A 68,837-nucleotide genomic window follows, 5' to 3' on the forward strand; every position below is an offset into this window, starting at 1 on the left:
TTATTCACTATTTTCCTGGAACTTCCACAAAAAGCCAGGGTGAAAGACAGTAAAATTATCAACAAATAAAATTGTTACACTAAAAACAAATCTATTCACCAATCAGATGACATCATCATATATATATATAAGTCTTGAAATCATGAACAATTCACTGAGTAGCTTAACTTTTAAGCTGTAAGCGACTCAAATACTTCAGCAAGTAGACAATACAAATTGTCAATTTATCAGAATTTCTTTCTTGTACACACTAACAATGAATAATATCAAGAATAATTTAACAGAATTTTATTTTACATAATATCAATATTACTAGAATACTTAAGAATCAACTTTATCAAGGTGTAAGACTAGTAAATTGAAATGGAAAAGACATTACCAAAAGAAATAAAATAAAACCTTATAAAAAGAAGACATCCCATGTTGATAACAAAACTAAACATGGAAGGAGTGCCCAAAGCGATCTAGAGAGAAATAGACTGAAGCCAGTTTACTAGAAGATTTATCTGCTGACTGAAACTTCCTGTAGTGGAAGCCCACCAATCTACTAAGTATTTTCCTTAATTAAAGTGTTTGATTGGCTTCAATTGATGTAGTACAAACTCTTGTAATCCATATTTTCAGAAAGGAAATTGTACTTCCTTAAACATTTGAAAACTGTTGGTGTGTATAACCTGAATCCATACTTAAGCACTGATACAGTTGATATTAAGGGCAGTAATCCTGTGACTGTTAGGATTAGTAATAATCAGAGTGTTGTTTTCTATGTTTAAAATCTCATTTTTTTCATAATTTATTGTTAAAAATATAGGTAGTGCTATGGAAGATTTTAGCCAGAAGTACAAATATATGTTGAAAAATGCTGCAAGAAATACTAATGTTTGTAGATTGATATTAATGAATTTTGTTATATCTTGAGTTATTACTCATTTGAGGAAAAACCCTTATGCTGGTGGCAGACCACCATAGACAATATGATGATGGGGATAAAAATTATGATCAGAAGAGTTTTATTTTATGTGTGTGATAATGATACTGTTGCAGTCCATGCACAGGGCATAAATAGTAAGTTGACAGTGTTTTTGATACAAATTAGTGCATTTAGGGTTGTCATGATTGGATTACACATTGTAATAGCTTTTATTCATCTTATATGGACAGTTGATGAGCAGGCTATAAATTTTGTAGTGGGTTTTGTTAGTCTGTCTCAGCTTCTGATGATACTTAATAATACAGCTTTGAAGAATAGTATGTTTTTTGGGCAGTGAGATTTGGTGTAACACATAGGGGTGTACATCTGTCACATTAATAAGATTGGCTCTATTGTATGATGTATGCCCTGTATAAATTCAATCACTCAGAAAAGAAATGGGCGAAGTTCAATTTTATGTATAGGGCTATTGTTAAAATGGTGAATGCTCTTAGATTAAAGAATTTTGTACTTGTTCATTGACTGGAGTATACTAGATTAATAATAATATCCAATATAAATAGTATTGATGTGGTGTTTATTGTTAGAAAAGACTTGTTGGATGCTTCTATAACTTGTGCATTTAATTTTCTTTTAGAATGGAAATACTAGTACCATGTGAGCTTTTTATTAAAATAATGATTCCTGAGATAATGGTCAGCAGAGTGACAGTAAAAATAGGGTTTACTAGTATACTAAAGATATAAAACAATACTCTTAGGGTATGTACCTGATAGTTTATTTAACAGACTATATTCACCATAGAATGTGGCATAATATGGTAGCATGAACATTTTAAAATTCTTAGGGGTAGGATCAATTCCTATGATTCTAGGAACTGATTAAACCTCTTTTATTTACTATTTTAAAAGAGCTCTTTTGGGGGAGGATATAGCTCAGTGGTAGATTGTATGTTTAGATGATGATGATGATGATGATAATAATAATAATAATAATAACATATTAAATATTTTAAATAATAATAATAATAATAATAATAATAATAATAATAATAATAATAATAATAATAAATTTAAACATGCATAAATAAACCTACTTACTTCCCCCCTAAAAGCAAAGCAAAACAAACAAACAAAACTCTTTGGTCAGACATAATTCTTATGTTTGTAGTGGGATGCCTGATGCACTGACAGGTACTGAAACATATACATAGAGCTAGTCTTTGTGTTAATTTTTTTCATAAATAAGAGATGTATAAAAAAGAAATCTAAAAAGAGAACATAAATCCAAAACAGAAATAGATTCATAGACATAGAATACAAACTTGTGGTTGCCAAGGGGGAGAGGGGTGGGAAGGGATAAACTGGGAGTTCAAAATTTGTAGATACTGACAGGCATATGCAGAATATATAAACAAGATTGTACTGTATAGCACAGGGAAAAATATACAAGATCTTGTGATAGCTCACAGGGAAAATAATGTAACAATGTATATATATATATATATATATATATATGTTCATGTATAACTGAAAAATTATGCTCTACACTGGAATTAGACACAACATTGGAAAATGACTATAACTCAATAAAAATGTTAAAAAGTAAGAGATGTATAAGATGATCATCTAAAAATTGTGTGTAGGATATTCAAATTCATAGAAAGGATATTGTTAGGATGCATGTTTGAATAATAACATTGGCTGTATGTAATTTGGCTGTATATAATTCTGTTATCCAGGGATTTTGAAATGCCCTTAAAAATAGAATAATTTTGAAACCATTTATTATAGTGATACTGACATATTCAGCTATAAAGATCAGAGAAAGTAGACTTGCTACATATTCTACATGGAAGGTATATACAAGTTTTGATTCTCCTGTTAAATCAAAATGGGGTTCTGTTGATTTCTGCTACAGTAGAGGTAAATATAAAAAAATATGGCTAGGGGTTGGGAGGGGAAAATTAATCATATGTATTCTTGTTTAATAAATGAGAGTATAAATGACCCATTTATCAGTGGGGATAATAAACCAATAATTGCTAGTTTACATTATTTGAGATTGTGCTCTTGCCCATAAAGCTCTGATTAGTGTGTATTTTTAATATTATACTCATCCAGATCAGAGCATGGAATAAGAAGCTAGGCTTCATACAGCCAGTATAAGAAGTGTGCCTAAGTTTACATCAGTGGATAGTGGATAAGTTATGTTAAGAGGAACTGCTAATGTGAAAGCCATGGTTAAGGCCAGCATTGGTGCAATAATATACATAAATTGATGATATTTGAGCCTCTCTAAATTTCCAGAACCTAGGAATTCCCTTTAATTAATGTGAAAAGTGACACAGTGAGCAAACCTGTAATACTTAGTAAAAGAATGTAGATTGTAAATCTGTTCTTAGGAAGAGGACTTAACCTTAAGGAAATAAAGATTTATGTTTGAAGCAATTGTGTTCTGCTACTGTAGCAAACCATGTTCTACACTAGGGTATATATAAATTATTAAAATTTTACTGTATCACCAATTAATTTGATGGTGCTTTTATAAAGTGACCCTTAATTCTTTTGTCCTCTCATACTGGGACAAGTGTATAATAGATACAAACTTACTGGGATCATTCCAGTCTGAACTCATATCTCAAAGAACTTTAATCATTAAATGAAACATTTTCAGCAGTTAAAACACTGGGATCTTCTGATCCAATTCTGAGGGTATAAAACCTATTGTTGAAATGAATTCTACTTTTGAATTGAGCTATTATTCTTAGAGTACTTTATTATGTTAATCAATGTATTGGATCAATACATGCTACAGCATTTTGAAAAGCTGGTCTAAATTTTAATCACTTGAAGCTGGTTATATTCATTGGGGCCACCACAACCATAATTATTAACCCATTAAAAGCTATGCTATCCGTTAAGATTCAGTTATTTATTTTATAGATTAAACACATAAAGCATCAAAGGAACTTCTCATTTTATATGGCTCCCACCTATTATTGGGAAGGTCAATTTCACTGATGAAAAGAGATAGTAAAAACCTTGTGCCATTCTCCTAGCTGCTTATTTAGAAAACAAGTGATTATGCTACATTTTCAGTGTCAGGAAACCATGGCCATTAAATATGTCCTTTGTTAGGCAGTGCCTCTAAGATTAGAAGTGCTAGAGGTAACCTTCCTGGTAAACATGCAGGACATGTGATTACAAAGTTCCTTTTCCTTTTACAAAGTCATTCCTTAAATGCAAACCTGTGTTGGACTAACAGTTTTTTAAAATTAAGTATTGGTTAGGGTTTATTTTACTGTTAACCATCAGTAAGTGATTCATCCTGATATAAGCTTATGCAAGGATAAATATTTCTTGCTACCAATATGAATAGTATTGCTTTTACTAATAGATTAGTCCAGTATTAAATTATGAGGTTTATTATTTTGCTATTGATATTGAGATGAATGTGTTCTTAACCTTGAATACTTTCTTAATTGGTGGCTGCTTTTAAGCAAACTACAGCATTGTTTATGCTTATTCTCTAGAGAAGCTTATATCCTGAATCTACAAACCTGTACCTTTTAAAATTACATTAAATTATATTAACAGTTTTTTTTAATTAATAATTAAAATTGAACTAAAATTCTTTTATGAACAACCTGCTATCATCAGACTTGTTGGGCTTATTACCTCTACTCATAAATCTTCTATTATACCATATAGATGAATTTGTTCCAGTAAACTGTTCATAAATACATCATCTGGTTTCAAGGTATTTAACTTATTTCATCTTTAACTAATGGTACTTTATAGTACTAGATTTAATTTTCTATCTTCAATACATTAAGTGTTAAACAAATCTCTAATTTACTTATGATAGTTGAATATGGTAGGAAGCTTGGGCTGGCTTTAGTTCAAATTTTTCATGAAGTAAGGAATCTACTGGGTGTAAACCATGTGCTTTTCTTTCAACTACACTTTAATGCATCAAAGCACACTCTATGGTGTGCTCACCTTGTCATGAATCACCTCCTCATTAATGACTTGTACTTGCTAATGGGCTATAAAAAGTTATCACTATTTGAGTAGGGTGATGGAATGAGTGTGCCTGCTTCGTGTCCTGATTGTATTTGTCACACTTCTTAATTTACAACTATGTTCTCCTTTGGTATTTCTTAACCATTTTGTATATATTATTTGTACTCAAGTTGGCCCTTGACTTGCCATCCAATAGTTTACACTTAAACCTGACATTTTTATATCTGATCATTATGATTATAACTACTCCTTTTGCGGGTATACTGAAGATGCTGTTACAGAGACAAACCACCAAAAAAAAAAACTGATAAAATAAATGAGTTTATAAAAGTTGTATGATAAAATATCAATACAGAAAAATCAATTGTTAAAATATACACAATATCACTAATTATCAGAGAAATGCAAACCAAAACTACAATGAGGTATCACCTCACACCAGTCAGAAAGGCCATCATCCAAAAATCCACAAATGACAACTGCTGGAGAGGCTGTGGAGAAATGGAACTCTCCTACACTGTTGGTGGGAATGCAGTTTGGTGCAGCCACTGTGGAAAACTGTATGGAGATTCCTCAAAAGACTAGGAATAGACTTATCATATGACCCAGGAATCCCACACCTGGGCATCTGTCCAGATGGAACCCTACTTCAAAAAGACACTTGTGTCCCAATGTTTATAGCAGCAATATTTACAGTAGCCAAGACATGGAAACAGCCTAAATGTCCATCAACAGATGACTGGATAAATAAGAAGTGGTATAATTATACAATTGAATAATATTCAGCCATATAAATCGACAACATAACGTCATTTGCGCAACATGGATGCTCCTGGAGAATGTCATTCTAAGTGGAGTAAGCCAGAAGGAGAAAGAAAAATACCATATGAGATCACTTATATGTGGAACCTAAAACAAACAAACAAACAAACAAACAGCATAAATACAAATCAGAAATAGACACATAGACATAGAATACAATCTTGTGGTTGCCAAGGGGGCAGACGGTGGGAAAGGATAGACTGGGATTTCAAAATTGTAGAATAGATAAACAAGATTATACAGTATAGCACAGGGAAATAAATACAAGATCTTATGGTAGCTCACAGATAGAAAAATTTGACAATGAGTATATATATATATATGTACATGTGTAACTGAAAAATTGTGCTCTTCACTGGAATTTGACACATTGTAAAATGATTATAAAGCAATAAAAAATGTTAAAAAAAAGAAAAATGAGTTGACTTTCTATATGCTAATAAGTTCCAGAAAGATAAATTACTAAAACAAACTTATTTCACAATTGTACCAAAAAATAACCAAAATGTCTAGAAATAAATTATAAAGGATGTGAAAGGCCTGCACATGGAAACTTATAAAACAGTGTTAAAAAATTGATACAGGACACACATCCACAAAATTTGTGCTCATACATTAGAAGAACATTGGTATAACATTCATCAAGCCAAAGCAGGGTACACATTAATTGCAAACTCTATCAAATTCAAATAGCTTTTTTTTCATGGACACAAAAACCAAGAAATCCTAGCATTTGTGTAGAACAAAGAACCTGGAATAACCTAAATGATCCTAAGAAAGGAGAAAACAGCTAGAGGCATCTTTCTCACTGACTTCACAGTACATGATGAAGCTACAGTCACCTAAGCAGTGTGGTACTGGCACAAAAACAGGCACATGAACCAGAGTGATAGAATAGAGAGCACAGGAATAAACCCAGTTTATGTTGTCAGTTAATTCACAACAAAAGAGCTAAGGACACATAATGGGGAAAGATATTATCCTCAATAAATGGTGCCAAGAACACTGGAAACCATATCCCCCCAAAATGACACAAGACACTGTCAACATCACACACAAAATTAAGAGTAAACTCCACAAGTTTCCATATAAAGCCCCTTCTCTACTGGATCCTCTGAAAATGGAAACCCTTGGCTGTAACCACATAGAGAAAGCTTCTGCCCACTTTTTCCACATCTTTTACTCTCATGATGTTGCCTCCTGTTGGTTCCTGAAGAAGTCTGGTTCCTGCCTGTGTGTACTTACCTGAGCATTGTCCTGAAGTTGAAACCACAACGGGTCCTGAAGAGGCCCAGCCTCCACTAGCTCCACAAGGAGCCAAGCCCCTCAGTGAGAAACGTGCACCTCAAGGGTCAGAGAGTGTGCATGGAGCCACCTTCTGACCAGCTGGGAACTGCAGGTGCAACCACTCAGTGTTTACCAAGTGTACTCTAAATTGTCCATACAATTATAAAAATGCACATCTATAAATATTCTAAAGGAAAATGTAAGAAAATCTACATAACCTTGTCTAAGTGATGAACTTTAAAAAAAAAAACCCAAATCTATCCACAAAAGTAAAATTTGTATCATGGAATTTAAAAAAAATAAAAATTTAAACATTGTTTATGATCTTATTCAGAAAACCTAAACACAAACCACACACTGAGAAAAATAAATCTACACAACACAAAACTGATTAAGGATTTGGACACAATTACATCAAAAATTTTATAACAAACAACCCAAATAAAAACTGGCAAAGATCTTAACAAACACCTTTCCAAAGAAAATCATATACCATTAAGGAATTACAAACTAAAATGATGATATAGAAATGCACATTTATTAGAACCACTAAACTCCAAAGAAATGATATTACCTGTGATTTATAGAGAATGAAGAAAAACAGGAACTCTCCCTCACTGCTGGAGGAATCCATGTGTGGCTACTTTGAAAGACAGTTTGGCAGTTTTTTCCAAAGCTAGTCAAAGTTCACCTGAGGACCCAACAGTGTGTCTCTAGTATTTAGACAACTGCTTTGAAAGTGTCCAAACAAAACCTAGCCTGCAATTTTGCACAACAACACTACTCATAATGCCTAAAATCTTTAAAATATGAGGATATCCTTCTATGCATGAATACATAAGATAATTAGGGTATACCCATGTGAAGGATGGCAAATTACACTCTAACATAGATCCCTTTAGCTTGAAGATTACAATGGACAGATTTCTTAAAAAAGAACCATGAGATTCTCTGAAACCCAAGTCAATTTTGCCTTTTTGAGGCAATTTTATATTTATAATGGAAATCTCCATTTGAAAGGTTGTGTCCCCCTCTGGGCCAGGAATAGAAAAATGACTAAATCTCAAACAACAGCAACAACAACAACAACAACAACAACAACAACAACAACAACAACAACAACAACACTGTTATTTATGGAGAAGGCTAAGATTTAAATCTGTACAATGAACATACCCTTCCTTTCTTTTGGTTTTAGATGAAGATGGTATTTCAAGTGATGTCTTGGGCCATTTCAGGGAATTACTCAATTTTCTTGGTATCTCCCATGCTTAAAGGAGGTACGCATGTTACTAAGTTTGTTTATACAATTATCTATAGACAGTTAATACCACAAAAGTGTGTACTTAAAATGATTTAAATATTATGATTTAAAATGATTTAAGTGTCATATTATGTACTTTTAATCACAATCAAAATAATCAGGAATGTAGTACTGATACAATGCATGATAGTAATACACACTAAAAAGACCCCTAGTGAAAAAAGCCATAAAGAAAAGTTCTTCCAGATTAAGTGATTATCATGTATGTTTTAAACCCATCAAGGTTGTAAAAAGGAGAGAATCTCAGTAACAATTCTAGAAAAAGAAAAAAAAAGAAAACAAGCAGTTAGACCTACTGGTGAAAGTTGAAGTGAGCCTACAGATTAAATAATAATGTGGAAAGCATATCACTTCCTCATTTGTACATTATATGGTGGTTCTTCAGGTGAGTGTCCCTGCTTTGGGGAAAGCAGACTACAGTATTTGGTGCAAAGTGCCAACTATGAGGACTTTTTATCATTACAAAAATTATTGGAAAGTCCAATATTTTCAAAGCAACCATATCAATACCATGGCAGAAAAGTGGATAAGACAGATATCAAACGTTGATATAGAGGCCAATACTTATCCAGACCAAGGTCATCTAAAGTTGTGATGATAATTGCCCTTGTAGAAATCCACTTGCTATTAAGAGGTACTGTGGGAGGAGTATACAAGTAGCCATCAAGGTTAAACAGTATCTAAACATCCTTATTGTCTTGCATCAGAGGTGCAGATGTACTGCCATTCTGTCTAAGCATCATCCATGTGAGTTCCTGCCTGGGTCCCCAAGCCATGCATCCACATGACTATGCAAGTAACTGTCTCACTCCCAACAACATAGCACTGCCAGTAGCTCCTAGACCAGACAAAGAGAAAAAGAACTCGATGGGATATAGTCAGTGGTAGTGGTTTGGAAGAGGCTGGTTTGGCTGTGTGGCATCTTCCTAGATTTTCAGGCCTCTGTGAGTGAGCGAGGAAGACTGATATCTGGGTACATATCAAGGTGACCTCAGCTGGGCTGAAAGTGTGGGGCATTGGTGAAGGTTATAACAGACTTTTCAGGGGTACTTCTGCCTACACTTGTGCAACATGGTCTGTTCATCCCCAGCACAGATTAGAGAACAACACAGTTCCCACGGGTGCTGCACAAGGCCAAACCTAAGGTGTAATGGCTTACTGACTCTGCCATCGTGTGGTAACACAAAACCATCATCCATCCAGTAATGTGTGAATTTTCCTGAGAAAATTGCTTTACAGAATTCAATATAAATTCAATGTAGATTTTATAGAAATTCAATTATAGTGAAGTAGAAATCCACATATACAAATATATCCCATGCATGCAATAATAATTTTGCCATCATATGTTTCCTAACATAAACAGCTATAATGTAGTTTCTTTAAAGGTTAATTGAAATGAATAGAGAAGTAGTAAGATCTTAAGCTCCTATAGAGAGACAATTTCACAGCAACAGATATTTGGATGTATGTGGCTTATTTGGGAAGTGATGACAGGAATCCAGAGAAGTATAGAGAGCAAAAAGGGACAGTAAGACAGGGAAAATGGAAAAGTCAAGAAAGGCGAGTTATGGGACTGGTTCCCCTTCTGGGAAATGAGGTCAATCCCAAAATGGATATTCTGAAGAACTACATAGAATGCACTTCAGAAGTATCCCTTTGAAGGGCAATGTGGAGATTTATCCAACAACTCACATTTCCCATTGATTGAGAGTTTTTGTAGATGTCTTTAACACCCCTAAACTTTCAGGCTGTGCTTGTGCAAAATGAGCTGCCTTTCAGTTTAAAGAAAATCCTGAGACAGAATAGATGAAAGGCACTCGAGGCAGGACATAGACGTAAGCTTACTGGTACCAGGAATGCTCTGCTACAGTACGTTTGAGAACAGAGGCAAGAGGATGAGCAATGAGAATTGGAAATAACTGAAGCCTAAGAATTGGGAAATAGAGTGACCAAATCTGAATAATAATTTCAGACAAAGCCTTGTACTGAAAATAATTTAAACTTCTGGAATTAAGGAAATGTATCTTTTCAAAAACAATAAAAATATTAAACTAGTACTGAATGACATCATTAGGACAAATTTCAAGGGAAAGTGGGAACTCAGTGAGGTAAGTGGAGCATGGAAGCTGTTGTCAAACAAAGGAACGTGCCATCAATTTTGAAGGTGTGAGATAAGCAGCCAGAGTTCAAAATCCAGAGCTCACCCAAAGAGTCAATGGGGATGCAATGTACTTAATGACCATAGTGAATAATACTGTATTATATATTTGAAAGTTGCTAAGAGAGTAGATATTAAACGTTCTCATCATAGGAAAAAATATATATAGCTATTTGTGGCAATGGATGTTAACTAGACTTATTGTGATCATTTGTATCAAATACATAAATATGATATATATATATAATATATCTATTTCAAATCCATGATTTTGTGTACCTGAAAGTAATATATGCCAGTTATATCTCAATTTAAAAATAATGTAAAAATGCATGTACTAAAATATCAAAGGAGAAAAGAAGAAAAATAAAGGTAAAGGACTTAGGTTTTAATAACATGATATTAACCAATTATGAGAAATAAAAGCAATATAAAATGGGATGTATAATTCTATATTCTTGCCTCTCAAGAACACTGAACATTAATGCAATGACAACAGTTCCATTCAACACAAAAGGTGATGAAGCTTCAATGGCAAAGTGTCTTTATTAATGAAGAAATATGTTTTGCTTGAACATTAAAAATTCCAAGCTTGAAATTCCCATAGTAGAGCCCTAGTAATGAATTCTTGCTGCATTTTGAAGGGCTTAAACTTTCACTTCAAAAAATAACTTCAGATCAGAATACTCCCTAAACTATATGAGGCAAATGAATAACTGTGCATTGTTTGTTTTTTTCAGCTTAAAGGGAATAGATGCTATCTCATCTCTCCTGAAAATTATCCACTATTTCACACATCATAGAGTCGTTAATTAGAATTCCAGCATTATTTGATAATAAAACTAGAATGGGTTTTATTATAAATAAAACTATATGTTATATTAGAAAATATAATAACAGTATAATATATATTAATCACTTATTGTATTCCTGGAACTGTGCTAAACTTACTCAATGTTAATATATTAAATGTGATCACTATACACCTTGTGTGATTCTCAATGTGATTGTGCTATTTGTCAATTCATTGACTTCCCAACTCCAAGTCTACTCTTTATTCTCTACTCTGAAAAAATAGAGCTTAACTCCTCAAGTATTTTTCCTTGGCAAAATGGCAAAGTTCAGCTTTGTCAGTAGAAGGTGTTAGGAGGACAGACACGGTCTAATGGGAGACCTCCTTTAAATATTGAAAGAATAAACTAGTTATTCTTAACATTTTCTGTACATAAACATCAACAGGGATGCTCTTAAAAATTCTCACACTTGACCTTTGGACCAGCACCAGAGTGTCTGATTTAACAGAGCTGGACTTGGAGCTAAGCATGAGTGTTTTTTTAAGGCCTCCTTCCCAAGTGATTTTAATTGCAAGCCAAGGATGAAAACAACTGGAGTACACCTACAAAGAAAGTTTGAACTTGAAGGGAATCTGCCTTCCCTCACTCCCAATGCATTATATTCAATGTTGATTTGATACAGTATGGAAAGGAGAGAGAAGAGAAGCAAAAAAAAAAAAAAAAAAAAGATTCATGGCTATCATATTTATTTGCAGCCAGCGGTTTGTTTTAAAGTGTATGTTTTGTTATTATTCAAATATGGTGAGGCCAACAGATAAGGAGATGATTGTCATGGAAAAGATGGTTTGTTATTCACAGCTCCCAAGTGGAGAGGGCATGCCATGACAATGTGGGGCAACACAAGAAAGTACCAGGGTCAGTAAGGAGCAGAGTGAGCAAGGTGAAACCTGGGCAAGAGCTTTATTGTGGCTGCTGCTGGAAGGGGAAAGGGAAGGGGTGAAGCAAAGTAGTCAGGTTAAGATTGGTTAGTTTGAATAATTTCAGCAGGCTGTATGGTATGGGGGTGTCCATAGTTGACTGATATCTGATCCTCAGGTGATTAGAGCAGTTGGATAGTGGCCCAGAGTGTGAAGGCTGATAGAGGAGGTGGCTGGAATATAGCCTATTGATTGGTTGGTTTTTTACAAAAGGCACACTTGCAAGGGAGTCCTTTACTATTTCTAAGAATAGGCTAACCCCAGTTTGATCAGTCTCTTCAGGGACTGCAATGTCCCAAGATGCCAAACCATTAAATACAGAAGCTAGTAAATATAGTTACTACAGGGTTGCATCTCTTGGATGGTCCAGGAACTCAAGCCAAAATTTTGGTTTAGGATGACTCTGGACTGGTAATATCCACAGGCACCTTAAAGAATTAAATATGAATCCTTCAGAATGGAAGATAATTTTACCCTATTCATCTTACAATTCCAACAAGAAATTTTAAAAGAAATTAAATAGCAATAACAATTTAAAAATTGCCAAGCTCAAAAGGAAACAATGAGCAAACACCCTTCCAAAAAAAAAAAAAGAATAAAGTGACTAACAAAATTTAAATGTTGAAAATTATTGAATACAGATTACAAACTCATAAGCTTTCTCTGTTTAAACAAATAAAAGACAAACTTTAAAATATTTGCAAGTAATAGAAAATTATATAGTGACAGCAAATTTCAAAAGGAATGGAAAAGTCTTTAAATGAAAAATGGAATAGCTGAAATTAAAAACCCAAAATATATTATTAAAAGCAGATTAGAGACATCTGACAAGAGAACTGCTGTTCTGGGAGACAAATGAGAATACAATATCCTGAGTGCAGCACAGAAGAGGAAGTAGGAGGAGAAGGAGAAGAAGATATGGAAGAGAACTGAGGCATCTTAGAGGATAAGGCAAGAAAATCTAAACTATATGAAATGGGTGTTCCAGAACAAAATTGAGATTAATGCAGAATCAGTTTTAAAGAACTATCAACAACCAGAAAGAAATTAACAAAATGGCAATAATTGCATACCTATTAATAATTACTCTAAATGTAGATGGACTAAAGTCTCCAAACAGAAGACATAGAGTGACTGAACATATGAAAAACAAGATCGATGTATATGTTGCCTACAAAAGCCTCACTTTGGATCAAGATACACACTAACTGAAAGTGAAGGATTGGCAAAATATATCCTATGCAAAGGGAGACAAAAAGAAAGGTGGGGTAGAAATACTTACATCAGACAAAATAGATTTAAAACAAAGACTGTAAAAAGAGACAAATAAGAGCATTACATAATGATAAAGGGATCAATTTAACAAGAGGATATAACAATTTTATGGGGGGAAGGTATAGTTCAAGTGGTAGAGTTCTTGCTTAGCATGCATGAGGTCCTGGGTTCAATCCCCAGTAGCTCCTCTAAAAATAGACAAACCTAATTACCCTGCCCCCAAAATTAAATAATTAAATCATACAATAATAAATAAAATATTTTTAAAAGAGTACACAAGACTTGTAAATATCTATGCATCCAACATAGGATTACCTAAATACACAAAGCAAATATTAACAGACACAAAGGGAGACAGTAAGATAATAATAGTAATGACAATAATACAATAATATTTGAGGACTTTAACACCTCACTTACATCAATGGCTAGATCACAGAAAAGCAGAAAGGAAACAATGACCTTAAACAATACTTCAGACCAGATGAACATAATAGATAAACACAGAACATTCCACCCAGAAGCAGCAGATACATATTCCTTTCAAATGCACATAAAGTCTTATACAAGATAGATCACATGTGAGGCCACAAAACAAAACTCAATAAATTTAAGAAGAGTGAAATTATATTAAGCATCTTTTCTGACCAAAACGTTATAAAATTAGAAATCAATTATAATAAGAAAACTGGAAAAAAAAAAGGAACAAACACATGGAGGCTAAAGATTAACGTTCTAAAAAAGTAAATGGGTCAATAAAGAAATCAAAGAGGAAATTAAAAAATACCTTGAAACAAATTAAAATAGAAATACAGCATTCCAAAATCTATAGGACACAGCAAAAATCATTCTAAGACAAAAATGTATAGTAATTAAGGCCTATCTTGGGAAACAAGAAAGCAAATAAACAATCTAACCTTACACCAAAAGAAACTAAAGCAAACAAACAAATAAACAAAGAAAGCCCAAAGTGAGTAGAAGGAAGGAAATACTAGAACAGTATGAGGGGAGGAGGAGAGAGAGACAAGGGACAGAAAGTTTATTAGAAAGAAATAATGGTTGAAAATTTCCCAAATTTATGGATGGAAATAAATATCCATATTCATACAGCATAAAGAAGCCAAAGGGAATGGATTCAAAGTCGACACTGAGACACATTATAAGCAATTGTCAAATAAAAGATGAAGACAGACTTTACAAAGTGTCATTAAAAAAAATAACTTGTCACATACAAGGGAACCCATAACTATGAGAGAATTTCCTTTTTTTTAATGTTTTTATTAATTTAAAATCACTTTAAAATGTTGTGTCAAATTCTAGTGTAGAGCATAATTTTTCAGTTATACATGAACATATATATATTCATTGTCACATATTTTTTTTCTGGAAGCTACCATAAGATCTTGTATATATTTCTCTGTGCTATACAGTATAATCTTGTTTATCAGTTCTACAATTTTGAAATCCCAGTCTATCCCTTCCCACCCTCCACCCCCTTGGCAACCACAAGCTTGTATTCTATGTCTATAAGTCTATTTCTGTTTTGTATTTATGCTTTGTTTTTTTTGTTTGTTTGTTTTTATTTTTAGATTCCACATATGAGTGAACTCATATGGTATATTTCTTTCTCTTTCTAGCTTACTTCACTTACCATGACATTCTCCAGGAACATCCATGTTGCTGCAAATGGCGTTATGTTGTTGGGTTTTATGGCTGAAAAGTATTCCATTGTATAACTATACCACTTCTTCTTTATCCAGTCATCTGTTGATGGACATTTAGGCTGTTTCCATGTCTTGGCTATTGTAAATAGTGCTGCTATGAACATTGGGGTGAAGGTGTCATCCTGAATTAGGGTTCCTTCTCTATATATGCCCAGGAGTGGGATTCCTGGGTCATATATTAAGTCTGCTCCTAGTCTTTTGAGGAATCTCCATACTGTTTTCCACAGTGGCTGCACCAAACTGCATTCCCACCAGCAGTGAAGGAGGGTTCCCTTTTCTCGACAGCCTCTCCAGCACTTGTCACTTGTGGTTTTTTAAATTACGGCCATTCTGACTGGTGTGAGGTGATACCTCATTGTAGTTTTGATTTGCATTTCTCTGATAATTAGTGATATTGAGCACTTTTTCATCTGCATTTGTATGTCTTCCTTGGAGAATTGTTGTTTAGCTCTTCTGCCCATTTTTGGATTGGGTTTTTTCTTTTATTAAGTCATATGAGCTGCTTATATATTCTGGAGATCAAGCCTTTGTCAGTTTCATTTGCAGAAATTTTCTCCCATTCCATAGGTTGTCTTTTTGTTTTACTTATGGTTTCCTCTGCTGTGCAGAAGCATGTAAGTTTCATTAGGTCCCATTTATTTATTCTTGCTTTTACTTCTATTGCTTGAGTAGACTATTCTAGGAGAACATTCTTGAGATGTATGTCAGATAATATTTTGCCTATATTTTCTTCCAGGAGGTTTATTGTATCTTGTCTTATGTTTAAGTCTTTGATCCATTTTGAGTTTATTTTTGTGTATGGTGTAAGGGAGTGTTCTAGCTTCATTGCTTTACATGTTCTGTCCAGTTTCCTCCATACCATTTGCTGAAGAGACTGTCTTTATTCCATTGTATACTCTTGCCTCCTTTGTTGAAGATGAGTTGACCAAAAGTTTGTGGGTTCACTCATACCAGTCATTCTCAAACTCTTCCAGAAGACTGAACAGGAGGGAATACTCCCAAACTCATTCTATGAAGCCATCATCATCCTGATACCAAAACCAGGCAAAGACACTACCAAAAAAGAAAATTATATGCCAGTATCACTGATGAACATACATGCCAAAGTCCTCACCAAAATATTAGCAAATAGAATCCAACAACACATAAAAAAGATTATACATCATGACCAAGTGGCGTTCATCCCAGGGACACAAGGATGGTTCAACATATGCAAATCAATCAATGTAATACATCACATCAACAAGAGAAAGGACAAAAACCACATGCTCATCTCAATAGATGTGGAAAAAGCATTTGATAAAATTCAACACCCATTTGTGATAAAAATTCTTACCAAAGTGGATATAGATGGAACATATCTCAACATAATAAAAGCTATATATGACAAACCTACAGCCAGCATATTACTCAATGGTGAAAAACTCAGCAGCTTCCCACTAAAATCTGGGAGAAGACAAGGATGCCCAATATCACCACTCATATTCAACATCGTCTTGGAAGTCCTAGACACAGCAATCAAGCAAGAGAGAGAAAAGGGATCCAAATTGGAAGAGAAGAGGTAAAAGTGTCACTATATGCCAACGACATGTTACTATATATAGAAGACCCTAAAAGGTCCACACAAAAACTACTAGATCTGTTTAAAGAATTCAGCAAGGAAGCAGGTCACAAAGTTAATGTTCAAAAATCAGTTGCATTCCTTTACACTAATGATGAATCAACAGAAAAAGAAAGTAAAGAAACAATCCCCTTTAAAATAGCACCCAAAATAATAAAATACCTAGGAATAAATCTAACCAAGGAGGTGAAAGAATTATACAGAAAACTATAAAACACTGCTGAAGGAAATTAAAGAAGACTTTAAAAAATGGAAAGATATCCCATGTTCTTGGATTGGAAGAATCAATATTGTTAAAATGCTCACACTACCCAAGGCAGTGTACAGATTTCATGCAATCCCTATCAAATTACCCAGGACAAATTTCAGAGAACTAGAACAAATCATTATAAAATTATATGGAACCATCAAAGACCTAGAATTACCAAAGCATTACTGAAGAGAAAGAAAGAGGCTGGAGAAATAACTCTCCCAGGCTTCAGACAATACTACAGAGCTACAGTCATCAAGACAGCATTGTATTGGTACAAAAACAGACATATGGACCAATGGAACAGGATAGTGAGCCCAGAAATGAGAGAATTTCTCAGCATAAATCTTATAGGCTAGAAAGGAGTAAAATGATATACTCAAAATGCTGATAGAAGAAAAACTGTAAAATAAGACTACTATATCCCACAAAATTGGTATTCAAAAGTGAAGGAGAGATAAAGACATTCTCAGACAAACAAAAGCTGAAGGAGTTCATCACCAAGAAATATTAAAGGGAGTTATTCAAGTTGAAAAGAAAAGACACTAAATAGCAACAGGAAAGTATACCAAAGAATAAAACTCACTGATAAATATAAATATATAAACAAATATGGAATATTGTACACTATGATAGTAGTGTGTAAATCATAGCTTATTTTGGTATAAGAGTTAAAACACAAAAGTGTTAAAAATAAACATAAGTATAAAAAGTTATGAATGGATGCACAATATAAAAATATGTAAAATGTGACAACAAATATAAAGTTGGAGAAGTAAAAGAGTAGAGTATTTGTATGTGATTGAAGTCAAGTTATTGTCAGTTTAAAAAGAGACATAACTCTAAGATATTTTATGCAAGCATCATGGTAACCACATGACATGAAAATACCAACAGAGAAGACAGAAGAAAAAGAGAAAACAATCAAAAAGTAACAAAAATCAACAAAACACAAAGGAAGACAGCAAGAAAGGAAAAGAGGAACAAAGAACTATAAGATAGACAAAGCTATAAACAGTTAATGTCCAGCAACAAATGAGTAGATTAAGAAAATGTGGTCTAATCATACAATGGAATATTACTCGGCTTTAAAAAGGTAAGGAATTCCCACCATTTAACACAACATGAATGAAATAGGAAGACGTTATATAAGCGAATTAAGTTGGTCACAGAGGACAAATACTGCATGATTCTACTTACATGAGGTGCCTAAATATTGTCAAAGTCATAGATGTAGTGAATAAAATGCTGGTTGCCAGGAGCTATGAAGAGGATGAAAGGGAGATTGGTTGCTCATTAGGTTGTCCAGTTGCACAAGATGTGTATGTTCCAGAGAGCTGCAGTATGGTACTATGCCTACAGTTAACAATACTGCACTACACACTTAAAAACTTGTTAAGATATATAAAATAGATAAACAAGTTTATACTGTATAACACAGGAAACTATATTCAGTATCTTGTAGTAACATATAAAGAAAAAGATGTAAATGAATATATGTATGTGTTTATGACTGAAACATTATTCTGTGTATCAGAAATGGATGCAACATTGTAAACTGACTAAACTTTAATAAAAATTAAATTAAAAAGTGTGTGTGTATGTGTATACATATTATATATATATATAAATATATATTATATATATATATAGCAGTTTGGCCCACTAAAATGTTTTTGAAGCAACAGTACTGCAGAAATATTGAATAAATGCAACACCCAGATTTTTGTTTTCAAATTTTTGTTCACTTAAAAAAATGTAGCAAACAATGTTCCTTAGAGAAATCACAGATTGATTGCAGGTGTAGGGGAAAAACACAACATGTGGCTATGATATAGTTTGGTGCCAGAAAACAAAAGTACACTCAAAGATTAATGAGGTCATATCAAATAGGTCATATCAAATATGCCAAATGGACATATCATGGGCAAGTTTGGGATAATTTTAATATCAAAAAGACTCATGACTATAAGTGATTATATTCACATAACCTAAGCCGGTATCCAGATATAACTTCAGTAATAGGAAACATAGGGAAAGAAAAACAATATAAAAGACACCATGAGAAAATAAACAGGTGGGATATTCTATATGAAAACTAGTTTCTTTTAAAATTCAATGCTGTTTTTAAAATGAATAACACATTAAAAACACAAAATGATACTTCTAGGTTTATATAAACAGATATAACAAATAAATATAGGACATGATACTTGGTTTGACCCTGATTCAAAGATATAAATAAATGATACAGCTAAAAAGGTATGTTAGACGCAATTGGGGAAATTCAAATATTGGCTATCAGGTTATATTAGAGAATTATAAATTACCATTCTTTCCCAGTTACACTAATAACAAATGTTTATTTAGGAAAAGATACTTATTCTTGGGAAATGCATGCTGAAATACTTAGGGGTATTGTGAATTGTCATGAAACAAGTTTTAAATGGTTCATCGAATAAAGTATGTAGAGAGAGAAAGTAAACGTGACAAAATATTAACAAATTTTAAATCTTAATGGAAGGTATATGGGTGTTCATTGCACTATCTTTCCACTTTTCTGTATGTTTAAAATGTATCAATTTAATGTTTGGAGAGAGAAAAGAACTGTCCAAGTGTAGAAAGGCATTCTTGCAATGCTGTTAAAAATATTATAACTCAGGGTACAATCTAAATGCACTGCAAAAATAAATCACATAAACACATTTAGTACAGATGGTCCAGCCACAGAATGAATTCAGCCAATCAGTGAACAGTTACAACCCAGGCAAGTTCTTGGCATCAATATTACCCTGAGCCCTGAGGACAGAGTGATAAAGAAAATAGAGAAGGCTTCTGCTCTCAGGGGAGAGCCAAAAACAAGCCAACAAATAAATGAACAAATTCATTACCGATAGGACTGGTGCATGGCATGAAGGAAATAATAAATGACAGAGGAGTTTCCCTAGATTGAGGGAGAGGGAAGGTTACATTGGGGTGGCAGTATTGGAGCTGAGGCTTGAGTGACAACAAGGAGCTGCCACGGGGGACACCTCTTAAATCTTCCCATCCTCACAAGTGATAGCAGAGTGTAATGACACTGATGTGAGCATGAGGACGGCTACACAGGTGAAAAAGATGAGCATGGCTGAGGAACATGTTTGCAATTATGGTGCTGTGTGAGAAGAGGGGTCTAGAACATCTTCTCTAATAGGATACAACTCTTCAAAGATACATGTACACACAGGATGATACAATGCAAACCACCAACAGCTTGTCACTGTGTTGACATCACAGGTGACCTTTCTCTTTCTCTCACTGTTTTTCCCAAAGTACAAATGAACATGTGACTTTTATATAGATATAGATATAGATATAGATATAGATATAGATATAGATATTTAAATGCTTAGCACCCTCCTGGAGGGAAAAAAAAACAGCAGAAATAGCTCAGTAACTCCCTGGCACCCTGAATGAAGTTCAATCTGGACACTTGAGAAGGACCATTCTGATCCCACCTAGTCACAATCCAGGAGCTCTTTGCAGGGAACAGCTTCATACATTTGTGAAATGCTTTGCTTTCTTCCTTGACTCTAAACCTTGGGACTAGGACAGAAAATAGGGGAAACTTCTCATAAGCTACCAACAACAGAAGACTAGCTGAGCCTAAACAAACAAACAAACAAACAAAGCAATTAATTAATTTTTTAACATTTTTTATTGATTTATAATCATTTTACAATGTTGTGTCAAATTCCAGTGTTCAGCACAATTTTTCAGTCATACATGGACATACACACACTCATTGTCACATATTTTTCTCTGTGAGCTACCATAACACTTTGTGTATATTACCCTGTGCTATACAGTATAATCTTGTTTATCTATTGTACAATTTTGAAATCCCAGTCTATCCCTTCCCACCCTCGGCCTCCCTGGTTAATCTTTTTAAAGTGTGGCTATGACTGATTCAGCATCCTGGTTACTGCCAAGGAGGAAAGCAACCTACCAGTTGCTCGTTAGTGGGAGCCTGATGATTGGCTGCTCAGCCACAGATATCCACAAGAGGGCAGCAGAGGAGTTTGCTTGCTCAAACACAATCCCATATGCCCTATCCTCCAGGGCCTCCATTCTTCCCTCTTCACCCTCTCTTTAAGTTCCCCCCTCAAAATGATCTCCTGCTTTTCAGCTTACTGTGGAGAATAAATCTTTTGGATCTCCACCTTCTGGAGACAATGCTCAAACCACTCATGCCACCTACTCCCAACCATAAACAAACTGAGAAAGTAGCATTTAAACCTTTGTCTTCAATTAAATTGCATGGCGAGTGATTTCCCCAAGTCCCAAAAGGAAAGAGGGAAACTATGCAAAAAATCAAGAAGCCTTGGCTGCTTACTCTCTGAGATTCCCCAAACTTATATCAACTTATAAACTTTTTTGTGATGATACTTTTCTTTGGTTTCAGAAAGCTAAATGGACCACTATCTTGGAAGACCTGGAGGGGTCTCAAATTACTGCTGAGTTCAGTCAGAAAGTAAGAGTTAGAGAAAAAGGGTTAGAAGCCATTCCAAGTTTTATCTTGTTAAAATCGTTTGGTCCTGTGTTCAAAATTGTAAACAACTGAAGGATGAAATATGGCAAATTAACACCAGCAATTAGAAACTATTTGGAAAGATCAGTCAAGGCTTGAACTGAATTACAAAAGTAGCCTTTGCTCTAGCTACAGCTTTCTGAATGATATAAGACTTGAGCTTTATGACAGAAAAAAGTCTACTGTTAAAATGCTGAGATGCCTGAATTTCAGATATCAGCTCAGCATTGTGAGGGTACATTTCTAAAAAATAGAAAATTCACTATCAAATCACATGGCTTTACAATTAAAACAATTACAAAAATCTGAACAAAGACAGGACCCCAAAATAAGGGCTTCCATTGAACAGAATACTTGCTGGCATTACAAAGAAAATTTCACTGCATTTTGGACTGTCTAGACTCCAAATAGAAAGAAAAGCCCCCAAAACTCACAGGAGGAATACTAAATTAGCTCTGAGGAAGCAAGCATTCTTTGACCACAGTTCCCACTAAATTCACAGGGTGAGGTTACCTTTATGAGTTGAAGGGCACCCTAACACATTTCTCTTTAATTTTGGAGTGACATATTTCACTTTTAACACTGCTTCCTTTTCTGGCACCTTCTTCAAAGTCACCAAACTGCCAGTGGTGGGTTTTGATAATTTCCCTCATAGTTTGCCTCCCAGTCCTTTAGTATATCTATAAGATCCCTTCTGTGTCAACCCAATTTTCCTCTTAGACCAACTACTCCAATAACTTCATGGATTGGGATATTATACTTCATTGTGATACTGCAGGACTCCTTTCACAGGTCTCCTATTCATTTCTTTCACTTTTGTTACCTCTAATGACTTTACCTGACTTCCTTAAGCTTCTCTGTCCTCTTCAACCTAGTACCAATCTTACTGTGGACTTAAGTCAATTAGTGGACAGGAGTTCTCTTCTTTCTAGACAAGGAATTTAACTTAAATTGGGCATGTATGAGGTGGAGAACCCCATAATAGAATGCTATGGTAAGTAGAATTAGTTCTGTCCATGCCCACCCCACCAAGATCCCCCAATATAATATAACACAAGAGAAACTTGATGGGTGCTAATAGTTCAAGAATTATTAGATAAGGTACTCCTGGTTCCTACTTGTATCCCATGCAACACTTTCATTCTGGCTGTTTAAAAGCCAAATGGAAAGGATACTGGCTATTCCAAGACTGGAGATGCTAACATGTTCCCCTTCAAATCTAATAGAACTCTATCCTGAGGTCTATTTAAATGTTCCCATAACTATATACTTCAACCCTCAATCCACCCTTATCAGAATTTCCCCTTCCCACTCTAGCCTTAAACTCTCTATAATCACTCAGCTTTAGGCTTCTTTTTCCCTTCTGTGGATTTTTGGAAATGTAGGGACCCTAAAAGCAACTACCACATGTGGAAAAGACTAATTGAAAACAAGAGTGGATATTTTACCAACTCAAATGAATTTGAAAAATACCCAGATAGCTGCTTGGTGTCTTCCTAGTCCCCATTCCAAAATTGAGTTTACAGTCACCTTGACACTTATCCAGATGTCAGGCTTCCTCCCACACTCACAGAGGCCTGCAGACCTGGGCAGATGTCACACAACAAACCAGCCTCTTCCTCACTACCACTGAGTGTATTCCATCACGTTTTGTTTCTCTTTGGCTGATCTAGGAGTTACTGGCAGTGCTATGTTGTTGGGAGTGAGACAGTTACTGGCATAGATGTGTGGATGCATGGCTTGGGGACCAGGCAGGAACCCATGTGGATGATTCATAGACACATGGACAGTACACAGATTCCTTTTCTGCATCTCTGCTCCAAGACAATGAGGATAGTTAGACACTGTTTAACCCAAATGGCACTAGAAGCAGACACTCAGCCTGAGATTCTGGACTTGGACCATTTTACTTGGCTTGTAAGACAATGATACATATATGAGCTGATGACAACCCCTGGTATATCGTAGCACCACATTTACTTAAACCAGGATGACTTCCCATTGTCCACCTTTGTAAACAATGTCTTACTGGAACATAGTTATGCCCATATGTTTACCTATTGCATGGATGCTTTCACTGAATAGTTGTGACAGAGACCCTATATCTCAAAAAGCCTAAAATATTTACTATCTGGCCTTTTATGAAGAAGTAACCATAGACACGGAGAATGCTGAGGAAGGTGGAGAAGATGAGGAAGGAGAAGTACTCCCTATACCCTCACAGTCTGGCTTCCTTGGACATCTCCCTGCTGCACTTCTCACCTTTCCCTTATACGCTGCTCCATTTTCTTTCTCACAAATGTGTGCCCCCAGTCACTTTCTTATCTGACCAAATACATCCCTTTGGAACTGGTCCAATTGGCTAAATTCCTGTGGAAAGAGTGTATCTATGTTAGGAGTGGGTCCATATGTTAGGGAAGTACAGGCATGCTGAGCAAAATGCCAATAGTGAGCATCTCCAGATAATACAATGAAGGGTTGTTCATTTCCATCTTTAATCTTTATTTTCTAATTATGATAAAAGATTTTCATTTAACTAAACATATATATTAAGGAACAGATGTAAAATGTTAAAAGCCCTTTACTAACAAAAATACCCAGGAATCCCCGCCAAGAGGAAAATGCTTGAAATATACTTGTTGTATACAGCCTTGCTTACATTTGTGCCATGGATTTTCTATTTTTCTTGTTTGCTAAGGAAACTTAAGCCGCCTTTGGCAACTTTACACGGGGGGAGAGATGTATCAAGAAGGGGGGCTATGAAGGCCTTCCAGTGCAGGGCAGCCCACAGAAAGCAGTGGCATATGTTAAGATGTGACTATTAAATAGCTTTTTCTAATCTCCTCTCACCATGAACTACACACCCATATTCGAAATGTAATCAGTGGTTCTAGCATGACTCTGCTAACTGAAAAACAGCATGAATTACTTTTGCTTTCAGCTTCAGTTTTATTACCATCATACTAGATGGACCAAGAAAAGATGAACCTCCTCGCTCTTTTTTAGCTTTCATGAAGGAGAGTCAGACTGGTAGGAGGAGCTAGTGAGCAAGGTGTGAGAGGCACTGAGAACCGTTCTTTTATCCCCAGTGTGTGGAGCAGGTATGTCCTTGTCTTTTACATGCAGTGCAAAATTGATGTCTTTTCTGTTTTTATTGAAATAGAGTCGATTTACAATGCTGTGTTAGTTTCTTGTGTACAACACAGTGATTGATATATATATATTCTTTCTCATTATAGGTTATTACAAGATGCTGAATATAGTTCAATAGGACTTTGTTGCTTATCTATTCTGTATGTAGTAGTTAGCAAGATTGATTTCAGATTCAAAGTGACACCTGAGGAAGGGCAAGTGGCCTGCTGTCTGGCATGCAGGGGTCTGTGGCTGGCTTTAGTTCAAAGGAAGCTCAGCTTCTCTTTATGGACCAGTAGCAGCTGCAAAGTGACAGCCAGACACACTGTGTCCCCCTCGATGTTCTTCTCCTTGAGAGAGTCCTCCTGGGGGCCTGCCTCTCTTGCTCTGTCAAGCTCTATGGGCTGGCGTTAGAATTCAGAGAATAAGACAGTCCCTGCCAAGGAGGTTATAGGGAACTGTCATCTATAGAGATTGTTTCCTTTTAATGTTTCTATTAGTCAATTTAAGAAAGCTCACATTGAGAGCTCTGTAAATCTCTATGTAGAGATAAATTTAGTCCCCTCACCCCTGATCTTTATTACTTAAACATTACGATCACATCAAAACTATCTTTCTCTTTCTGTCTCTCTGGCTCCCTCTTCCTCCCTCTTATTCTCTCTCTTCCCCTGTCCCCCAACCCCCGCCCCCGCATTTGTGGGTTTGTTTTTCATAAGAACATTGGAATCATTTGTAGCATGTTTTGTACATACACAACCTAGGTTTAACAATCCCTCTGGGTGATTTTATTTCTGTAGATCACATTTTGAAAACCAACCTGGAACAGGATTGAATAGCTGCAGTTTTTTAATTTGATGTTAAAAATTATGTGACTTATTCACAGCTAAGAAATCACAGGTCTGTTTCTTTAAAACATTTTTTATTGAGTTATAGTCATTTTACAATGTTGTGTCAAATTCCACTGTAAAGCACAATTTTTCAATTATATATGAACATACATACATTCATTGTCACACATTTCACTGTGAGGTAACACAAGATCTTGTATATATTTCCCTGTGCTATACAGTATAATCTTGTTTATCTATTCTGCATATGCCAGTCAGTATCTACAAGTTTTGAACTCCCAGTCTGTCCCTCCCCCCGCCCTGCCCCCTTGGCAACCACAAGTTTGTATTCTATGTCTATGAGTCAGTTTCTGTTTTGTATTTATATTCATTTTAAAAATTTTTGAGATTCCACATATGAGAGATCTCATATGGTATTTTTCTTTCTCTTTCTGGCTTACTTCACTTAGAATGACATTCTCCAGGAGCATCCATTTTGCTGCAAATGGCGTTATGTTGTCAGTTTTTACGGCTGAATAGTATTCCATTGTACAAATATACCACTTCTTCATCAAGTCATCTGTTGATGGACATTTAGGCTGTTGACATCTCTTGGCTATTGTAAATAGTGCTGCTATGAACATTGGGGTGCAGGTGTCTTTTTGAAGTAGAGTTCCTTCTTGATATATGCCCAGGAGTGGGATCACTGGGTCATATGTTATGTCTATTCCTAGTCTTTTGAGGAATCTCCATACTGTTTTCCACTGTGGCTGCACCTAACTGCATTCCCACCAGCAGTGTAATAGGGTTCCCTTTTCTCCATAGCCTCTCCATCATTTGTCATTTGTGGACATTTGAATGATGGCCATTCTGGCTGTTGTGAGGTGATACCTCACTGTAGTTTTGATTTGCATTTCTCTGATAATTAGTGATCTTGAGCATTTTTTCTTGTTCCTAATGATCATTTGTATGTCTTCCTTGGAGAATTGCTTGTTTAGATCTTCTGCCCATTTTTGAATTGGGCTGTTGGTTTTTTCTTATTATGTAGTATGAGCTACTTATATATTCTTGAGATCAAGCCTTTGTTGGTTTCATCATTTGCAAAAATTTTTTCCCATTCCTTATATTTTTGTTTTGTTTTACTTATGGTTTCCTTTGCTGTGCAGAAGCTTGTAAGCTTAGTTAGGTCCTATTTGTTTATTCTTGCTTTTATTTATACTGCTTGTGTAGACTGCCCTAGGAGAACATTTTTGAGCTGTATGTCAGATAATGTTTTACCCATGTTTTCTTCTAGGAGGTTTATTGTATCTTGTGTTATGTTTAAACATTTGATCAATTTTGAGTTTATATTTGTGTATGGTGTAAGGGAATGTTCTAGCTTCATTGATTTACATGCTGCTCTCCAGTTTTCCCAAAATCATTTGCTGAATAGACTATCTTTATTCCATTGTATATTCTTGCCTCCTTTGTCGAAGTTTAGTTGACCAAAAGCTTGTGAGTTCATTTCTGGGCTTTCTATTCTATTCCGCAGACCTGGTTTTTATAAAGTTGTTTCTCTCACATTTTCCTGCAGCTTCCTTTAAGTTTTCCATTTAAAGAGGGGGACTGGACAACTCTGGTCATTATAATGTAGCTGTTAGAGGATCCTGTTTTACCTTTGTATTCTTTTCTCCCACAATGAAGAATCAGAAAAAAGGAGATGGTACAGGAGCAGTGTTTGAATTTTCTTGCTGCTTTGCTCTGAAAAAAAAAATTATAGACCTTGTTTCTTAGTAACCTGAAGTTTGCAGATTGTGTTCAAATATGTAACCCAATTTGTTTAGTGCAATTATTGTGGATAAATCTCCATCTAATTCAGTAAGCATGCACTGAAATCCCATTTTGTGCTGCATACTATGCTCATATATAAGCTTTGACTTATCTGATTTTATTATCAAAACATCCTCCAGACTGGACTTACCATTTTTTTATAATACCCCTATAATTATTCTTAAAAACTTAGGTTTAGCTAGGGGAGGCTTCTTGTTTAAGGCCACACAAGTAGTAACTGATAAAGCTGGTATTTTTTAAAAATATTTTTGATAGTATTTGAGGCATCTTGAATACTTGACCAATAAATATGGAACTGAATAGTTGAGACACTTGAATATAATATCATGTTTATATAGTCTGATTATGAAATATGCATAGATATTATAGGGAACTTTTATTATAATGCCAATCAGAAATATGCCAGAAGAACCATGGTATAATTGTGTTTTTAGTACTTAATTTTTAAAATCAAATTTGCCTTGGAAAACAATTACAAGGGAATCTCATAAACTTTTCACCTAGATTTACCCACTGGTGGCATTTTCCTAGATTTGCTTCCTCTCTCTAAATATATGTATATGTCTCTCAATATAATATAAAACAATATTTGCATTTTCATTCTTATTTTCATTTATGGGATTAAGTTGGAAAAATCCTGACCCCTCTCAGCTAAGTACATTGGACTAAATCTCTCAAGATTCAAGACATCCTCCTGAAACAGAAGAAGAGTGGCAAGTGGGAGAAGGAGCAAGTGTGTGGGAACATTGACCTAAAGTGTGCAGTCTCCTTCTCAAAAAGGGGAGGCAGGAGGGTGGGAAAACTCTTCAGTAGTTTACCTATGAGGATGAAGTTACCTGTGCGTTTTTCCATACATAGACTTCATTATTTTCAGGTAGTTTATTTTTATTCTTAATTGTATTTTGTTTCGTTTTCACATATTTGTAGACTTTGCAGTTTTATTCCATCTATTAATTTCCAGTTTCATTTCATTGGGTTCAGAAAAGATACTTTGTATGAGTTTAACCTTTTAAAATTTGTTGACTTGTTTTGTGGTCTAAAATAGGGTCTATCCTTGGAAATATTCCATGCCCATCTGGGAAAACGTGTTTTCTCTTTTTGGATGAGAGTGTTCTGTATATGTCTGTTAGGTTCAATTAATTTATAGTGTTATTCAAGTACTCTGTTTTTTCTACCTATTATTGCAAGTAAGGTATTAAACTATTGTATTAGTGTTAAGTGATCTGTTGCTCAATATTGTCAATGTTTATTTCACATATTTTGGAACTCTGAGGTTCAGGTATACATATTTAGAATTGTTTATCTTCTAGATAAACTTGACTCTTTTAACATAATGTCCTTCTTTGTCTCTTTTAATAGTGCTTGAAATAACTTTTTTATCTCATATAGATATAACGACAACAGTACTCTTTTTGTTGTTATTTGAATAGAAAATCTTCCTGGGGTGTACAGTAAGGTGGTAGTTGCTCAGGCTGACCTGTCTCCAACCTGTCTGGTGGCAAACCAGCACCCATTCACTCCTTCTAGTCTAGGCTTTTCCAGCCTTTCTATCTGTTTCAGTCTTTCTCCAAGTAGCCAAGGGGATTTGTCCCCTCTGTGCAGGACCCCAGGACTGGGATGCCAAGTCTGTGGATTGACCTACTCACTCCTCAGGGTTAGGGTCTATTTGCACAGTCTTCCTTTTCCTCTTAGTCCTTCCCTAGGTGCACAGGTCCCAACCTGAAGTTTTTACTCCTCCCTAATTATGTGGAAATATCTCTTGAAATCTTGTTTGTATAGGAGTTCTGCCAGTTTTCAGTCACATTTCTGTGAGAAGTTATTATCCCTCATCTTGACCCCCCTCCTCTGGAAACAGTATTCTTGATTGGTAGGTTCCCCCCTACCCCATCACTCAGTTTTTAGCAATTTAAACATATCATTCCACTGCCTTCTGGCCTACAAATATTTTGTTGATAAATTGACTGACAATCTTATTGGATGTGATGAGTTACTGCTTTTTGTCGCTTTCAAGATTCTCTCTTTTTTTTTTGACAGTTTGATTATAATATGCCTCAGCATTGGTCTCTGATTATTTATCCTACTGGAGTTTGTTGAATATCTTGCATTTGTAGATTTATATATTTCATTGCATTGGGAATTTTTAGCCATTATTTCCTCAAATAATCTCTCTGCCCTGCCTCTCCCTTCTGCTTTAGGGACTTTCATAATGTATATACCTGTCTATATGACAGTATTCCATAAGTTTGTTAGGCTGTATTCACTTTAAAAAAATTATTTCTTCCTTCTGCTCCTGAGAATTGATAATTTCAAATGTCCTGTCTTCAAGTTTGCTGAGTCTTTTTGCCTGTGCAAGTCTAGTCCCCTTTATATGTATTCAAATGCTCTTCCCCTGAGCTTTACCACCAAGGCTAATTCCCTGTTGAAAATGTGTAAATTCATTCATTGTATTTTCCAGCCTCAGAATTTCAGTTTGGTTCCTTTTTTAATTATTTTTATCTCCTTGTTCATTTTCTAATTTTGTTCATATATTGTTTTTCTGATTTTCTTTAGTTATTTTTCTGAGTTTTCCTTTAGCTTTTTAAGCATATTTTTAAAAAGTTATTTTAAAGTCTTTGCCTAAAACATCTAATGCACATGTTTCCTCAGGGTTGTTTTTTTTTTTTTTTTTTTTTTTTTTACCACTTTATATTCTTCCTTTGGAAGGGCCATATTTTCATTTATTTTGTATGCCTTGTTATTTTTGTTGTTGTTGTTGAAAAATTGGATGTTTATTTATCTATTTATTTATTTTAAATGAAGGTACTCAGTACTTAACCCAGGATTTTGGACATGTTAAGTACATGCTTTACTACTGAGTTATTACCCTCCCACCCCCTGAAAATTGAGCATATATGAAAGCAGTCACCTTTCCCATTCTTTGCATACTGGCCTTTTGACAAGGAAGTCTTTTCCTAAGCTGGCTCTTGATTTTGAAACTTGGGATTAAACTTAAGACAAGTTCTAAAATCTTTTTAGGCTTTTTTGAGCATGCATCTTCCCTGGGCCTGTGTTTTGCTTTTTCAGTTTTCCCATATATGTGCTCCTTTTAAGTATATTAATTTCCCAAAGAATGCCTCCTTTGAACTTTTGATTGTCTATTGTGTGTCTCCACCCTGAAAAGAAAAAGAAAAATTCAGTTTCTCTTCTCAACTTTCTATTCTCTATACTTATTTCTGGTCACCACATACGTGAGCATTTTTTCACAATAAGCAATTCTGACCCTAACTTCCAAGAGTTAGTTTATACCCTACAGATTAAGGGCTCAGTCCCACAAGACTTCTCCTCAGTTCAGATGCAATTACAAATCCAGGTTGTCACCTGTGCTTCTGACTAACTTGCTGTACATTGGAGTTACCCATCTCTTCCCCAGGTTCAATGATTTGCTAGGATGGCTTAAGAACTCAGGAAGGATAGTTTGCTTACTAGAATACTGGTTTATTTTAAAAAAGGATACAGCCTATAAACAGCAAAATAGGAGATGCAAAGGGAAAGATATCAAGAAAAGCATGTGGAGCTTCCATGACTCCTTTGGATGTGCCACCTTCTAACAACATCCACATATTCATCAAGCCAGAAACTCTCTGAACCATTTCAGTTAGGTTTTATTTATTTTTTAATGGAGGACTTCTTAGATAGATATGGTTGAGTAAACTATTGGTCATTGGTGATTAACTCAACTTTCATCTCTTCTCTGCTCCCCAGTGGTTGGAGCATCAGGCTAAATGTTACAACTTTCTAATAACATTGATTCCTCTAGCAAACAACTCCATTGTAGTGATCTAGGGGCTTTACAAAATCACCTCATTAACATAAACTCAGTTGTTGTTGAAAGGTGCTTGTTATAAATAACAAAAGACTCTCCTTTCATCTTTATCAATCTGGAGGTATTTTAGGAATTGAGGACAAAAGACCAAAAGTTACAAGAAAAATAATTTCATCTCTCTCATCACATAGGGTTTTAAGAGCTATAAACCAGGAATAAGGACATTGATCAAATTTGTGTTTCTTATTATACATCTCAATATCACACACCCATAATATCTTGTCATAGGTGTCTGCAGGTCATTCTCCCTGCAGCTTTAACAAGCAATGCCCACTGCTTCTCCCTGCCTAAGATCCAAATAAGGGAAAAGATAACAGTCCTTCAGTCAGCCCATGAGGTGTCAGAACATTGTAAATGCAGTCTGCTCTGCTCTGTTTATTTTGAAAAAGGGAATTGGAAACTCAATTGATGCCTTAGATAGTCTATTTTATATATTCACTGGTAACCTATTGCTCTAGGCATCTGTGGAGCTGTTTCTCCACATTTTTCCTTGAGAAATACCTGCTGCTTCTTTCCACCTGATATCCAAGTTTTACCACCCCCTACCACTCTGCCACCCTTCCCTGAGTTTCATGTGAGGTGAAACAGAGACCTGAAGAGGCAGCCCTGACAAGTTAGAACATTATAAAATTCCCTCTCTCTGAATCAGGGGAGGGAATTGGGAAATGATTTGCCACTTCCTTAAAGACCTTACCACAATGGGGACAGAGGGCAACAGAAAAACCACAGAATTTCCTACCATTTTGAATGAGGCTGTTTCTTGATTTGGTATTTGGTTGGTTGCTTTGGACCTTTGACTGTTTTATGGAACTACTGTAAGGTTATTCTAGCTAGTATTTTGGTTGTTGTTTATATCTCCTTGGGGAAACAAGAGCTTAGAGTTTGCTAGTCTGTCATTTTGCTCAAGTATGTAGATTTTCAATCCTTTCTCAATGACATTCACTCAGCCTTTGTGAGAACCATTTACCTCATTTCCACAGTAGTTATGTTAATTTCTAACTTTCAGTCTCTTGTGAATATCAGTTTAGCTGGATATGTAAGTTATTATCAAAGGGCTTGGTATATTGTAGGCCTTCAGTGCATCATAACAATAACTTTAATTATATTATTATTTTGAAATAACAGTTTGGAGAGTGATATTATATTATTTCACTACCAATATCATGAGAGACTTGAGGGAATGATGGGGGAAAACCTCTGCAGTATGCTAATTCTTGGTTACATTTTGTCTAATGGAAAGCATAGAACTCTTACTTACCTTATCCTAAGTTGATAGATGCTTTGTATAATTCTGAGTTAGAGAATGGCTTTATAATCTGATTTCCACTAAGAAGCTCTTCTAGGTTGGCAGGTTGCCATGGCATCCAGACCCAAAATGATGGACCCCATTTGTCTTCTGGAAAGTGTCAAGGTTCTTTCAGTGAACCAAAAATCTCTGCAAATTCTTGGTGAGATTTCTTTGCCAGTGCTGGTGGTGGCCATTGTAGGGCCGTATCATACAGGCAAATCCTACTTGATGAACCATCTTGCAGGTCAGAATCATGGTGAGTGTTGTACTGGGTCAAGGACCAATTGCTTGATTCTAGCTAATACCTCAGCTTCTTAATTTTTGTCCTGATCTTGTGTAGGGAAAACCAAACTTCTCTTAACAAATCAACTTTCCACTCCTATTTCTCACTGCTAAACCACTGTCTTACTCTAATTCATTATCATATTGTATGTTTTATTCCTGTAAAGCAAAATTTCTCCTACCAATTCTCACAATCCTACCTTATTTTACATGCTTAAGCACTGGACCCTTGCAATTGTGTCTACTCGCTCTTGAAACACATTTTGCTTTTTTATGGACTATACTCATCAACATATAAATGTGTTCAAATGTCTATAATCTTAAAAATATTTCCTGTATGTCATATACTACTGTGGCTAACACCTCTCCCCACTTTTGAAAAATTTGTCTGACAAAAATTATAATCTTGATTTTTTTCCCAACTTTTTCTCTTCCCATGTCTGTCTTCAGTCCATTTCTCTCTGGCTTTGAACCTCACCGTTCTTTCAAGATACTCTTGTTATGGTTATCAGTGACTTCCATTTTGTCTCATTCATGGATTCCCCTTTGCCTCTATGTTGAGCCCTTGCTTGGTATCTTTATCACAATTAATGTTCCTTCCTCCTTGAAACAGATGACACACAAAGTAGGACATTCTTGAGGAAATGGAGAAAGCACCAACTCGTATGCTGGGATACTGACATTCCAATAGATCTGACTCTGTAGCCCCTTGGTTGTTTAGATTATCTGCTCTAACTGAATGCTGCTTTCTCCCCTCTCCTCACAGGCTTTCCTCTAGGCTCTACAGTGCAGTCTGAAACCAAGGACATCTGGATGTGGTGTGTGCCTCACCCACACAAGCCCAATCGTACTCTGGTGGTCCTTCTGCACAATTAGAGCCTGGGGGATGTGTGAATGGTAAAGCAGAAATTCACAATTAAATCCTTTTTATTCTGGATTTTCCCCTTATCTCTCCATGGTCCTAGAAATTTTACTGTTTAATCTGTAAAATCTAGAAATCAATTTTAGTAAATAAGGCAAACTATGTTTTGTTTGAATCTCACTTCTAGGTAAGTTATCATAGTGTCTTAGATAAATTATTTTATTTCTTGGCACTGTGTGGATGACTTGATTACATTTAGTAAGTCATTATTGAACGGCTGAGTTCCAGGCCTTTGGACTAAGCATTGTAGATATCAGTGACCAAAGTAAATGTCCTGCCCTAAAAGAGTCTTTTATTCAATTGATAAGACCATATTATCTGCAGTCAGATTTAATACCATGTAATTGGGAAAGAAGCAGGCTGGAGAGAAGAAATTACATTGCATTGCAATCCCCAATTTCTGGGAATTTCATGGGAGCTCCATGGCTGGAATGGCTTTTTTGAGTTATCCTGATTTTGGGACAGGGGTGCTGATACATTTTTGAAGAGCTGCTCCAGAAGCCTTTCTAATTAAGAGGGCTGACACCTGAAGACTCTCTTCCACCAGCACTCCCAACAGCTGGGGGAATAAGTCCTTCAGTTTTGAAAGGCAATCCAGGCAGCACCTACTGGTTTTGAGAACTTACTGTTAAGCATAACTAAGAAAGAGGAGAAGTATCAATCTGTGAGTGAGGAAAAATTTCTGATTCACCTTCTTAGCTTCAAGGTGAAGAGTGTATTTGAGGGTTGGATTTAAGAGACGGGTTTACATTTTCTATGATGAAGTTCATCAACTACTCACAGAGTGTTCTGGAAATCTGTGAGACACCTCTGAATGTGCAAGTTCTATAAAAGTAAGTTTTTGTCCTACAAGAAACATTTTAAAATGGATTTTTGGTGTTTTAGCTTTCTGCTAATGGGTGAAATGAACTATCTCTCCTTTCCCCGTTTTGAGATTTATTTGGAAATAGTACCTACATTTTTATAGCTCTGTCTTTTTTCTCAACAGGAGTTAGAAAGTCTGCTTATTTTTAAAGCCATATATTAAACAATGATATAATCTTGGTGTTGAAATAATTGTTTGTCATAACTGCTACTTCTTCTTATCCTAATTGATTATTTTTAAAAACTGGGTTTTGGGGAAAGAAAGTAATGAATAGACTCTTATCCCCCCAAACTCCCATTTAGAATCTTCTCAACATAAACCACAGTTTTTGCATTTACACTGGGAGCAACTTTACATGCCATTTATAATAAAAAAAAACTATTTCCAGTTTATGCCATCATTTAGACAATGCTATGATTTATACAAATTAGCCTGGGCTTTAGGGCCCTTGATTAGGCTGCATGAAACTCATCTTAACTTCTCCACTTGCCCTCTGCCCTCAAATGACTCTGTTCTAACTACAAGACCCCTGTCTTCTCCCATCTCTAATTTTGTTTCTCTGGGTTTTCCTGTCTATGGGATCACCTTCATTTCTTCAGTTCCACATTTACCAGTTCTTTAATATTCAGCTCAAGACATTGAGGAAGCTTTCAGATCACATATTCTTTCTCCAAATTTCATAGCTCTGTTCTTCCTTGATAGACTTCTAAATTTTAGTTTAGTGTTATAGCTATAGGTTTCACTGCTTATATACATTACTGAGAGTAAGCCTTTTACAGATACTTCTATCATTGTTGCACTTACTGTTATGGATGTTTGTCCACTGCTTTGAAATAATCATGTTGAAAGAAAATTTTCATTTTTAGCATTGCTTTTTTAAAATCTAAGAACAGTGGGGTATATTTAGTAGCTTCCTGCAAGTATTTATTGATTGCATATAATTTAAATACCCAGTTATGCCAACTATGGTATATTTTATATGGACTCTGATTAATAAATATATGCAGAATGAATAAGTGCCCACACTCATCACTGAATTCCTAATTACACAACAGGTACTATATTAGTTTTTCTGTATATGTTATTTTACTTTATCCAATTGAGGAAAAAGAAAGCACTGTGGACACTAGAATCCTTTTATATATGAAAAATTTGCAAACACAAGAAATGTCTCTGTAATTGTCAAAGTTGATATCTGCATTTACATCTGTCTTCAATTTCTTTGCATGGTGAGTATGTTAGCTGAAATAATAAATGAAACCATGATTGAAGAAGTGTACAGATGAATTTCTAATGTAGGGGTAAACTTCTAACTCTCTTGTTCTAATGTGCTTTCTAGGATGAGTCTAAGAAGGATTCATGGATCTTTGCCCTGACCGTGGTTCTGTGCAGTAGCTTTGTCTAGAACAGCATGAGCACCATCAACTACCAGGCCCTGGAGCATCTGCAGTATCCTTCCAGGTCCTGAACCACCATGTTTCACTGAATTCATGGGGATGAGGAGAGAGTCAGTCTCTCCCTTCCTGTCATTTAGTTTCTTGGGTGGAGCAGAGGGGACCCATGGCAAAAGAGTGTGATTATAATATTTTTATACTAGAGAAATGTGGGAATTGTTGGTAGTGAGTTTATTTTCCCTAACCAAATGTTAGTTATGCAACAGAGCTTGCAAAACATCAGAACAAAGTCCTCTCAAACACCTGATAGAGTAGAAGATTCCACAGAATTTGTGAATTTCTTTCCAGAATTTATCTGGACTGTATGGGATTTCACCCTGGAGCTGCAGTTATGTAGTCAGCCTATCACAGAAGATGAGTACTTGGAGAATGCCCTGAAGCTGATTCCAAGTATCAGAGTATGGCCTGGGCAGTGTACGGTCCAATAGAGTGTGGGATCTAGTAAACAATATCCCTCATCTTTGTGATTGCATTTGTATTTGAGACTAAATCAAAGTCTGTGGAAATGGTGGCTGGAAAGTGGGTTGCAAAGATCTAGGGGCTACAGTTGAAGTTTACTCAAGAAAAGTAAAGTGTAAAGTGAAATTACTCAAAACCAATTTGTTTTTTATACATCTTTAAATTTACCATCCAGATTTACATGGGTGATGAAACATTCTAAAGACTGGACACTGTGTTTCCTGTTCCTTCAATTTTTCTCTGTTGAAGAAAACAACTAATCAGCTAATTGTTAGACATGAAACTGCAGTGAAAAGCTTATCTAATGAACAAAATATAGATTTCACATATTATTCTTTTCAAAGAGGGCTAGAAAACTTTCTAATCCTGTATAATTATATCATCTACAAAATGACTGTATGTTTTAAATAAACCTGAAGAATTGACTGTCTTTACAATCTATGCCTTTTCAATAATACTGACAATTATTAGAATATTCATTTTACCTTCCACATCATAGCTTTCTCCTAATTCCCACATGTTTACCCATGAATTAATTACAAGGTAAAAAATTATTTTCATGGGTTACATTTCCAAGGATGTGTGTCTATTGAAACCTTGAGAGAAATATCAATCCCAATTTAGTCATTCTTCCTTTCACGTTTCTATTTATGATTTCTCAAAACAGCTATTAAGAAATTGGCTGGCAGGAGAGGACCAGATATAAACATTTACCTCAAAGAGATTATAGATTAGTGGTGATACCTTAAAATTATATTTCAGGTACATTTATACTTCAGAGGTTTTTACTAATAAATACATAACACTGCATCAATTATTTTTAGCATCAAAACAGTTTTTCTTAAATAATGAGGATGTCATTCCTAATATTCCAATTACTGTCCATGATCCCTTGTTTGTAGCTCTCCTTTTTGGTTCTGCAGCTCAATTCCTACATGAGGTTGAGTTGAGCAGAAAGTTTCATGTGACCTTTCATCCTTTTAGCTGCTAGTTAAGCAAACACATCTTGGACAACCACTCTACTATGTGCATGTCTGGAGAGACCAGCCATAGGTTTCCTTTACTGGATCAGATGTCTCCCTAAATTTCTCTGCAGTTATATCATTCGTATAAGTCTGATGTGCAAAGAAGTATTGAATGTCTATGTTAAAAGTGTTCTATGTGTAGAAATGGCAAAGACACACAAATCCCTGCCATGAACACCTGAAACCCCCTCGCCTCAAGACTCTACACACTCTAATCCCTGTTTTTCTGTCCCTCAGGGAAGAATCCCAAAGCCCAAACATCCAATCTACCCAGAGACTGCATCAGGCATTTATTTCCAAGATGGAAGTGTTTTGTCTTTGACTGGCCAACATAGAGAAAAAAAATTCTAGCCAATATTGGGATGGTATCTGAAGACCAACTGGATCCTAAATTCCAGGAGCAAACAAAAAATTTCTGTTCTTACATCTTCATTGATGCAAGGACCAAGACCCTCACAGAAGGAATCATGGTCACTGGGAAAGGTGAATCTCTTTTTCCCATTTCCATGGGGACTGCTATGTGTTGAATATTTTATATAATGTGCTTTCTAGTATTTTTGTTTGATTCTATAAAGGATTCTGATTTTACAGACATTTATACTCCATGAAGAAATCTGTATACTTTATAATTATCTCACTTTGGGGGATTTACAAATTCCTTCCCCAAATTGCAATTTTGTCAATGATATCGGTGACTCCCACTTATCTGAAAACATCTTCCACTTAGAATATAATCACTCTCTTGGTGTAAAAACAGAATACTGCATGTATTCAAAGGAAGTCCTATACAAAAAGTGTTCTTCACAAGGAGAATTCAGAAGATATTTTGAGAATTTAGAGTGGTCGAAAAATAAATATTAGCCCATAAATCACTGAAAATCCATTCAAAGCCTCAGAATTAGGAATAAATTAAACATGGTACACTTTGCCTCATCTGTCTATCTATGTAATCTATATTGCTTTCAATTTTTAAATTGAGAAACTGTATTTTCCAGGTAGCCCCTAGTATGTTAGATAGAAGTAGATATTAACTTTTTTAGTCCTGTGGCCTGGAAAACCATAAAAATGAACAGTCAGTAGAAAATGAAGGTGATAATAGTAGAAGGAGGTAGGGGTGCGTGTGTGTGTTTGTGTGTGTGCATGTGTATATGACCCTAGAAGCATAGTCTCAGAATCCTGGAGCCATTGACTGATAACTTGATATTTAGACCCTAAATTTCCTGGCTTCTTCAGGGCTGAGGACTCTGGTTGTGACCTACCTGGATACTAGCAATAGCGGAGCAGTACCTCACTTGGAGAATGCAGTGACAACTCTGGCCCAGCTGGAGAACTCAGCTGCCATTCAGAAGGCAGACAACCACTACAGCGAGCAGATAGCCCAGCGAGTGAGCTTCCCCACAGACATGCTGCAGGAGCTGCGGGAGGTGCATGCTGCCTGTGAGAGGGAAGCCCCTGCAGTCTTCATGGAGCACTCCTTCAAGGAAGACAAGCAGGACTTCCAGAGGAACCTTGTGGTAATCTGTCTTAGTATTTACTTTATGTCACCTCCCCTTGAAGAATGAAGCCTAGAAGTGTTGTTACCGGTCCCATGGCTCATCTCTCACTCAAGGATAAAGTAGTCCATGTTCTCATGAGGGACAGAGTTTCAAAGGACTACATTTCCTTCTTTTTTGACTGCCAGGACTCAGGCAGTTTATCTGGAACTCCCTTTGACCTTCAATGAAAAATCAGTATAGATATCCTCTTGAAATAAATACTTCTGTGGATTCCAAGCCTGTCCAGAACACCCAAGACATTCTTTAGCTGGCTTCTTTTTCTGTGAACACACTCCTATGGCTGGGAACCAAAATTTCTCTTTTCAGATCCACATCTCAGGCCACTTTCAGCTTAGGTTGCTTCTTGTTGTATCTATCATTGAAGACAGAATCACTGAATGTGGCAGCTTCAAGGAACCAGAGAGATTAGGTAATGCAACTCCAACAGCTCAGATGAAATACCCAAAGGAGGTTAGGGAACTTCCCCATGGTCTTCCAGAGTTTTCAGAGCTGTGAATAAATCAAATCTTGTGACTGCTGTTTTATTACATGTCCTCCAACAGAATACTTTTCTCATGAGGAACACAGTTAGACCAATTCTTCTACCAGATCCTTTGGAAATTTACTTCCTCTGTTCCTTGCTTCTGGTGACAGCCCTCTAACTTTCTTCCCTCTAGGAAATCATAAAGAATAAGAAAGATGATTTCTTGATGCAGAATGAAGAGACATCAATCAAATATTGCCAGACTAAACTTGATCAGCTTTCAAAGACACTAATAAAAAGTATCTCGGCAGGAAATTTCTCTGTTCCTGGAGGTCATGAACTCTACAGGAAAGCAAAGGAAATTATTGAAAAGGAATATTACCAAGTGCCCATGAAAGGAGTGAAGGTGAGGAATAAGGGAAACATGGGGAACCTACAGAATACTCAAAGGGGTCTCCTGAAAATCTGAGAGTGCAGCTCCACGCATGCATAAAGAGAGTGTATGGGGCCATTCAAACAGCTGTGGGTTTAAAGGTTCAATGCATGCTATTTATTCCTGAAGAGAGTACAAATGTCAACTCCCAACCATGAGTACAGATTTCTTAAATCCACAAGAGACAGAACAGAAATTATTCATTTTTTTTTACTCAACAACATATTTGACGTGTTGAGCACTGATAATTTACAAGTCAGTCTTTGTACACTAGGATGATCACAAGTGAGACAGGAATTCAACTACATAGGCAAGCTATAACACTCAGGAAAGAGCTACTTAGGTGTTAGAAACAAATATAATAATAATAATAATAATAATAATAATAATAATAATAATAATAATAATAATAATAATAATAATAATAATAATAAAAATAATAATAAACAATAATAATGCAACTAATATATATTGAACTGTTGTTTCCTATAGCCAAAATGTTAAGCTCTTTCCCTAGACTCTTTAACTTAATCTTTCAAATAGCATTAAGAAGCATCTACATTATCAACATTTTAAAGATCTGAACTGAGAAGCATAGGCAGGTTAAAATAAGTTGTCTAAAGTTATAAACAGCTAGTGGCAGAGGAGAACAGCAGAACAATTTAGAGGCACTATTTCACACTGGGAAAGCAGATATGTAAAAGCACCAGAGATTTGGGGTTTGTAGAACTGAACATGATACTGACTGGCTGGATTCTAGAGTGGGGAGAAGGAAGTAGCACTGGGCAAGAGACTGGAGAGAGACAGGTCACTCTAAGGAGCTTGGACTCATTGTAAGGAACCACTATGGAACTTTAAACATGAAGCAAAAGTTACATGGACTTAGTTGTCTTTGCATCACAAATTTCCCTATTGGAAATCTAATTTCTGTGCTCCTCCTTGGTTCCTCAGGCAAATGAGTTCCTCCAGAGGTTTCTGCAGTCCCAGATGGCACTAGAGAAATCCTGCAGGCAGATAAAGCCCTCACTGATGGGGAGAAGCAAATAGCAGGTATAGGGTAGGGCTGGGCTCACAGTGGGATGTGTATGTTCTTGCAGTGCCCTCTGACAAGTGTGAGAGCAAAACCTTCCCAATACCGGAGCTTCCTTCCTTTCTGTGGAACAAACCTGCTGCATCTGGAAACAGCAAAGGGAACTGTGGTTGGACGCCAGACAGGCAGAGCCTTTTCTCTCACATTCTGAAGTGTGTTCTCGATGGTGTGGACATGGGGTTTTGGGGGAGGACTTCAGAGATTTCCTACCTCTCTCTTTAATTTGGTTTGGCCTCTGAGCTCAGGAGGGTGGAGGTCAATCCTTGCCTATTTTTTCCCTCTCTAATACCTTCCTGGGGCAGAAGAGTGGACCTGGAAGGAGACAGCTGAGAAGGAACAGGAGCTGCTGAAACAGAAACTGCAGGAGCAGCAGCAGCAGGTGGAGGCTCAGAAGAGAAGTCTCCAGAAACACATAGTTCAGATGATGGAGAAGATGGTGAGAGAAAGAGAAAACCTGCTGAGAGAGCCAAACAAGATATTGGAGCATCAGCTGAAGGTGAATCAGGCTGTGGCTGTAGTAGAGCTTGATAGGTTTGCCCTGGTACCCCAGGAAGGGATGGGTGAAGGTTACAGCATGGTCATGCAGAGATCACAAGTGCATCTACTGCTTGTGATTTATTAAAACCCTGAAGCCTTTGAATCCTTCCAAAACCTTTAAATTTGGCTCTGTAAGTAGACTTTGGAGAGTTCAGGATGAGTATTCCCCCCTCTACTCCAAGCCCTCAGAGAATATAAATAGGGTTGAATAGCCATTTAGAGAATTTTAAAATGATCTCACAGGGCTTGATTGAACAGATTTTCCAATTATGTGTGTTTAATATGAACAACAACTAGTACCCTCTACCAAGGTCACTACCTTTTACCAAGAGACCTGCTCAGCCCAAGGCCCTGAGGTAGATCTGTTCTGACATAAAACTACCAGAAATGTCCAGACTTAAAAACACATAGAAATGATAGATTTTACACTTGCTGCATTGCCTCCAGGTGTGGACAGATCCCCAAGCTATCATGTGGCTTGGAGGGATTTCTCTCATTGTTCATCTGAACATGATTTATAAGAGATTTCTATAGTTTAGGGGCCATGTGTTTATAACAGATTTCTATAATATGGGTGACAGTGTCATCCTGAGTGGGACTGAGAATTAGTGCAGTCAGACCAAGGCTACCTCTCATTTGCATTTTTTGACTGGAAAATATTACATTTGTCCTCATGCCAGGCTTAGCCTCCTGGCAAAACCCTAAGGTATATGAATATTATTAAGGCTGTAAACTACACTTCTTCTTAATATTTCGGTCCAAACCAGGAAATATACCTTGTTACAAGAGTCTCCTTTCATGATTAAGAGAGAACAATTTTAGGAATAAAACAAAGATAGTCTGACAAAGTTTCAAAGTTTGACAAAATGTAATCCTTGAAAAAATGGGGGATTTAAAAAGTTTTACTTCCTTCCTCATTTTTTTTTTTTTTGGTCCAAGAAGATCTGTGTACTGAAGGATTTAGAAAGAAATGTGAGGTGATGAGTACAGAGATAAATAATTTGGGAGAGAGAATTGTTGATACTAAAAATGATGATAGTTCCTTGCTTGCACAAGCCTTGGACAACCTTGGCAAAAGAATCGCTTCGTTATTGCCTGCCCCAGCTAACATTCTTGGTAATGTTATGAAAGTAGTGAGCTCACTATTTAAAAAGAAGTAGCTCTCCTTGTAAAGAAATCAGATATATAATATAATATACATGTATGTTCTCAGGCCTATTTCTGATATGCATGCTTTTCACTTTCATCCAGCAATGCTTTAAACATAAAAAGTGATTTCTAGAGAATACTGATGCCTGGCCCACATTAGATAGAATAAATGCATGGACAATTTGATATAGTGTGTTGAGTTTTAGGAAATATATATGTGTGCAAAATCATATATATGTGTATGTACATATATACAAGATTTTCACTGAGGCTTCACTTCTAATGGCAAAAGATTGGAAACCACTTAATGCTCATTTATGTAATTTGGTAATATATATTTTGCATGTATTTATACTAGAATAATATGTTGCTAGTAAATAGATAGTGGAGCTCTATTTGTATAAATATAGAACAATCTGGAAGATAGAATGTAGAGTGAAAAAATGAGGCACAAAACAGTTTGTATAATGTGTTCACCGTAAAAAAAAAAAAAGGCAATTATTTTGGGCACTCATACACATGTATGTATAGTACATTTCTGGAAGATTCATTAGAAATTGTTATCATTGGTTCTTCCTGGAGAAGACAGCTTGGCATCAGGGATAGAAAGGACACATGCTTTTCATTATATACTCTATATTTTCAATTTTGCAAAGTTAGTTTGTGTTATTTCTTGAATAACAAAGAAAACAAACTACAATACTAATAATTAAAATAGTAAACGGAATGTGAATAAATGGAATTGCTCATTGCTTCCAGAAATGACATTAGCCTGCTTAATGAGGGGTATAAGACTAAGATCAGAATACTAGAAAATAACGTTTGCATCCTAATCTTGTTTTTGCTTTGGCCTTGGTTTTTAATCCCTTATATTTGCTTCAAAAATAAGGTATGAACTTTCCTGTTACCCCTTGAAATCTCAACAACAGTAACCTTTACTTCATAGGTTTCAATTACACTTTTACAGTGTTTAGAAACAAATTACTAAACACTAAGAATATTCACTGGTGAGAGGAATTCCCATCATCCTTAAGTTCAGTTGTGGCGTCTCTGCTGTAGGCAAGTACAGAAGGGGTGATGCACCACTGCAGAAATGGATGCCTTGATAGTAATGGGGAATGAAAAACCCAGACACATAGAGGCCAGGTGTTGGCATTTAAACATCAGAATTCAAGTACATACAATAAGAGTAATGAGCATCGTGGTTTGTCTTAGCTCAGGCTGCTATAACAAATTACCATAGACTGTGTGGCTTACAAAACAAACATTTATTTCTCCCAGTCCTGGAGGCTGTAAGTCCAAAAGCACTGTGCCAGCATTGTTATTTTCTTGGTAAGGGTCCTCTTACAGCTTTACAGATGACAAGGTTCTTACTGTGTCCTAGCATGGTGAAGAGAGAGAGACAGAGAGAGAGAGAGACAGAGAGAATGAATCTCATGATTCTTTGTTATATAGGCACTAATTAGATTCATGAAGGCCCCACACTCATTATCTAATCCCTCTCAAACCCCATTTCCAAGCACATTGGGACATTGGTATTTGGGGTTTCCTCAAATGGATTTTGGAGAACACATTCAAACATTCAGTCTATAATTTGGTTGGAGTGGCAGCTAGCAGACCTGACCAGAGAAAATTCTGAAGATGGCAAATAAAACAAGGTGTCTGTAGAGAAAAAAAGAATGGGGAGGAAACCATTGTAATCAAGGATATTTATAGGAAGCTGAGAGGTAACATTGATAAAAGGTTATAATCCGTAGCCTTGGTCTAAACCAATTTCAGATGATGGAACTATCACCTGGAGGGGAGGGCAGGATCCCAGGAGAGAGGACCTTGCAACTCTGGGATGAGGATAAATGATAATGATTTTCACAGTGCCTCTCCTAGGGGACCTCTGGAAATGTACTTGGATCCATATGCTGGGAAATGAGAATGCCCAAACACTTCAAGGACTCTCAGAATCAGGATCCAAGCTAGGAGTGATGCTCAGATCAGGAAAAGACATCACAGTCTCCCTGTTAGAGGTACATGACATCATGGTATGAACACAGTCTTGGCCCAGGTGCAACTAACTTGGTCTAGCATTTTTTTCAAATAAAAGTATAGTTCTTCTGAAGACAGACACCATTTTATATATATATATATATATGTATTTTCTTTACATCTTCATAGTGTATGTTTAGGCACAGAGGGTACTTAGTAAGAAACTTCTGTATAAACAAAAAGCTGACACATGTGTGATTGTTTTCAATTGCCAGAATTCCATGATCACTCCAAACCTCTGAGATAATAGATTGTTTGGATTTTAGATATTAGATTAAGGTCTCTAATTTGACTTAAGGACCAGAGGAGCAGAAGAAACTCTTTCGGTACAGTTTCCCCCTCTGTGACCTTATTCACCACAGTCTCAGTATCTCTGCGAGGATGTTAACTCATCTCCACTGGAGAATTTAAATGACTCCGTCTAGTCGTGGCTTCAAGTGTTCAGAAGGAAGAATGAATGGCTTTGCCTTTTAAAGAAGAAACCATATAGTAATGAATATGTGACCAATGTATCATGGGGTTTAATGGAAAAGTAAACTATTCTACAGAAATATCTGTATATCTGTTCCCACTGAGAGCTTGACTTAAGCAGATGTTCTAATCCCTTGGACTAGACACACCCTGCATTGAAGAGCAAAGAGAAGCCTTGTCTTTTTTAGATTCAACATACAAGTGATATCACACTGTACTTGTCTTTCTCTGACCTATCTCACTTAGCATAATGTGCTCAAGGTCCATTGATGTTGCAAATGGCAGGATATCCTCCTTCCTTGTGACTGAATAATATTCCCTTGTGTATATGTATATGTGCCACATCTTTTGTATCCATTCATGTGTTGGCATTTAGGTTGCTTTCATTTCTTGGCTACTGTGGTTAATGCTGCAATAAACTTGAGTGCAGATATCTCTTTGAAATACTGTTTCTATTTTCTTTCAATAAAAAATAATAAAACTGACAATGGTCACTTAGAAAAATAAAAAGGCTTTAAAGAGTAGTTAACAATTTATTCACACATCTATTCTAATCCTCATTAAGGAATGCTTGGTTCTAATTATTTACATTGTTAAATTCTTATGTCCTCCCTGCCATTGTTCTGGATTATGTAAAGGGAGAAAAGCAAAGATCTTGTCCTCATGCAGCTTACACTGTGTATGGGCCTTACATAATGTTATTTAGGCAGAAATAAATATTGTAATTATATACATGTATATATATATGTGTGTGTGTATATAGATGTGTGTGTGTATATAGACATGTGTATGTGTATGTATGTGTATGTGTGTGTGTATATATATAAATATTTTATGTGTAGTGATCAAGAATCTAAGTTGCAACCAAATAGTCATTTTTTAAGTTTGGTTTCAACCTAGTGCATCTTGCCTGGAGATATAATTGTGTATTATAGAGCCCTAAGGACCAAATATGGTAACTTTAAAGTAAGGTAAAACCTAGAGTGCATGGTGATTGAAACAATGAATAAATAGTTTAATGTTTGGATGTATGAATAAGTGTGACATTTGTTTATTATTTCAAAGGGTAATAAATATCCCTCTTATTACCTATAGGCCAAAAAGTAAAGGCTTTGGTGAAGAATTTTGTGTTTTTTGATCTCTATTCCTTTATCATCTGTACAAATTATTATGTTTAAACAAACTTAAGTGGATTCTGTTTCTATGACTGTACTAGGACTGATATGACAACTCTGGAATATTCTTCCTTGTGTCTCTTTTTCCATGGAAGTGTGGTTGTGTCACTCATCAGTGTTATTTGGATGGAATTCCTTTTACTTCAGATAATGTGATCTTATTCCTTAACCACTGTTCTGTGGACAGTGGTCCCAGGCTGCATTGAATATGGTGCTCACTCTTAGCCCAGGAAACAGTCCCTGATAAAACATGAGTAATGAATTCCTCCCCTGATATATTTGGTCTAAGACCCCAATCTCTCTCTGCCCCTGCTTACTGTCCATTAATATAGAAAATGCAGACAATCAAGTTCTATTTCCCTCCCACTTAAAGTACCTAATTATTTTATTTTGATGAAATATGCACAACTATTTACTATTTTAACTACTTAAAGTGTACAATATAGTGGAATTAAGTATATTCACATAGATGTTACAACCATCATCACTATCTACCTCCAACCCATTGCATCATGCTCAGCTGAAACTCTGTATCCAATAAACAAGTCTCCATTTCCCTCTCCCCAAGCTCCTGGTAAGTGTGAGTAAACTTTCTGTTTCTATGAATTTAACTACCCTGGATACCTCATAAAAATGACATCATATAGTATTTTTCTTTTTGTGACTGTCTTATTTCAGTTAGCATAATGTCCTCAGGTTTATTTAGACTGTAACATGTGTTAGAATATCCTTCTTTTTAAGGCTGAAGAACATTCCATGGTAAGAATGTACTACACTCTATTTTATTTTTTTAATTTTTAATTATTATAGAACTTTTATATTTCCACTTAATTTGCAGTTATTACAAAATACTGGCTATGTTCCCTTTGTTGTGCAGTACATCTTTGTAGCCTGTCTTATACTCAATAGTGTGTTACTCCCACTCCTCCCACTCCTCCATACCTTTATTGCCCGCCCCACTTCCCACTGGTAACCACTGGTTTGTTCTCTATATTTGTGAGCCTGCTTCTTTTTTTGTTGTTGTTTTTGTTATATTCAATAGTTTGTTGTATTTTATACATTCTACATATAAGTGATATCATATAGTATTTGTCTTTCTCTGTCTGACTTATTTCACTTAGCATAATGCCATCCAAGTCCATCCATGTTGCTGTTAATGGCAAAATTTCATTTTTTATGGCTGAGTAGTATTCCATTTTGTGTGTGTGTGTGTGTGTGTGTGTGTGTGTGTGTGTAGTGTACAATAAATATCTATACATAATATATCTATCTATATCTATCTATCTGTGTGTGTGTGTATATCATATCTTCTTTATCCATTCACCTGTTCATGGACACTTAGGTTGCTTCCATACCTTGGCAATTGTACATAATGATGCTATGAACATTGATATTCATGTATATTTTCAAATTAGTGTTTTTGGTTTTGGTTTTGGTTTTGCTTTTATATACCCAGGGGTGGAATCTGGGTCATATAATAATTATATTTTGAGATTTTTGGAGAAATCTCCATACTATTTTCCACAGTGGCTGCATGAGTTTACTTTCCCACCAAGAGCCCACCAAGGGTTTCTTCTCTCCACATCATTGCCAATATTTGTTGCTTGTGTTCTTTTGATGACAGCCATTCTGACCAGCAAATACACTACAATTTATTTACCCATTCATACGTTAGTGGATAACTAGATTGTTTCCATTTTTTTGTACTGTTTTGAATAATGCTATTATAAACATTGGTGTACAACTATATATTTGAGTTCTTACTTTCAGTTCTTTTGAGATATATAACTAGAAGTTGAACTGTTGAATCAAATGGTAATTTTACGTTTAATTTTCTGAGGAATAGTTATACTGTTTTCTACATTAGCTGTTCAATTTGTTCCTACCAATGATGTACAGGATTCTCAATTTCTCTACATCCTTACCAAAATTTGTTTTCTGTTTCTAAAGAAATGGCAAACATACTAATGTGTGTGAAATGTATCTCATTTCCTTAATGAATAATGATGATGAGCACCTTTTCAGGTACTTATTGGCCATTTATCTCTGTTATTTGGGGAAGGTGTCTTCAAGTCCTTGACTATTTTTGAAAGGAGCTCTTTGTTTTTGTTTTTGTTGTTGCTGAGTTACAGGGTTTTTATATATTCTTTATATTAATTTCTTATCAAATGTATGATTTGTAAACATTTTCTCCCATCCTGTGAGTTACCCTTTATTCTTTTGATATTGTCCTTTGATATGCACAAAAGTTTTAAATTTTTGTAAAAACCAATTTATCTATTTTTTCATTTGTTGTCTACAAACACCTTTGGTGTATATCCAAGAAATCACTGCCAAACCCAATAGAATGAAGAGTTTCCCCTACGTTTTCTTCTAAGAGATTTTGTTTAGCTTTTACATTTAGATCTTTGTTCTATTTTGAGTAAATTTTTGAATATGGAGGAAGGTAAGGGTATAACTTCATCCTTTTGCATGTGAATATCGAATTTCCTCAGTATCACTTGTTGAAAATATTGTGCTTTTCCCACTGAATGGTCTTGACACCTTTACCAAATCATTTGACCGCATATGAGAAGATTTATTTACTGTATTCGTCTATATGTCTATTTGGATTACAATAGTTTGTACTAAGTTTTGAAATCAGGAAGTATGATATCTCCCACTTTGTTCTTCTGTTTCAAGATTTTTTATTTCTTTATTTGGAATCTCTTGAAATTCCCTATGAATTTTAGAACCTTTTATTTTCTGGAAAAAATATTGGAATGTTGATAAGTATTGCATGAGATCTGTAGAATCTGTTGAGTAGTACTGACAGCTTAACAATATTAAAACTTCCCACCTATGAACATGGATGTCTATTTCTTTATGTCTTATTTAATGTCTTTTGGCAATGTTTTCAGTATGCAAATCTTTCTTCTTCTAGGCTAAATTTATTTTTAATTAATCACTTTGATCCTATTTTAAATGGGATTGCTTTGTTAATTTTTTGAATTGTCATGTTGGTGTATAGAAATGCAACTGATTTTTAATTGTTGATTTTGTATCCTCCAAATTTGCTGAATTTGTTTATTTTTTCTATTTTTTGGTGAAATCTTTGATATTTCTATATTTAATATCTTGTCGTGTGTTGAGAGAATTAATTTCTTCATTTCCAATTTTATATCCCTTTATTTCTTTCCCTTGTTTTATTACACTGGCTAGTATCTCTAATACTATGTTAAATGGAGGAGGGGAAAATGGGCATTACTGTCTTTTTTGTTATCTTAGGGAATAAGATTTCATTCTTTCATCATTGAGTAGGATGTAGCTGTGGATTTTTCATGCATGGTTTTTATTATGTTGAGGAAGTTTTCTTCTATTCCTAAATTTTTAGTATTTTTTTAACAGAAAAATTATTAAATTTGATCAAAGGACTTTTGTGAATCAATTGGATGACCACTTTTTTTCTTTGCTCTCTTAATGTGGTATATTATATTGATTGATTTTTCTATTTGGAATCTACAGGATGTAATCAACATTTATAGAATACCAAAAACATCAGAATACATATTTTCCTCAAGCTAACATGAAACATTCACCAAGATAGACCTTATTATGTATCATTAAACACACCTTAAAAATTGAAAGGAACAGAAATATTATAATGTATGTCTCAGACTAGAGTGAAATTAAACTAGAAATCAACAATGGAAAGATAGCTGTAAAGTCCTAAATTACCTGGATAGTAAACAACACACTTCTACGTTATAAATAGGTCAAATAAGTCTCAAGAGGGATTTTAAATGTATTCAATGAAATAAAAATAAAAATACAACTCATCAAAATTTGCAAAATGCAGTGAAAGTTGAAGGAGACTTGTAAGATACTTTTGTCATGATATATAATCTTATGGAGACCATAAACTCAATTTTGGGAAGGGGAATAGGAAGACACAAAGCAGCAGTTCCCAGGAAGGGAAATGATCCTAAAATTAAATTCATAAATGGTTTCCAAGCAAAGAACAAATCCAGGGTGTTGCCAGAAAACAAAAGAAAAAAGATGGAGGGGTCAAATATGAAATGAAGGACATGACTGAAGATTCTTTTCCTTAAACCTCAGAATCATTATGGTTGCATCCTTGGAGTATGACATAATCAGAAAAAGACTCTCTGAGGAATACAGTATGTATCATAGATGCTCTCAAACAATTGGGCTTCTGGAAAGTTTAAGGGAGTTTTTCCTCAGACTTATCAGCAAAAACCCAACGTAGAAATAGGGCTACATTGAAAGGATTTGTGGGTTCAGCATTGTTGAGCCTTGATGAAGCTCACCTCAGAAGGCTTAGAACAAATTGGAGGGTATTTGTGCTAATGAAGAGCTACAGGGGAACCTGTTGATCCTGCCCTGGCACTCCCATGCATGACTATACTTTCATACATTTTTCCTTACCATTTTATTCTCTTATCTGTTTTTACCCTTTGTTTTTGTTTCTTTTCTCATTTCTTCACCCCTTTTTGGACAGTTTTGTGTAAGTAATGGACAGAGGACAGGCCTTGGAGTCAGAGAGCTTGCATCTGAGACTAAGCTCTAAAACCAAGCTAAGTGACCTAGAATATGTTAAGTCTAATCTCTTCACTTGCATAAATGTAGGAATAATATCTAATTTACTGTGTGATCATGAGGATTAGAGATAGTAAGTGTACTTCCTTAACGGTAGAACGTGTCCAATAACAGTGGCTGTTATATTGTTTTTATTACTGTTGCTACAATTTTGTTTATGTGGTTGATTTGGGTTCTTGGAGCAGCTGTTAGTAAACTCTACACTGAGTTTCTTTACTCTACATACTCTTTAATATGATTATTTTTATGAGGTTGATTTTGATAGCTGATATTGAACTCTCTTAGTCTCTTTACAGCAGAGTATCCATCCCAAGATGCTTTGAGTGCTGGCTTCTAGAAATGCTTACATGATCTCCCTTGAAAAATGCCTGGGAACTTGCATCCTCCTATGTCTCCACTTCTCTAAAGATTTCTTCTCAGAGGATTCAAGCAACAAATCATCTACAGGAATTGCCATCTTATGCTTTGCTTCTAACATACTAACATTAGAAAATTATTTTTTAATTTTTATTTTTAATACTACAAATATACCTTAGGCCTTCCACTAGCAACCAAAGATACAGCAAGCCCTCATTTAAAGAGAATGCTAATCTATACTGTATCAGTTTCCCCTTCCTGGCTCCACTTCTGGCACGATGGTGTGCAACTCAGAATCACTCCTCAAAAAAACTGATGAAAACTATTTTTAAAACACATTTAAAAATAGTTGGCCTTATGAGCATACACAAATGGAAATGCCACTACAGATATACAGCAAATGAGGACACATTTACTCAAGAATATTTACTGAAGCTCCATAAAATGATGAGTCTTTAGTATTTGAAGATCCGCACTTTTCCCCTCTCCAATCATTGAGCTGGGAACTCCACCCAGACTTGTACAACCAAGAACACAAGTTTTTGACTCCCCCCAGGTCCTGGTTGGAGGGTTGTCTTCCTGGGAAGGACATGACATTAGCATTTCTCATACTGCCCCTAGATACTTGTTGCTGAGGCAAAGTTCTGTACTACTGCAGCCAACAGGTGGGGGACCCATTCTTCCACCACGTTTCCTCTCATGAGACATAGGTTCTACCTTGGGCATGGTAGGACTTTGAAGTCCCAATTGCTATTGACTCAGCTCATATGACAGGGGCTTGTGCCAAGGGAAACAAGCCAAGGACACCTGGGGCTCTTGCCATGTATCCACTGAGCACTTACTTCTTCAAACTGGGCTATCACTTAGAATTGACCTATTGTTCCTTACTCCAGCACCAGAGTTGTGGCTCAGAGATTTTCCCTGGAAGGAAAGGCAGACCATAGAACAGAGAGCTCAAATTATCTCCCCAAAGGAGCCAACTTTATTTGCAACAGCATATGAAGTTCAAATCTAAGTTTGCTTTCAAAAACAGTAGAAGTGTTGGTGAGAGGCAATGGGGAGGAGACTGATAAATTCATTGAAGATACAGGCTAAATGATAAGCCAACTAGTTGCTGGAGAAAAATAAGAAACCAGCTGCAAGAACTAGAGTCTGAATAAATTTCAAACTTTGACCATCAGGAACTGTCCCTTCATAGCAGCCTGTATTTGACTGGATTAGGGTGTAAATAATTTATTCTCCAGGGCATTGTTATGAACAATAGAGCTTTTAACCAGCAGTTAGTGGAGTTTCATAGGTTAGTGTGGTCAGGTAACTAGACAAACACTGCCTAAGCCCTGCTAAAACCTTGTTATCCCAAAGTGGCTGGGCATGTCCAAGGATGAATCCCTGAGGAAAAACATCAGAGGCTTTACCCTGTGTCTGTTTAGGGGATAGAGGAGGAAGAGAAGGGAATGGACAACACTAAAATAATCCAGTTAGTCTTTAAACAAGTAAACAAGCTAACAACAATGACAAGCACTGAAAGAGGGGAGAGATGAAGCCAGTCCCCAAAGTTGCTGCAATATCTAAAATGTTCATTTTCCAAAAAATATGAGACATGCAAAATAAGCAGGAAATTATGGCCTAGATACCAGAAGAATAGCAGGCAATAAAGCCACCTGCAGGAGAAACCAGATGTGAGAAAAGAAGCCATTATAAATATGTACAAAGAAACAAAGAAAACCATGATTTTAGAAGTAAAGCATGATGACAGTGTCACATCACATAGAGAACATTAATAAAGAGACAGAAATTATTAAAAATAACCAAATGGATATTTTGGAACTGAAAGGAGCAATAACTGAAATTTAAAAATTCACTAGATGGAATCAATAATACACTTAAACGGGCAGAAAGTAAAAGTACTTAAGAATAGATCAATAGAAATTATGCAATCCAAGAACAGAGTGAAAAAAGAATGAAGAAAAAATGAGCAAGGCCTCAGAGAAATGTGGGACACTAATGTATACCAACAGACATGTAAAGGCAGCACCAGAAGAACAGAGAAGGGAAGGAGCAGAAAAATATTTGAAAAATTAGTGGCTAAAAACTTCCCATTTCCTAAAAAATTTAAATCTACATATCCAGGAGGTTCAACAAACTGCAAGTAGGATAAACTCAAAAAGACCCATGAATAGACACATAGTAAAAATGCCAAAGAAAATCTTGAAGGCAGCAAGAGGAAAATGACATCTTGCTTAAGAAAACTCGTATAAGATTAACAGTTGACTTATCATCAGAAACAATAGAGGGCTGAAGGCAATAGGATAACCTATTCTCAGCCCTCAAATTTTAAAAGCTCTTAATCAAGAATCATATATCCAGCAAAATTATCATTTAAAGTGAAGATGAAATAAAAAGGCATTTGGAAAACAAAATCTGAAAGAATCTGCTGCCAGTAGACCTACCTTACAAGACATACTAAAGTTAGTCCTTCAGGCTGAAAGCAAGTGACCCAAGACAGTAATTTGAATACACACACACAAAAAACAAAGAACACTGATAAAGGTAATTATGCAATTATAAAGGAGTATAATTGCCTATTTCTTATCCTTTCTTATCTTGTTTAAAAATCATAAAGCAGTATACATTTAATTGTATTTGTGGGCATATAACATACAGAAATGTAATATATTTTCCAATAGCAGGGCAAAGAGGTTGGTGAGAACAAACCAACATTGGGTTAAGAATTGAATCCAGATGTTTCACTTGAATCCAAAGGAACAAATGCATAGAACCTGAAATGGAAAGAAGGCTAATATGAGAAAAATTATACATATAACATAAAAATTGTGTTCTACACTGGAAACTGACACAACACTGGAAACTGACTATAACTCAATTAAAAAAAAAGAAAAATTATACGTATAAACTTGCTCTCTTTTCTCCTCTCAGCTTCTTTAAAAGACATAAAATTACATAAAGGAATAATAATTATAATGATGTACTGTCGGGCTTATAACATGCATAGAGATAATACCTATGACAAGAATACCACAGTAAGAAAGAAAAGAGAGTAGAGCTATATGGGAATGCTGTTTCTACATTCTCTGAAATTGCTGGTGTAATTGTGAAACTGTTTTTGATAAGACATATATGGTAAGGCCTAAAGCAATCACTAAGTAAATAACTAAAAATATATAGCAAGAAAATCATTAAAGAAGTTAAAAAGTAATATTAGAAAATATTCAATTAATGAAAAAGAAAACAGTAATGCCAAAAAAAGACTTGTGGTGTAGAGAAAATAATAACTTAAATGAGAAATGTAAATCCTATTGTTTTGCTTAGTTTTGTTTTTATGAACTCTGGATACAAGTCCCTTATCAGATATATTATTTGTGAATATTTTCTACCATTTTGTGGGTTGTCTTTTCATTTTCTTAACATTACTTTTTCAATTAATGCTATGTCTCTCTCTCTCTCTTTTTTTTTTTTACTTAAAATGAATCAGAGCAAACACAACATGTGTACAAATCTATAGATAAAGCTGCTCTGGAAAAAATGCATAAATACATGGCAAAGAAATGAGACTTGGCATTTTAATGCTGATCATGCCATCCTCAGTGCCATAACACAAAATCTGTGCTTGCAACACAGTAAACTATGTGTATCTGCTATACCCTACTTCTCAAATCCAGGACTTATGAACTCAAATCAGAATTTCCCATCAAAAACTCAAACTTGAATTCCTGTACTAGGAATGTCTCCAGTAGAGAGCACTAATGTTTTTTGAATATTCGGTGTAAGTAGCTTTAATTGAGATAAGGCCTAGGAAGGAGTTACAACCATTTCCCATTCCCATATATCTGGGTACACAAGACATAGGCATTTATTCCATATCTATTAACAGTTTACAGAGCACCCACTGTCCCCAGGCACCACATTAGGCCTTGGGATCCTGAGGAGGAAAAGATACACTATTAACCTCAAGGAATTTGGCCTAGTGAAGAAGACTGTCTCAATCCCCTAATAACATCTCCTTGCATCAATCAAGGAAAGCATTTACTAATCATGCACTTTCCTATCACAAACTACATACATATATGTAGAAAAGCACATGGACTGTAAGCATTTGCAAACAGTAGGTTCAGGAGGGCCTTAGAGAAAATCTAGTCAAAATCTCTCATTTTATACCTGGAAACTTTAAACCCAGAGTGGATAAGTGACTTACCCACGATCACGATAAGAACTAAGATTAATATGGCACTTCCTATACGCCTAGAACTGCTCTAACAGTATTGTTTATTTAATCCTCACCACAAATCATTTTTGAAATATAAAACTAAGGCACAGAGAAATTAATTAACAACAAAAATCAAACAGCTCACAAAGGCAAAGTCAGGATTTGAATCTAAGTAGTCTTGCTTCAGAATCCATACTTTTAGTCACCATGCTATATTTAAGTAGCTATGTCTAAAGACAGTCATGATTTTCTGACTCATGTTTTTACACTGTCTTGTTATTTTATACTGTCAGGGATTCCAGCATCTCTAGAAACCATTGGTCAAAAATTATCAAAGAAATCTCAAGATATTATGGTACTTCAAAGTCACAAGATCCTCGATTTGGGGAAAATGGCTCAATTCAACGTGGATGTATATGTTACCAGAAGGTGAAGATGAAGACATGCACAGACATGAGAAATATAGTAAGTAATCTTATAAGTATTCTTTTATCTTACTTTGACAAATGTTGCCACTTGTGTCTCATTTCCTTGTTTTCCTGAATCACTTCCATGTACTCCTTCTCACTTCCAAATCCCAGTCTTTAAGTGTGTTGATTCTTCAATCAAATAAGAACATGTTAATGTAGACAGAGCTAGGGATTAAATCTTGAGAGGACCCTGCAGTATACAAGATAGAGAAAATGTGCATTTCAGAAGCCTCAGACTTCACTTCACCCATTCATTTATTATCTAACAAATATTTATTGGCTGCCTGCCATATGCACAACAATGCACTGGGTTCTGGGGATGTGCTAGTCTATGTGATGGATGTGACCTTTACCCTCCTGAGGTCCACAGTCTTACAGCATTCCTCCAGAGTAAGTTAGGGATCCATAGTTAAGTACTTGTCAATTCTCAACCTGTTGGGCCTCTGAATGATGCCTGAGCTACAGGAGGATGAACAGAATGACTCAGCAAGACTGGGGACTGCTAAGAGATGCTGTCACTCTCAGGTGTGCAGACTACAGAGGAGTGAGCATGTTATTTTGAAATGACAGTAATACACTGTTTGAGTGATATGCATGAACTATAAAATAGTTTATAAATAGAAATTATTTGCATTATGATTATGTTTTGTCAGAATGCACACATCATTTTTTTGTGTGTTTGTGTCCTTGAGGACCCTGAAGAACAAAATTTTGTATCTGATTATTGAATTGGTTAAGTAAATTAAGCAAATCCAGGCATTTTATTTGATAATCAAGTTCACTCAAAGATGAAGGTAAAATTATAAAATTTACACCCACTTACATATTTGTTTCATCCTTTAGTATGCTTCCCCCCTCATTTTTACTTGTAATCAATCTGTCTGTAACTCCCCCAGTTACACAGAGGCCTTTACCAGACACAAAAAGCTATTCTGCTCACAAAAACAACAGGCTTCCTTAAGCCTTAAGATTTTTTTTTTTTTAATTTGCCCTTTAGGTCTCAATTTCTCTGAGAAATCTGGGAAGTCCTCTCCATTTTAGCCCACTCTTTCATCTACCAATATAAGACCCAACTACTTTTGCCCTTCAATTTTGTAATGAGATAAAGGACGCCTGATTTATTATCATACTGCTCTTTTTCATAAGGTGACCTGGTTACATTCAGCTATTATAAAGCATATTTGAGTCATAGGCTCTGAAACATGTCAATATCCTGTACTAGGAGATTTTAATCAGCCCTGAATTTGCTCATATATCCAGCTACATATTTGCCTCTATTTTTTTTTTAAACTATAAGTTTCTTGAGGGCACATGTTTATTTGTTTTTAAATCCTCCAAAAACAATTTGGTGGAGAGACTGAATTGGAGATAAAGAAGTTAGCAGAGATAAATTAGTAGAATAAGTGGATAATTGGAAGGTGTGCCTGCATTTGGATACATAGGATTCAGGAGACAAAGACAAAGAGAACTGTGGTGTGGGGACACACTGGGGTTTGGTTAGTTAGTCCCCACTGATTTATCATGTCCAGCCTAACGGTCCCTGGAGGAATGCTTGGAGACTTGTGGACCCCAGGAGGGCAAAGGCCACATCCATCAAATGGACCAATGTATCCTCAGAAACCAGTCCAGTGTTTTGCCCACAGTAGGCATAGAAAAAACATTTGTTGGATGATAAATGAGTGGTAAGATGAAACGAAGTCTGAGATATCTGGAACATGAAATATTCCTATCTTCTTTTCTGATATAGTCCAGGATAGTTACATTAAACACATAGAAAACAGAAACTCCTGCCTAGACTGATAGTGGCTTGCCCCAGATCTCACTGCCAGAAGAGCCACCAGCAGAAGCCAAGATACCAATTCTCATACACTTTCTGACTCATATCTCTTTTCCTCTATTTCTAAAATGTTCTGAATCTTGTTCTTTTACAATTTATATTGATTCTTAAAAATTCTTAACAAACTATATTTATGTGTGTATATATACATACATACACACACACACACACATACATATGCATACATATTATGTCCTAGTCTTAGAGAATCAGTTAAGGTTAGAATTGAAGTTCAGTATTAAATGTGTATTACAATTAACAGATAGCCTAATATTAGGCCAAGAAACACATATGCACAAATACATACACACACAGTCATTGAGGAAGAAAAGATGGGAGGGGCATTGAATCAAGGCCTAGCTGGTATTAGACCTGGGTTACTTCAAATCAAAGAAATGAAAAAGTTGACTATGAGGAACCTCAGAAACCAGCTGTTTTCACAGTATCAGGAAAACTTTTGCCCAGATTTCAACATGGTCCAGGGAACACAGATTGAATTCTTACAGGGATCCCAGCAAGCACTGTCTCAGTCACTAGCAGAACCCATCAGGGCTTTTTTTATATCACTTCACAGGAGCTAAGGAGCACTAACTCTGCTTTAATTCTAAGCTTTCAGCCTGGCTTCACTTGCAAATATTTTCTTAGAAGTCTTCATTTTATGGATGGGAAAGAGACAATAGTCAATAACTGGCTGGCTCCTGTGTGGCAGATTCCAATATGGGACCCAGATGACAGTACATATTCTTTAAATGGGATGCATGGGAAACTTTCAAAGAAATATTTGGACATCTTCCAAGAAGACAGATTAGCTGGAGATGGCGGGCATCCTGCTGCAGGGAATCGTGTTTTCCCCTTGAAGGAGAGCCTGGAAGATCACCTTCCTAACACTTGTCATAAAAGGAAGGGATGTCATATAGTTAAGGCAGAGGGTCAATCAGCATAGTGGGGTGAGAACACAGAGTAATTGGTAGTGGATATTTAAGACTGGGACCATGATAAGGGATCAGCTCACACAGAAGTGCACAGCTGGCCTTGCACAATTACAGTTTCTAGTCAACCGACCTTATTCCAAAAACACTTGCAATGTCGACCTCATCCTGTCCTTGGACTTCTCACCACTGAGCTCATTCTCAGGGGTCATTCTCAGAATTTCTCCCAGGCCCAAGGAGAGCTCACGTTAAAACTCTGCAACCAGGAGATTGAAAAGGTCAGGAAAACATGGTGAAGTCTTTGATCAAAAATAAATAAAAATTCTTCATCAATGACAATATGCTCAATCATACACAGTTGAACCAGCAGGATGACTTTCTGAGAATGCAAAGCCATGAATGCCTTCTCACTTTTGTTCTTTTCTTCTGACCTGATGTCTCAGTAAGACTAACAAATTTGAACCCTGGTGTTGAGAAAGTATTGCAAAGTAGTATTTCAATTGAGCACTGTAAAGCTAGCCAAACTTTCCCAGACCCATGTTCCTATGCTCCTCCTTCAACCCTGCGTGGCCCACCAACCTCTCCTCCCCTTTCAGGTGCTGCATGCTTCCCCTGTAGATTACATACCTCTGAGAAAAGGAATAATGATTCCTGTTTACCTTCGTATTCTGCCTCACCTCTCCAGAACTCCAGTGCTTTCTTTTATACACTGTAGAATTTCAATGTTTTAATAAATTGAAAGAAATAGAGAATTTTCCATTATCAGAAATAATTTTATAATACAGAATTGGAAAATAACTGTTAATACTGGATAATATTCTGTCTTCCATTAATCATAAAAATTTTCTCATGACACAGAGAAATCTGAACTCTTATCAAGGCCGCCACATGGAGCAGAGATGATGACACTCAGAGTCTCTCTTTTTTTAATTTTTTTTTTTTATTTTTTGGTTTGGTTTGGGTTTTATTGTTTTGTTTTGTTTTTCAGGGTATCAACTCAGAAAGGCCCTGCCAAACCTAGGAGTGAGTTGATTGCTCCATGTAGGTCATGCAGTTCAATAACACAATTTGTAGTGATCCTTTCATTTCTGTTATTTGTGACTCTGCTTGTGCCATTGGGCAGAGGAACCGGCCACATTGCTGCTCACAGTCATCTCCTTTATCATATGAATGTGAGGAGCCTACCACTAGATATGTCCCCAAACCAATGGGATGCTGTAGAAAACAGAGTATTTCTATGTCTTTTTCTTCTGGATTTTCTCAGGTTACCAGAAAGAGATTGACTGAGCCCTGAGGGTGGATTGGTCATTTTAAGACAATATTTGGGGCAGATAAGGCAAACATATAGAATTTAGGTCTTTCTAAATTTTACTTCTCTTTCATGAGTCTCTTTCTGATTATTATCACCTGCACTGATCCATCTATTCATGTAAGTAGTACTTGGTTGTTTTCTATGTGTTCACCTAAGTTCTGAGCTGCTTGAGGTCAGAAACCAATATTGATGCTTTTTGATATTGTTCTTGATATCTAGCATACTGATGGGCACAGAATGAGTGCTTAATAATTATGATGAGACTTCTAAACACAAATTTACACTTTGACAAATTTGGCTGTGGAAATAGGGACTGAGTCTTTTAGAATTTTCTATGAACAGAATAATAAATGTATATAGGAAATTTATAAAATATAGATGGGAAATAAAATACAGCAGCATCTTTCAGAGACACAGCTTCTCTTTCCTTTCTCTTTCCAGATCCATGCAGGTGACAGATCTTTCTCTGTCCACCTCTGATGGAGACTATATTCTTTACTGTCCAGTAGCATATTCCCTTTGATTGTCTCTTAGGTATGCAGAATTGCGAGCATATTCGAACTTTCCTTCTTTCCTTCTGTCAAATTCTTGTCAGCAGTTTTACACACACACACACACTCTTCCCCCACCACCAATCTTTTGCAGATTATAATCAGGAGTTCTTCAGGCTTCTGCCTAAGAGGGTGGACTTTGCAGACTGGTGGGCCTGGGTTTGAACCTTACATGATCACTTTGGATAAGTTTCTGGATTAGTTAAAATTAGCTGCCAGTTACAGAGACTGCAAAGAACAGTGGCATAAACAAAGTGATGTTTGTTTCTTTTTCACATTAAAAAAATTTCTAGAGAGACAATCCAGAACTGGTATTATGATTTCACAAATCTCCTGAGGCTTAGGCTGGTTCCACTTTTTAGGTTTGCTAAACATCAGATGAGGTCCTCAATCTCATAGCCCTAGATGGAGCTTTATCCATCACATGCAATGTAGAAAGGAGGAAGGAAGGAATGGAAGGAGACTGAGGAAGGCAAGCATCTATGATCTCTTAAGGAAATTTCCCAGAGGCTGTCATACACTTCCTGTTACATTTCATTGACCAGAATTTAGTATTGTGACCTCACTAAGCTGGAATAGAGACTGGGGAATGTTGTCCTTATTCCAGACAATACTCAGCTGAAATGTGGGCGGTTCACATCCTTAGAAAGAAAGGGGGAAAGGAGCATCGGAGTAGCCAAATACCAGTTACTCTATACCACTTTTTTATTGACTGTTATTACCCATTTCACAGGAGTCTTAGGATTAAAATAAATGTTACTATGAAAGCATCTAATACAGTATCTAGCATAAAACAAGCTTTCGGTTAATGTTAGTTAATATCCCTCCTTATTCCTTTTTTGTGAATTTTCTCATTTCCCTGATACCCCATCATTGGCATCCAAATTCTATTTTAAATACTTGCCCCAGTTGATGGTACTAAGCTGTAGTCTTGTACCTTTTCATAAGAGGGAGCAACAAATACATTATTATTCAATGTCAGCATTAATTTTTTAGCTTAAAGTTTGGCTTAGATTTAAGACATAGCTCTTGGAATCAAATAGACCTAGATGTGAATCCTGGTTCTGCCACTTAGTCAGTGTCTAACCCCAGCCTCTTGCTCCCTCCATTTCCTCATCTGTGACCTGGGGTAAGATTCAGATATGAGGATTAAATGAAAATAATAGAGAGAGAGAGCACCTGACAAAGTAAGTGGTAGTTTTTCTTATCTTTTTAAATTTGGCCTAATCTGGGTGAACCTTTTTGAAAATGAACTCTTATTCCATTAAAAAAAAAAAAGTTTTAAAATTGGTCATCTCCATACATATAAAAATGAGTGTTGTTAAATTGTTAGTCAAACCTTTTGATAATTGTCTTCAAAATCAGTTTAAACCCAAATAGCAGCAAAGTCTTTCTTGTGTTTTTTTTTAAAGAAAAAAACAGCATAGCTGAGCCTTAACCTTATTTAGCCTTGATTTGAATGATTTTTGGCAGATCCACACTTAGAAGCAGAAACACTTCCACCAATGAGTATATTTCATAGCATCTTTCCCCCAGTGGCTAGTTGTTAAGCCCCTACTGTGTCCCAGAAGCTGTGCTAGTTTCTGGAGACATACTGGTAAGCAGAAATGCACATGGTCCCTGCTGCTGTGGAAGTCGCAGTTACTGAGGGAGACAGGTGAATCAATCACTGAAAATAAATGAAAAATTGCCATTATTAAAGTTGTTAGGAAGGAGACATACCGGTGCTGTGAAAGTATGTGTGAACATCTTATGATCCAAGGTTGAATGGTGATTTTAGGAACAAAAAATTGACCAGTCAGTTGAAGTAAAGAGATGTTATGAGCATATGGTTTGAAATGAGCTCAGACACAAGGTGAGCCTGCCCTTGGCATGGACCAAAACATGCCACAGTCTCCAGCACCACTCCAAAGAATGCATTTCATGGTTTGGGGCTGTATTTAAAATAAGTGCCCGTGATATATAACTTCTCAATGTGATACTCTGAAAGGGGCTACATAACTTAGGAATAATCTAATTATTTCATAATGTATTCATGCTATATTGATAAATATTAAATTCACATATTTTTTTTTTGATACACCAAGCAGAGATATCTGAGAAAATTGGCTGTAAAGTAGGATCTTTTCAGAGAGGGTCAGAGTGTTGATCTGCATTTCCTGTAGTGAGAATTTGAATTTGAAGCCATTTGGCTGAATGGGGTGGCATAAGAAACACTGTTGGCAGAAGAATAGGTAACCCACAAAGTAGCAGTGGAGGATGACCACAGGATGAGAGGTGTGAGCAGTGTGTTCCAGAGAGCAGGCAGGACTGTGCTTGGGATGGCCCATCTCAGAGCCAGCAGGCAGCCCCAATGTGCCATCTCTCCAAGGCATTCCAGGTTCACATAGACAAGAACCCAGCTTGGCACCTTGGCAGTGGGGTACCATTTCTCCTTGTCCTGTCCAGCTGAGCTAACGGGGCATTCTTTGGGGAAAATGTTACATCTCTGGTCTCTTTTAGGGGTTTGGAAGTTGGCTGGGAGGCTCTGTTCCCATGTAACATGTTAGGGCATGACTGAGCCTCGGGGGAAGAGCTGCCAGCCATTGGACTGTAGGTGGTTTCTTGTTCTGAGCTGATAAATTTAAGATGAATTCCATTCATCTATAGATTTTTAAGTTCATCTCTGTAGGCAAACCTAAATGAGTTTTAGTTAAATGAGGTACCAAAATAGGCAACAGAGCAAGGGCTTGTTTTCCAAAAGCATTTGTGAGTCATGATGCAGTTTCTAGAGGCATAGTGTTGTGCACTTTGGGCAGGTTCCCAGCCCTCCGCAAGAGTATTTGTGCTAGATATTTACCCTAAGGCGTCACAAGCCTTTCACTTTCACCTTCCCAGGAATGCCATTGGAACTAGGAATTTCCCCAGCTCTTCAATTGCTCTGTAATTGGAATTCCTCCCTCAGGGTGCAGCAAACTTGTTTTGACCTCAGGGACTTCTCAATTGCTGTTCTCTGCCTAGAAAATTCTTCCCCTAAGAATCTGAATGACTGCTTCCTTCTCAATGGAAGGTCAGCTCCAGAGTGACCTCAGGGATACTTTCCCTAATATCTAGATAAAGAACCACTGCCTGCTACCATCATAGTCTTTCAGACCTGGGTTCATTGCTTGCTGACTTGTTCATATTCTGTTCCCCCCAACACAAACACAAGAATATAAGTTCTGTGAAAGCATGGTTCTTGTCTCCCTTGTTTACCTGTTCTTAAGCCTGGTAGAGAGTAAACTTCCCAACCTGCTGCATGTGATAGTAGGCAAAAAGTTTACCCCTTTGGACATAAAATAGGGATAACATCACCTGTGCTTCCTGCCTCATAGAAAAACTGAGGACCTGGAGTTAGGGTGCCGAAGATACTTTCTCTCCCAGAAACTTGTGACTAATTTTTTGATTCCATATATATATATATATATATATATATATTGCAAATATCAATACCATTTACCAAATTACATAACCCCAAAAGTCTTAGAACACATTTTGTGCTTGTCTTTGCTTTGCTCCCCACTAAACTACTCCTTAAACAATAGTAATCAGTTTGTCCAGAGGCCATATCCTTAAGGTCCCTCCCTTCAGCACCCTTCCTTCACAGCTTCTTGATTGCCTTGAGTCTTTCCAGGACCACTGATAATTGTCTTCCAACCAGCAGTTCAGTTTGTATTCTTTCCCCTCTTCCACCTCCCAAATTTGTCATCCACACTGCAGGAAAATAATTGTTGTGGAAGGCAAATTCCACACCAATACTGCTTAGTTTAATAATCATGTAATGACTTGCTTTGCCACAGGATCATGTCCAAATACCTTGAAGAACCATGTAAGGCAGTCTTCCTCTGTGTGCTTCTGCAACTCTCCAGCTTCACCACTTGCCCTTCTGTCATTTCTAAATCATCAGTGCACACAACATGGACAGAATGTGCACAGTCATGTGCCATATGCACCAACCATCCCAAACTGTTTGCAGTGCAGAGAGGAAGGATTCCAGGTGGCTTCACTCCCCTCTATCTGTGGTGTTCACATTGCCTTGTCAAACACCTGCCCATCTTTTAAGAGTCAGTTCAAGTGTACCTATTCTTAAAGAACATTCTAAACACTTGCCCTCTGCCCACCACTTCCAAGAGCTCCTCATTTCTTCCTCTGCACTGCCTCTGAGCCTTGTAGTATGCCTATTATAATACCCATGCCAGAGATCATCTCTGCCTCCTCAGTGCTCCTTCATGGTCAAGTTATTTGATTCATCTCCTGAGCTTCCTGGGCCAGGCATTATACTTGGCATGTTAATCAGTATCTGGAAAAGAACAAAACAACCAAATTCAGTGTACTCATTATCTAGTAGAGGGCTTCATTCAATAACATACTTTTGACTGATATTTGAAAAATTGAAAGATCTCCTTGAAGGTTAGAGTTAGGAAGAAGGGATATTGTATTTATGCTGTTAATAGATATCAGTTGAATGGCCAAAATATTTTGTCAATGAGCTAGTGTTAAATGAACACTTACTGTGTTCAGAGTTCTGGATGTGGCCAATTGCAGGGGATGCTTGAAATAGCCTTTGGACATTTCTGAAATGACTCTGGCTTTATCATTTCACTGGGTCAAAATGTTAAGTGGTCAGCACAGGTTCTCAGTTTCCAGGCAGTTTAGAACATAGTGCCTGAATGTTTTTTCATCCACTACCCTCTTAAAGGATTTTGAAACACTGTGTCCTTTACTCATCCATTTAAAAAGATAATATGTAAAAATTTTATCTTGACTTTAAATCATTATAAAAGATGGTGCTTCTTACATTATAAATATTGATTTACAAAAACCACTCTCTTTAATGTACACAATGGAAGCTAAATTAAATACCAAAGTGATTTTGTATCTACCATGTCATTCATATAAAAAAAAAAAAACCACATATTATAAACAAACTGTTCTAGAAAAGCCAGGAATTTTACATAATTGTTTCCCTTGCAGAACTCATTTCATTCCTCTTCTCCTATAAAACTTAATCCCCATATAACATTCTTGTGTTTGATATATTTTCTTGATTACAAGTGTATTCTTAGCTCACTCTCATCCATGTACACTCACCCCTTGGCTCAGGACACATGCTGGACATTGGTTGAACATCAATTTCACCTTTTCTCTCTCTTACTTCAGGAGACAGAAAAGGTCCTCACAAAATTGGGAAGGAGGAAAAAGAAAAGTAGAAAAGGAAATCAGTGCAGGACCTGACTTTTGGTGAGGGAGCTAAAAAGGGGAAAACACTCTTTTACTGGGACACACACAGAGAGATCAGTTGGGATTGAAGGAGATCCAATGAGGGTGAGAGGAGTGCACAGCAGATGCCTGGCTGACAGAACTGAAAGAAACCAGCACAAAATATCCCTGTAATCAATCCCCAGACCTTGAGTTGAGCTGTTGATGCTGAGCTAGGAATGTCTGCTGAAGCTGAGGGAGAGGGCTGAGGCTGATGGCACAGACTGAGTCTCATGGGGTTGGAGTGTGTTGTTTTCTGTGATTGGTAGTATCTATGGAACAGAACTGCCTGGGACCTGAATTCAAATAGCAACATTGCTGATGCACATGGTGTGGATTATCTAGGTATCTCATGGACATATTCACTATCTCTGCAGGTCCAGGGCCCAATTTGGCATTTTTGCAATAGAAGAGAAGCACGGTTCTATCAGAATCATCATAATTTTGGTCTGAGAGACCCAGGGGAAGTTCGGGTTGAAATCAGAATCCATGGCCAAAGAACCTGCATATTTCATAAGCACAACTGTGATTTTTATTGGGTCCAAGGCAGAGGGTGTGGATATGCTCTGTGGTTGTCTTGGTGGTCCCATGCCACAAGGAAGAGAGAACCAAGAGCAGAGATCTGGGTGCACAGAAGGGGAAGTTGAAGCCTTTCCATCAGCCTTGTCTACTACATGAAAATGTGACAATAGGGATGGCACTGACCTGATACTGCACTGAGGACCCAGCTGGGGGACTGAAGGATCATTACAGGAGGCCCTAGTGCATGACATCTTTAGATTTGTTTCCACTGGTGTTTCTGTGTAGAATTTGGACATTCCCATGGCAATAGAAAGGGCAAAGGAACTTTTATGAGTGTGTATTGGAAACATTCCAACACCACATACCACAGCCTGCACCCCAGAAATGGTTTGGAAGTCTCAATTCCAATAAAAGGAGAAGCCCTAGCCACTATCCAATCTGTGATAAACACCTAATCAAAATGAGGCTCTGTTAAACAACAAAAGTAGATTGTGTTCACCACAACAAAAATCACATTGACAATCATAGAAATAACAGGCAATGCACTCACAAGAATGACATGGCACCACACCATACCAAAAACAGATCTCACAGCAATATCATGGAAATGTGCGCAGCCAACATAGGAAATCTTCCACTTAAAAAAAGCCCTTCAAGTCTACAACAGATAACTGACAATCTTTAACCCATAAAGATAGAGAGCTATAATAAAATGAAAAAGAAGAACCATTCCCAGACCCAACCTCCAACACACTTGGAAACTGAACAAAAAATAAATTAAAAAAAAAGGCAGCATGTGAACATCCTTATCTACAGAACAGACTGAAATAAAAATTAGATTATGACTACTTCTTAAAAAAAAGTTTTAGTTTTCTAAAATGTCTGAATTTTCAAAGCCACATTTATATTCTCCACCACCTTTTTCTTGTCAATGAGCCTGAGTAAGGTGTTCACTCAGTGACCAAGAACATCTCAGGTGTTGTCAGCAGGACCTAAAGCAAGCCTCCTCCTACTTGCTTCATCAAAAGAAAATCGACCTATAGTTCCTGCCACTGAGCCAAGAAAACAGGCAGTGAAAACACATTCAGTGTTGTTAATCATCAGAGAAATGCAAATTAAAACCACAGTGAGATATTACCTCGTGTCTACCAGGATGGCTATCATCAAAAAGACCACAAAACCACAAACATTCAGCAACAATGTGGAGAAAGTTGAACCCATATACACTGTTGGTGTATAGTTTATACAGAGACTAGTGTGTGAGAGCTGAGTCCTGGAGGCCTGTGATTTATCCAGGAGGTCAAGTCATTGCAGGCAGCATGTGCTGCTTGAAGCCAGTTTTCAGCCCTGGCTGTCCATGCGCATCAGTCTCCTCAGGAGCTGAGTCCCCCAAAATCACAAACCCCCACCCAGAGATTCTGATATAATTGGCCCAGGCATCCTGATTTGAAAAGCTTCCCACTTGATTCAATGTGTAGTCACATTGAGAGACACTGTGAGCAACTAGTTCACTCTGGGTTTAGTCAGTATAATTTATACACCCAAACTAGGAAAAGAAGGAACAATAGAAATGCAAACTATTACAACCACAATGGAAAACAGGACGGTGGCTTCTCAAAAAACTAAAAATAGAACTAATATATGATCTAGCAACTCCACTTCTGGGTATTCATCCAAAGAAAATGAAAACATTAACCTAAAAATATATATGAACCCCAATGTTCATGGTAACCTTATATACAATTGCCAAGATATGGAAGCAAACTAAGTGTCCATCAACAGATGACTGGATAAAGAAGTTGTGGTATATATAAAATGGAATATTACTGAGCCATAAAAAAGAACGAAATGTTGCCATCTGCAACAATATAGATGGACTTGGGGAGTATTATGCTGAGTGAAATAAGTCAGACAGAAAAAACAAATACTGTAGAATATCACTTATATATGAACTCTGATAAAGAAAACTAGTGAACATAACAACAACAACAACAACAAGAAAAAACAGACTCACAGATATGGAGAGCAAACTAATGGGTATCCATGGAGACAGGGAAGAGGGGAGGGCAAGAGTGGGATAGGGAATTAAGAGGTACAAACTACTACTTATACAATAAATAAGCTACAAGGATAT

At 36.2% G+C, this 68,837-nt stretch overlaps 1 pseudogene; it reads left to right on the top strand.

Moving 5' to 3' along the window:
• Positions 1–24,716: 24,716 nt before the first annotated feature.
• Positions 24,717–46,390, top strand: LOC141576745 (guanylate-binding protein 6-like; annotated as a pseudogene).
• Positions 46,391–68,837: the final 22,447 nt, after the last annotated feature.

The sequence above is a fragment of the Camelus bactrianus genome, unplaced genomic scaffold, assembly GCF_048773025.1.
Source record: "Camelus bactrianus isolate YW-2024 breed Bactrian camel unplaced genomic scaffold, ASM4877302v1 HiC_scaffold_28, whole genome shotgun sequence".
Classification (NCBI taxonomy): Eukaryota; Metazoa; Chordata; class Mammalia; order Artiodactyla; family Camelidae; genus Camelus; species Camelus bactrianus.